General features: G+C 37.8%; 4 protein-coding genes and 3 long non-coding RNA genes across 8 annotated transcripts; 3 read left to right on the top strand and 4 right to left on the bottom strand.

Moving 5' to 3' along the window:
- Positions 1-304: 304 nt before the first annotated feature.
- Positions 305-1,362, top strand: LOC149682859 (uncharacterized). The gene is made up of 2 exons (XR_016384196.1): positions 305-731; positions 798-1,362. It is a non-coding gene; the product is annotated as an uncharacterized LOC149682859 (long non-coding RNA).
- Positions 1,363-14,074: 12,712 nt separating this feature from the next.
- On the bottom strand, positions 14,075-16,206 carry LOC149682858 (uncharacterized). The gene is made up of 4 exons (XM_089871213.1): positions 15,303-16,206; positions 14,939-15,216; positions 14,705-14,874; positions 14,075-14,596 (listed from the first exon to the last, which is right to left on the bottom strand). The coding sequence occupies exons 1-4, from the start codon at positions 15,505-15,507 to the stop codon at positions 14,086-14,088; spliced, it is 1,164 nt and encodes a 387-aa protein (XP_089727339.1). The 5' UTR covers positions 15,508-16,206; the 3' UTR covers positions 14,075-14,085.
- A 186-nt stretch (positions 16,207-16,392) lies between these two features.
- LOC149682857 (uncharacterized) lies at positions 16,393-18,399 on the bottom strand. The gene has a single exon (XM_089871181.1). It carries the CDS (start codon positions 18,397-18,399, stop codon positions 16,393-16,395), a length of 2,007 nt encoding a protein of 668 aa, XP_089727307.1.
- A 19,999-nt stretch (positions 18,400-38,398) lies between these two features.
- Positions 38,399-39,671, top strand: LOC149682856 (uncharacterized). Its single transcript, XR_016384148.1, has 3 exons — positions 38,399-38,691; positions 38,980-39,337; positions 39,455-39,671. It is a non-coding gene; the product is annotated as an uncharacterized LOC149682856 (long non-coding RNA).
- A 1,525-nt stretch (positions 39,672-41,196) lies between these two features.
- Positions 41,197-44,965, bottom strand: LOC149682855 (sodium-dependent phosphate transport protein 1-like). The gene is made up of 4 exons (XM_089871212.1): positions 44,772-44,965; positions 44,576-44,708; positions 42,617-42,683; positions 41,197-41,262 (listed from the first exon to the last, which is right to left on the bottom strand). Exons 1-3 carry the CDS (start codon positions 44,832-44,834, stop codon positions 42,625-42,627), a joined length of 255 nt encoding a protein of 84 aa, XP_089727338.1. The 5' UTR covers positions 44,835-44,965; the 3' UTR covers positions 41,197-41,262; positions 42,617-42,624.
- Positions 44,966-45,367: 402 nt separating this feature from the next.
- LOC149682854 (sialin-like) lies at positions 45,368-46,346 on the bottom strand. The gene is made up of 2 exons (XM_089871211.1): positions 46,050-46,346; positions 45,368-45,710 (listed from the first exon to the last, which is right to left on the bottom strand). The coding sequence occupies exons 1-2, from the start codon at positions 46,287-46,289 to the stop codon at positions 45,381-45,383; spliced, it is 570 nt and encodes a 189-aa protein (XP_089727337.1). The 5' UTR covers positions 46,290-46,346; the 3' UTR covers positions 45,368-45,380.
- Positions 46,347-54,783: 8,437 nt separating this feature from the next.
- LOC149682853 (uncharacterized) lies at positions 54,784-55,826 on the top strand. Of its 2 annotated transcripts, none has more exons than XR_016384146.1 (2): positions 54,784-54,830; positions 54,916-55,826. It is a non-coding gene; the product is annotated as an uncharacterized LOC149682853 (long non-coding RNA). The 2 variants fall into 2 exon arrangements; XR_016384147.1 differs by having other exon boundaries at positions 54,911-55,826.
- The last annotated feature ends 16,263 nt before the right edge of the window (positions 55,827-72,089 follow it).

Raw genomic sequence — 72,089 nt, 5'->3', positions numbered from 1 at the left:
GGTGAATTGGTTAAACCTTTCTAATCCCACAACAATAGCCAACAATTCTTTTTCAATTTGGGAGTAGCGCTTTTCAGTATCTGTCATTGCCTTAGACATGTACGCAACAGGGCGTTCGTCTTGTAATAGAACTCCCCCTAGGCCTGACTGAGAGGCATCGACTGATAGCTTGACGGGCTTGCGTATATTAAAATACTGGAGAGTTGGTAATTCGGCTATTACATTTTTCAGATCTTGCAAGACCACATCATGATTGGCATCCCATACCCATGCAGAGGTATCTTTTAGCAAAAGGGGATAGAAGAAAAAAGGGTGGCTCTGGGGGATCGTCCTAGCTTAAACCATAGATGTCTTGTAATCTGCAGAGCTGAAGCGTTTCCCCTCTCCCCCTACCCGGGACAGCCAATAAGAGGTAGCCGGAACTAACGCTGACGTCATTTCTGTCTTTATTATTTTTTTTTATTTATTTGTTTAAGAAAGTAGTTCATGGCTTTTTTTCAGTCATCTTATGATCGTCTGCTACGGCAGACGTGTTCCTTGCGCGTTTTATAATCCTAGGCTTAGCTTAGCAAGTTTAGAATTTTATTATTAAAAAATGAATGGGATAATTGGGATTGAACCGATTGATGGAAATAACGAAGCTCACCGTTTAAAGGAGGCTGCCAATTCTGACGACTTTTTCAAAAACAATAATAAAAGAAAAAGGCTACTAGATTCTATGTGGAACAATGGTAGTTTGAATGAATTGTTGGAAGGTATGAATTCGCAATATGATGTATTTTATTCGACACACGAAGATGCCGCTCGTGGGGGCTATACAATGTTCTTGCATTCCTGGAGTAAATGGATTTATGAACTAATTAATCGAGAAGGGGGCCTGATCCTGTTCTGCAATACGATAATGAATGTCAATCTGAACTGTTGAATGTTATCCACTGGATCGGTTGGAAGGTGGTTGACAAAAGAGCTAGAGGAAAGCGACTCAAAGATTTAGAAGAAAATGTAGAAAATAAGATTGACAAAGTATTCTCAACTAAACGACCGTATGATTTTGACATTAGCCTTGACCAAGTGAAAAAAGTTAAGCTACGCCATTTAAAGACTGATCGTCTTTACTCGATGAATAGAATTGTTGGTGGGGTCATGGGGGAAATCTGGAAGTTAAATAAAGGTTTCATTCAAACTGAAAAGAGACTAAAAGGAGGTAAAATGCGTTTGACGCCAAAACAACATCAAGAAGCCCTTTCATTATATGAAATTGCGCTATCAATTCGAAATTTTGAACAATTGAAAGAAGACATTCCAGCAGCCTTAAAGCAGATAAACAATGGTGGTTTGTTTATTGCAAATATCACCTTAATACCGTACAGTCGCGATCAAAAGTTTCCGGCCGTTTTCATTCGGTCGCCATTTTTTTTCTATAATAGCTAGAGCGACGAGTAAGACGTTTTTTGAGAGGCTGAACCCTTGAAAACCCGATGCCATCGAAATTAATAGAAAATCTTGAAAAGAGCACGAGCAACACATGAATGTGTAAATTATCGCAAAATGACGTCACGAAATATTTCTTCGAATTTGTTGTGGTTGGTCTCATTTTATGCATAACGTTACCAAGAAACCGAATCTGTTTTCAAAATTAAAATCGGATTTGAACTTCAAAGGTTATTAAGGAAATAGTGACGCAAAAAAACACTTTTTCATTAATTAAAATTAAACTAGAGTCAACCCTACTATGCTTAAGCTAAAGCTGGGAAAAACAAGTTAAGGCACACCGTATTATAATCTAGCTTCACCCTAGAACGTAAACTTATACAATTGTAATGGAAATGTTCACTAGTTGTCTAAATCGCGGATATTTGTTTAGACATGTGAAGGTGGAAGGGTAGACTAACGGGAGACGTCTGGAAACTTGAATTTCGTTTCGGTGGCGCTTATTGACGTTTTCGACATTAAAGTCTCAAAGAGTCATGTTGGTAGGTGATTCGCAAATTTGAGAATCATCCACGCTTTGGATGACTGAATGAGAATTGAGTGCTTACCGATTCATGATCGACAGTGTTTCATAATGGCTGGTTGCTGGTCGGGGTTTCTAGACAGCCGGACAGAATCTGAATGATTTTGTTTGGGTGACTACTGTTCAATAACAGTGATAGAAATGGACAGGGCGAATGTTTATAGAATGGTGTAATTGACGAAGGACGTTTAATGTCGGGGTTGGGCAGGGAATGTGGAGTTGTGGCTGATATTGATCCTCAGCATGACAAAATATGCCCACGGCAACGTTGAAACCTCATTGCCAGCTTTTTGGCCAGGGAAAAACTACAAGGTAGGACACGTGTGACGCGTGATATTATTTAAGCAGACAGTGTCTGTTGCATTTGGACAACCGCCATAGAATGTTGTTGCGCAAAGATAGGGCAAAATTTGTATACCCGCGCGTTCAAGTTTACTTGACATATCACCGCGCGTTCAAGTTTACTTGACATATCAACAAGAAAAGTCGAAAGCACTCACTCACTGTGTTTGTAACGCGTAAGAGAATTTAGAAATAAGAGAGAAGCAACGGTTTTAGGTTTCTACCGGCTTTACGTGTTTTTCTCTTCGCATTGAGTTCCGATTTTAATTTTTTTGCCTTAGACATTATTAGGAAGGAATAGCAGATAGACCAATTTTTAAAGGTTTACTGTTAATTTCAACCTCTCACGGCTTATACAACTCTGCTGCTGGAAAACGACTCTTATACTACTTAAGAAACTGTGTTTCACGTTTTTACCAGTGGGCAGCTGTCCGAATCGAGCAGGGCGGGTGAGCCGCTCCCAAACAAATTGCCTTGAAAAATAATAGGCCTATTTCATGTTCTTATAGTTTGACCTATCAGATACAGTACGAATCTGTTTGAAAGAGTATAGTGTTGAATCGCCTCTAGATGGGGTAGATTTCCCTTTTCGAAGCCCGATTTTTCCTCGTTAATCTTTACTATTTGCCTACTAAATTTTCAATTGTTAGGCAACAACTAATCTGTTGTCAAAGCTACTTGAATTAAGGATATAGATTAATTTCAAAAGAAGGTTCGCATGCGGTTGCAGAGTTGTAGGATTGAGTTTCCGCTGGTGTAGTATTCCGCTTTCAAAACGGATCCCTTCTTACAAGTCAGTGGCGGCTCCTTTTGACCCGCCTTTCTATGTTTATCAGTAGGGTGTTTTCGTGGTTCAATGGTTAGAAGAAACGGTGATAATAACGTTTCCCGAATCGAACTCAATTCGGTTTTGGCAGAATTTAATGTGGCCGCTATATATTTATATTGCAAATGTGTAAAATAAGTTTGGTGGTGTTGTTGTTTGACGCAAGAACGACTCTGGGTTTAACTGGTTATAAACTCTTTATTAATTTAAGTAAAACATTAGTATTAATTTCCGGGAACAATACACAGCTATCTGAGAACTGATAACAGGGAACTGATAAACTGAACTGAAAACTGAGAACTGAAAACTGAGAACTGACTTTGAGAACTGACGACTGAGAACTGACGACTGAGAACTGACAAACGTTATCGGAATGTTATCCGGTTATATAGTTAAGGCATCGCGTTAAAAAATAAAGATTACAAGAATGACCGCGATGCATAAAAAATACAAGTGTAGAAAATATAATCTGGATATAGATAAAAAACAACCGGTATTATCTCTAATTTACAACAGTCCCTCTTAATATCGGTGGTTTCAATCTTCTATCCAGGGGGTGGTCATTTAATTATTTCCTGTCCAAGGGCTTGGACGCAGAAGAGGTGCTTCGGACGGAACACGCTCTTTGTACAGATGTCCGCTGGCATTTCCTCTGTTGGTAGATACCGACAGACTTTAAGTCCCTCTTCTTCCAGGTCGCTGGTCCATTTCTTTGCTCTGGCAATGATTGACTTGTCGAACCGGGTTGACTTGACGATTTCTTCGAGGAATTCTGTTAATCCTTCCGGGACGACCATATATATTTCCTCCTCGAGTTCGCCATTAAGATAGGCCGTGACGACATCCATTTGGTGGACTTCCAAACCAATTTCTACAGCAAGGGCCATAAGCAGTCTTATTGAGCTGGATCTAATGACGGGTGCGAACGTCTCTTGGTAGTCGATCCCTGGTCTCTGGGCAAAACCTTTCGCTACGAGCCTGGCTTTCCTTTTCTCTACTTCTCCGCTGGGTAAGTACTTCGTTCGGAAGACTAGGCGATTTCCAAGGACCTTCTGGTTTTCCGGACATTCAACGATGTCCCAGGTTTTGCACTTGATAAGCGAAACGAACTCTTCCGTTACTGCTTTCCGCCAATTGTTTGCGTACGGGGAAGCCAGGGCTTGCTTCATGGACAAAGGTTCTGACAAGATGGCTAGGTTTGCTGACTCATCAGACAGGGTTTCTTGCTCGTCAGTAGCCTTTTCAGTAGACTCTTCTGAGACGCTCGGAATCATGTTGAACTTTTTCTTCGGTCGTCCGGGTACTCCAGTTCTTATTTTCTTCGGTCTTCCAGGACCTTTCTTCAGAACGAGGGTTTCTGAGGGTTTTTCGAAGACTTCCTCGTTTTCCTGGGCATTAGATTCTTCCGGGATTTCATCTTTGAACTGCTTTTTGACTTCTTTGCCTGACGGTTTTGCAGCGTGTGTAGTGGCCGGGACTTCGATTTCGCCTTTAGCTTTGCTTCCGTATTTCAGGTTAACTTCTGGAGTGACGAAATCATCATATCCGCCTTGTTTATTAAATTCTCCGAGGAACTTGACATTTCGACTTCGGTAAATTTGCTTCTCGGACGGAACCCATAGTCGATAGGCCTTCGAGACTTGAGAATAGCCGATGAAAACGCATTCTTTGCTCCTGGCTGCAAACTTCCCCTTCCTTTTATTTTCGTCCAACAGCAAAGCTTTGTCGCCGAAAATCTTCAAATGTTGCAGGGATGGCTTCTTTCCGGTCCATCTGGTAAATGGTACTTCTCCATTTATGCTCCGGGAAGGACAACGGTTTCGAATGTAATTAGCAGTGGCCATCGCTTCTGCCCAGAATGATGGTGGAAGTTGCGCTTGTATCATCATACATCGGGCCATATCCAGGAGTGTTCTGTTCTTTCTTTCAGCAATGCCATTCTGTTCCGGGGTATATGGTACGGTGAGTCTTCTTTTTATCCCAGAGTCTTTCAGGAATCTGTCGAATTCATTGTTGCAGTATTCGGTTCCGTTATCGGACTGCAAGGTCTTGATTTTTCTCCCGGTTTCCACTTCAGCTCGATGCTTGAATTCTTTGAAGGCTTTCAACACTTCGCTCTTGTGTTTTAGAAAGCTGACTTCACTCCACCGGGAATAATCATCAGTGAAAACGACGATGTACTTGGCTCCGCTCATCGACGTTACTCTCATCGGGCCGCATACGTCAGAGTGTACTATTTCCAGGACATGTGAGGTTCGGCTATCTTCGGTTTTCGGGAACGGCTCTTTCGATTGCTTTCCTTTGATACAGATTTGGCAGATTCCCAGGCTCCCATCTTTTTCAATGTTGAGTCCCGTAGCCAAATTCTTCCGGGCCATTTCCTTTAAACTTCTCTCGTTCAAGTGACCGAGTAGGAAATGCCAGTTCTCCAGGTTGCTTCTAGGCTTTATTTCCGCTTGCACTGCATGGACCGTTTCTTCAGTTTTTCTCAGGAAATAAAGGTCTCCAACTCTGTCAGCAACTGCAATCACTTCCCCGGTTGCCGTTTTAATCCAGGCTTGCGACTTCTTGAATGTGACCTCATGTCCTTTGTCTGTCATCTTGGCAATGGATAGAAGATTTGTTCTTAAATCCGGGACATGAAGGGCTCGTTCCAGGCGAAGAATTCGATTGTCGCTGCCATTCGTTGCGGGTACTTTTACTTCGCCAACACCTCGTATCTTCGTTGACTCTGCAGTGGCCAGGTTTAAAGATTTCGTGGTCTCTTCGTAAACGTTGAAGTAGTCTCTGCTGGAAGTCATATGTGAGGTGGCTCCGCTGTCCAGGCACCAGGAATCGTGATCAGCCTTCAGGTGCAATGCGAATTCTTCCTCGGCCAAATTTTCTGCCAGTACATGATGGGCGTTTTCCTTCTTTCTGGTTTTTCTTTCTGAACCATTGTCTCTGTCGGGGCAATCGGCTACCTTGTGGCCGGGTTTCCTGCATCCATGACACTTGTACTTGAAGGTCGTGCTTCCTCTTCCACGTGAACCTCTTCTACCCCTACTGCCCATCATTGCATTCTGCACGGGTTCGTCTTCCCTAGATTGCTTGGCGTCCGATTCCTCCAGAATCTTTATTTTTAAGCCTTCTGGATCAGGTAACGTATCCCTGGACTCTATTGCGCACCGGAAGTTCTCGTACGATTCTGGTAGACTGTATAACAACATAATGGCCAGTAGGTCGTTGTTTACAGCTACTCCCATGTCAGCCAACTTGTCTACTGCATCGAAGAATTCTCGGACGTGATCCCGGACATCTTCTCCCTCCTTCATTTTCTTGAGGGTCAGTTTCTTCAGCAGCGTGGCTTTCCGGGCAGGTCCACTGGACTGGTAGATGGATTCGAGCTTCTGCCATACTTCCCGTGAGGTCGTGCAATTCTTTACTTGCTTCAACTCCGACGGACTGATCGACAAGATTAGGTCCGCTCTTGCTTTCCGATCATTACTGTCCCAGGTAGTGACCGCCTGGGCGTTTCCTTCCGTTCCTCGTACCAGGGTTGGCCTCGTTGAAGTTCCATCTACGTACTCCCAGAGATCGTTCTTTTGAAGCAGGGCTTCCACTTGCATTTTCCAGGTATCATAATTATCCTTAGTTAACGTCTCGATTCGTCCCAGGTAATTTCCGGCCATTCTCCGTTTGACTCCGCACCTTAAAGGATAATCTTCCCGGCGTTGAACTTCTTATGACTTCTAAACCTTTGCGCAGTGGAAGCGTGCTGGGCCCATAACCTGTTGTTGTTTGACGCAAGAACGACTCTGGGTTTAACTGGTTATAAACTCTTTATTAATTTAAGTAAAACATTAGTATTAATTTCCGGGAACAATACACAGCTATCTGAGAACTGATAACAGGGAACTGATAAACTAAACTGAAAACTGAGAACTGACTTTGAGAACTGACTTTGAGAACTGACGACTGAGAACTGACAAACGTTATCGGAATGTTATCCGGTTATATAGTTAAGGCATCGCGATAAAAAATAAAGATTACAAGAATGACCGCGATGCATAAAAAATACAAGTGTAGAAAATATAATCTGGATATAGATAAAAAACAACCGGTATTATCTCTAATTTACAACAGGTGGAATCTGTTTTAATTAATTAATTCCGGTTCTGTGGGCATGCTTTATTTATAAATAGACCGAAAAAATAACACAGTTGGAAAATAATGATAATGTTTATTCAATTTTATTTGGTTTTCTACTTCAAAGATAATCATTCGGCACATTTTAAAGGAATCAGTGTTAATAATTAACTAATACTACAATTTATACTTAATAATGCGACCAGTAACCGCCATTATCGAACACTTCTCTTACTCGATTGGGCATTGACTCATTGTAGGATTGGAATAATTCCTCCTTCAGCTTTAGGTCTCGCCAAGCATTTTGCACAACCTCCAACAACTCTTGGACATTTCTCACGTTTCTGTGGTCAATAACACGAACCATTTCCGCCCAAAGATTCTCAATTGGATTCATGTCGCATCCCTTAGCAGGCCAATTCATGACCTTCAAATAAAGTAAACCATTAACTACAAGGTCGCAATGTCCAATTGATTTAAATACTTATACGAAAGTAAACAACATAACTTACTCTTAATCCATGGATTTCCCTAAGCCTTTCCAATGCTTGGGTTGCGATTCTTGCCGTGTGAATCGGGGCTCTGTCGTTCATAAAGTCGAAGTCCCCGTTGGGAAACCTTTCCAGGATGCTTGGAAGGCCATCGTTCTCCAATAACTCGACGTATCGTTGCGCGGTATTTCTCCCTTGGATGTGAACAAGACATCCGGAGTTAGCTGCCGATAGCCAGCCCCAACAGTTTACGGAAAACCGACCGCTTCTTTGAACCTCGGTTACGTATGGTTCGTCGAAGCGAGTACCGATTGGTCTTCTAACCCAGATCTTAAATATAAAATATTGACGAATGAACGTTTCTCGCGCTGCAGTAGCTACGTGGGTAGATAGATTCCGCAACAATGAGTTTAATGGTGGGGCGGACTTGGAACGAGCCGGAAGACCTAAGGTTTTGTCTGCTAGAGATTCGCGTCGTCTAGTTAGAACCAGTAGAGCGCAACCATTTCTGACAGCCAGAGGCCTGCGAACGGAACTAGAACTCCAAGCGTCCTTACAACTGTGAGAAGGGAGTTCATCAGGCATGACCTTCACGGACGCATTGCCTGCAAGAAAGAGAAGTTAAGCGCAGAAAACCGACGAGGGAGACTAGAATTTGCACGAGACCATTTAAACTCGACACCCGATTAGTGGACGCGAGTGATATTCACGGACAAAAAGCTTCGTTGTCGGGCACAATGGCCAGTTTTTTAACTAGTAATTAGAATAATAGTTTAAGCATTCGTCAATATTTTATATTTAAGATCTGGGCTAGAAGACCAATCGGTACTCGCTTCGACGAACCATACGTAACCGAGGTTCAAAGAAGCGGTCGGTTTTCCGTAAACTGTTGGGGCTGGCTATCGGCAGCTAACTCCGGATGTCTTGTTCACATCCAAGGGAGAAATACCTCGCAACGATACGTCGGGTTATTGGAGAACGATGGCCTTCCAAGCATCCTGGAAAGGTTTCCCAACGGGGACTTCGACTTTATGCACGACAGAGCACCGATTCACACGGCAAGAATCGCAACCCAAGCATTGGAAAGGCTTAAGGAAATCCATGGATTTAGAGTAAGTTATGTTGTTTACTTTTGTATAAGTATTTAAATCAATTGGACATTGCGACCTTGTAGTTAATGGTTTATTTTATTTGAAGGTCATGAATTGGTCTGCTAAGGGATGCGACATGAATCCAATTGAGAATCTTTGGGCGGAAATGGTTCGTGTTATTGACCACAGAAACGTGAGAAATGTCCAAGAGTTGTTGGAGGCTGTGCAAAATGCTTGGCGAGATCTATAGCTGAAGGAGGAATTATTCCAATCCTACAATGAGTCAATGCCCAATCGAGTAAAAGAAGTGTTCGATAATGGCGGTTACTGGTCGCATTATTAAGTATAAATTGTAGTATTAGTAAATTATTAACACTGATTCCTTTAAAATGTGCCGGATGATTATCTTTGAAGTAGAAAACAAAATAAAATTGAATAAACATTATCATTATTTTCCAACTGTGTTATTTTTTCGGTCTATTTATAAATAAAGCATGCCCACAGAACCGGAATTAATTAATTAAAACAGATTCCACCAAACTGATTTTACACATTTGCAATATAAATATATAGCGGCCACATTAAATTCTGCCAAAACCGAATTGAGTTCGATTCGGGAAACGTTATTATCACCGTTTCCTCTAATCATTGAACCACGAAAACACCCTACTGATAAACATAGAAAGGCGGGTCAAAAGGAGCCGCCACTGACTTGTAAGAAGGGATCCGTTTTGAAAGCGGAATACTACACCAGCGGAAACTCAATCCTACAACTCTGCAACCGCATGCGAACCTTCTTTTGAAATTAATCTATATCCTTAATTCAAGTAGCTTTGACAACAGACTAGTTGTTGCCTAACAATTGAAAATTTAGTAGGCAAATAGTAAAGATTAACGAGGAAAAATCGGGCTTCGAAAAGGAAAATCTACCCCATCTAGAGGAGATTCAACACTATACTCTTTCAAACAGATTCGTACTGTTTCTGATAGGTCAAACTATAAGAACATGAAATAGGCCTATTATTTTTCAAGGCAATTTGTTTGGGAGCGGCTCACCCGCCCTGCTCGATTCGGACAGCTGCCCACTGGTAAAAACGTGAAACACAGTTTCTTAAGTAGTATAAGAGTCGTTTTCCAGCAGCAGAGTTGTATAAGCCGTGAGAGGTTGAAATTAACAGTAAACCTTTAAAAATTGGTCTATCTGCTATTCCTTCCTTATATTGTCTAAGGCAAAAAAATTAAAATCGGAACTCAATGCGAAGAGATAAACACGTAAAGACGGTAAAAACCTAAAACCGTTGCTTCTCTCTTATTTCTAAATTCTCTTACGCGTTACAAACACAGTGAGTGAGTGCTTTCGACTTTTCTTGTTGATATGTCAAGTAAACTTGAACGCGCGGGTATGCAAATTTTGCCCTATCTTTGCGCAACAAGATTCTATGGCGGTTGTCCAAATGCAACAGACACTGTCTGCTTAAATAATATCACGCGTCACACGTGTCCTACCTTGTAGTTTTTCCCTGGCCAAAAAGCTGGCAATGAGGTTTCAACGTTGCCGTGGGCATATTTTGTCATGCTGAGGATCAATATCAGCCACAACTCCACAACTCCACATTCCCTGCCCAACCCCGACATTAAACGTCCTTCGTCAATTACACCATTCTATAAACATTCGCCCTGTCCATTTCTATCACTGTTATTGAACAGTAGTCACCCAAACAAAATCATTCAGATTCTGTCCGGCTGTCTAGAAACCCCGACCAGCAACCAGCCATTATGAAACACTGTCGATCATGAATCGGTAAGCACTCAATTCTCATTCAGTCATCCAAAGCGTGGATGATTCTCAAATTTGCGAATCACCTACCAACATGACTCTTTGAGACTTTAATGTCGAAAACGTCAATAAGCGCCACCGAAACGAAATTCAAGTTTCCAGACGTCTCCCGTTAGTCTACCCTTCCACCTTCACATGTCTAAACAAATATCCGCGATTTAGACAACTAGTGAACATTTCCATTACAGTTGTATAAGTTTACGTTCTAGGGTGAAGCTAGATTTTAATACGGTGTGCCCCAACTTGTTTTTCCCAGCTTTAGCTTAAGCATAGTAGGGTTGACTCTAATTTAATTTTAACTAATGAAAAAGTGTTTTTTGCGTCACTATTTCCTTAATAACCTTTGAAGTTCAAATCCGATTTTAATTTTGAAAACAGATTCGGTTTCTGGGTAACGTTATGCATAAAATGAGACCAACCACAACAAATTCGAAGAAATATTTCGTGACGTCATTTTGCGATAATTTACACATTCATGTGTTGCTCGTGCTCTTTTCAAGATTTTCTATTAATTTTGATGGCATCGGGTTTTCAAGGGTTCAGCCTCTCCAAAAACGTCTTACTCGTCGCTCTAGCTATTATAGAAAAAAAAAATGGCGACCGAATGAAAACGGCCGGAAACTTTTGATCGCGACTGTACGTCATGAAAATAATGAAAGCCGTCGTGGATTCATATAGGTTTTGGTCCAGGAGCCCCTTTCCAGGAAAAGCTATTAGTAAGTATTGGTTTTGGCTGTATCAAAAGATGATGTATTTGTTATTAAATTGTATTTCTTTCAGAGGAAACAGCGAACCGGATAAAAGACGATGAAGATTTTAAAATTCAGTTTCATTCCATAGTCAGGGACATACTAGAGGTTGAAGAGTGTGGATTCTCAAGTGAACAGCTTGAAAAATTTAGAGTGGTGTTTCAACGTAAGCTCGTCCACTCTAAAATAGCAGATCTGATCAGAGCGGCTACTTGCAAACGAAATGAAAAAAGGGGTAGGAGAGGAGTAGGTGGCCAAAAATTGCGCTGCATGCTCTATGGGATGGGGAGTAAGTCAAAAGTGCGGACAGTTATAACCAAGCCTAAGCCAAAGGTGAAGAAGACCCGAACAAATATCAAAAGGACAAAACAACAAAATGTTCCACCAAAGATAAGAAATGCTCCCTCTCAAAGCCATTAAGAAAACAAGAAGAGTTGATGAATAGTTCAAAGCTATTGAAAGACTCAGATTGCAGCACCGTTATGGTCAGCACTTCCAAGCCATCAACATCCGGAACTGCTAGGCAAAAACAGTCAAGATCGGGACGAAATATAAAACAAACACAATTGAAAGATTATTTGTATAATTAGTATATGTTTGAGACCATCTAATCATTTAAAAAACCTTTCATATGTGATAGAACTGATAATTAACGTGATAATTAATTTCCTCTTCTATTATAATAGAACGTGATAATTAAGTTCCTCTTCTATTATAATAGAACGTGATAATTAAGTTCCTCTTCTATTACAATAGAACGTGATAATTAGGTTCCTCTTCTATTACAATAGAACGTGATAATTAATGTCCTCTGTGATAATTCATGGTCTAAATTAATCAAGATTAAGTTCCTCTAAGTTTAATTATCTCTTGATAATTTATGAGCTACATAATTAAGGTTAAGTTCGTCTTCTATCATATTTTAATTTGATAAGTGGTAGGCTAGTCTAGACGATGAATTAATTAATAAATAGTTTGTCTTCAATCGAAATTTAATGTGATAATTGATAGGCTAGTTTAGACCATGAATTAATTAGTAAATAAACTTAAGTTCCTCCTCCATTATATATTAATGTGATAATTAATTAGCGAGTGACATTGAAAATGATAAAACTTATGATCTCATTTATTTTAAAGAAAGTCAAAAAGCAATGGTTTATTAAACAATGATCTACAAAATCCTGTTTGTTATCTACGTTTCACCTATATCTAGATTAACGTTGCGATAACAGGCTTCGGCATTTTGAGAGCTTTTAGTGCTTGTTTTAATTAATACGGCACGTCGAGCGCTACTGTAGTTAACACTTGAAATTTTACTAGCTGTTATATATTGCATTTGACTGAAAAGTGTTTCCACTGCTGAACCATTTATCCTTACAGGATACACAAATCGTTTTGGATGGCGCGCAGTGAAATCCTTAACATAGTCAATGAATCCGTAAATGCTGATTCTTAGCAACTCAAAAGTTTGCCATGCAAGGAATTTCCTGTTATTGGTCATTTTTTCCTCATCATTCATTCTTTCGTTAGCCCATTCTTCAAAATACTTTAAACCATTTAACATTGATTTAACGGGAGATGAATTTTCGTCAAAAACTCTTTCTCCTGAAAGCAATCCATTTTCAAATATGTCGTGGCAAGCTTTTAAATAGTCATAACAAGCCATGACATTGGCTTTATCATCAGGCTCATCTTCAAACATTGGATGTGCGTAATTATACAACTCCCCTAAATCTTCCATTTGCTGCATTATTTTTGCTGGAAAGACATTAAGTTTAGTCCAGGAGTCCCGCTCTATATGTGGTTGTTGTAGACGCTTCACTTGGACCAACTCGTCGTTATCCCTCCTGTCATCCTCACGTTTTTTCAAATCAACGATTTGTTTCCAGCCAAACCTCAAACCATTTTTCATAAAGTCTCTACTATCGTTTTCTTTCGAGTGATGTAGGGCATTAACCATGTATTTCAGTTGATGACTCGGGCAAACCATCCAATAAATTGATCCTCCGGGCACATAATAGTTTGGTATTTTTGTGCTCAGCTTAAAACATTTAGAACCATCTTCATTTAAAGAAGGTTCAACAGCTTTGCTGATGCCCAAGCTGTGTCTTAACGCTGACATATTGCTACTACCTCCATCGCAAACTATAACTCCAGTTTCAAACCCCTCGGAATGAAAAGCAAATATACATTTCAATAAGGTACTTGAAATAGCTGCGTGGGTTACTGGATTGGAAAACATGAAATAAGGCCCAATGACATCAAAGTTCATTGTGGTGCAGCGCCAAAGATATTGTAGAGCATATTCTGCCTCCAATATTTCTGAAACCTTCTTAACCTTGAATAAGTCAGACAAAGATGCGTTTTCGTCATCATCCATTGCTGTTCCGATATATTCCCCATTCCTAGAGTTCCAAATCATCTTTCCGATGATCTTCACTTCGTCAAATATAAGAGCTCCTTCTTTGGGTGGACTGTTCAGTTCAGGATGACTTTTTGAATACAGATCAAACCTTGCTGCTTCATTTCTTAGATGAATCAAGTCAATTCCTGACTTGCTTGGAATTTCACGAATCTTCCTTTGTAAAGTATGGCAACTTGGTAGCTTTAAGATATCGAAGGAGCGTAACTTATCGTACGCTGCTGGTGAACAAGCATAAACGGCTTTGCAAAGCCTATTAGTGAGGGGACTCCATCTATTGCCGTTGGACCCATTGACACATCGTTCTTGATCTTTGAGAAATTCATTTTTCGGTGGTGCTTTACAATTAGCCTCCCAGGCTTTTTTAGCGCCATTCCGATAAGTTTGTTTTTGTTCATGGCTTGCTTGAAAATTGCTTGCAATTGCTTTTGCCCATTTGCATTTATTTCTGAAACAACCTCTCTCATTTGTTGATCTTGGACTTCACTGAGTTCCAGACTAGTCTCTATCAATTTCTTTTCTAGCAGTTTTATTTTTTGATTCAATGATGATCTATTTCTTTTAGATTTAAGTAGTCTACAGCGTTTAGATCTTGGGGTTAAAACAGTGAATCTACATCTTGATTCAACTGATTGTCTCTTCAATTTTGTTTTAGGTGTCACTTGAGCATTCTTTTTCCGGCAATCCCTTAGATACCTAAAACATTGAAGCATTTGGAATTAGACCCTATAAATTATATATTCAGGAAATTAAGGCTAATCAACAGATTAGTCAATTTGGATTTAACAGGATAAGAATATGTACCTTTTCAAAGTTCGGCAACTAGAACACTGATAAATCTTGCCTTCTATCTTCTCTTTTGATGCATTTGTTGGAGGTATTAACCACGCTAAACATTTTATTGACTCAAAGCGCTCAGCAGCGTGTGAGACTTTCACAAGATTTTTGACAGTTTCTAGACCAGCACATTCTTCCTATACAAAACACAATATATTGGTCATATTATTTGAAAATTATTTAAGGGGCTACTATTATTACCGTTTGTATTCCAGGACAAAACACGTATTTGTCACTCAATGTAGATAAAGCGTTATTGATGACATCTAAGTTCAGAATTTCTTTTTCGCAATTGAAAAAGTCTAGTTCTGTCGTTTTCTTGAAAGTGGTTATCATAGATAATTTCCCATCGGGTGCAAACATTAAACGTCTCGGTGTTTCATAAAAGGATGAAGTAATCTTCAATAATCCTCTGTCCGGTATAACCTCAAGAAAATCCAAATTGTCATGAGTTTTCACGATTCTTGTACAAATGCCATCTAAATCATATCAAAAAGGAATTCATTAAATGTTCTACTTTATAAAGATATGGTAGATAATTACTATAATTTCATATTTTTCGTACCTGGATGTTCTTTTTCAATGAATAACTTCACAGCCAATATCGCTTTAGGCTTTGGTACTTCTGTTATAGGCACCGGCAATGCAATAGGCTTAACCGTCGTAGAAACCTTATCAACTACTTCTAAACAGAGTCTCTTAACAGGAAAATCTTCGTCGGCGATGCTAGTTTCTTTATCAACAAATAGCTTTCGCTTTGTAGCTTTCATAAAATGATTGATTTCATCCCATTTATATGCTGGAACTATACACCCAAATATCTGTGTTTGGGTTTCGGCACTGACCCTTGGTGTACTTAATGTGGATGTCGGTACTTCTAATGTTGTGTTTCCATCGTCATTTGAAAGGATTTGGCCCGTGTTGTTCTGATGTTTACACTTAAGACACCACGAAGAAGACTTTTCGTTAACCCTTGGTCATTTCCAAAAGTTTGGACACCAACAGTTGCCTTTAACGCAAACCCAAAGTGGCACTGCGTTTGTTTGTTTTTTTAGGCATTACAACTAATTACTTCGTTGAACTCTTCGTCTATTATTATGCTCTGGTAACTAACGTTCACAAACTTAAGCGCGAAACACAAGAAAACCAGGCCTAACCCTACATTAAACGGCTCCTAAAAACACGTAACTGTTTCTTACAGGTACACGACAGAGTGACTAGAACTCTCCAAAGACGCGATAAAGTCTTGGATTTGCAGCGTTCGAGAACTATTTTGCCAAAAGCCTTCTCACGCACAAATTTATGTCATGCGGCTACGTGTTCCTACACTTATAGGGGGGGGTCGACATTTTTTCTCGGGAGTAGAGGGAGGAGAGAGGGTACCGCAGATTTCAAGTCCCAGGCCAAATGGGGAGAGCCACCCTTTTTTCTTCTATCCCCTTTTGCTTTTAGGAGATCGCGAAGGGGTGCCGTCAACTCAGAAAGGTTGGGAATGAATTTACTCAGATAGGTGGCCATTCCTAAAAGGTGATGGAGATCCTCCTTGGAGGTTGGAGTGGGAATATCTTGTATCGCCTGTACCTTGACGGGATCGGGTTTGACTCCCTCCGCTGTCAAGATGTGACCTACGTATGAGACTTCCGTCAACCCGAACTTCATTTGCTCCGGTTAAAGGTTATGTGCCTTTCTCTTGCTTTCTGTAGCGCTAGTTCGAGATTTAGGTTGTGCTCCTCCAACGTAGTTCCAGCGACTAGTATGTCGTCAAAGTAGTTCATTATTTTCGACTCACCCTCAAACACGTCCTCGACTTCTTTTTGGAAGTCTTCTGGGGCGCTCGAGATTCCAAAGGGAACTCTTTTAAATCGGTAGCGCCCGAACGGCGTTGCGAACGTGCAAATACGTGAGCTAGCATCGTCTAAGGGAAGTTGCCAAAACCCAGAATTAGCATCCAAAACTGAGAAATATTGACAAGTGTGGAGTCTGGAAATTAAATCGTCCAACGTCGGGATTGGGTGATGAGCGCGCTTGATGTTTTCATTAAGTTCTTTAGGATCTAGGCATATTCGGATATCGCCATTGGGTTTTTCAACAATCAGCATGGGATGTACCCATTCAGTAGGTTCCGTGACCTCTTGGGCGGTCATTTTTTCTAATTCGGCTTTCAGCTTCTCTTGAAGCGCTAGTGGTACTTTTCTCGCCGAGTGTATCTTAGGTATTGCTTCGGGATCCAAAACTATTTTGTGTTTCTTACCCGTCATGCATCCCAGTCCGGAAAACACGTCGTGATATTTTTCCAGAACGTCTTCTACTGACTTTGGTTTGGTACTGGACACATCGTATACTCGCTTCATTAGATTCAACTTTAAACAGTCTTTTAACGACAATAAGGGAGTGGCATCTGTGTCGACTACCCATAGCGTTATGTTACCGTTGAAATTCCTGTCAGGCAGGAAAACCTTGACAGTCATGAGTCCATGAACCTTAAGCCTGGAGCCTGAATAATCTTTAATGTGAGCTACGGGAGGATGAACTTGAAGATGACTGAATGTTTCTTGATACATCTTCAACGGAATGGTGCTAACTTCCGCCCCCGAGTCTAATTTGAATCGTATAGGAACAGTTTCAACTAGTATTTCTTCGGTCCACTCAGTCGTTGTTTCGTGACCATCCGTTTCGACTGCTTGTAGAAAGAATGTAGTATCGGGCTGGTTACCGCTAACGGTCACGTCTGGTGCTATTTCATTCATTTGTTCATTCTGATAGTCCTGTTCTAACATGCCGACTCGATAAACGGTATTCAGGCATACACGTTCAAAGTGATTTGGCTTCTGGCATTTCTTACACAGATGCCGGAACGCCGGACATTTTCTAGGTGGATGATTATAACCACAATAAGAACAGTCTTTCTTAAAATCCTGAGCTGGAGGACGCTGCTTCTGCGAGGGTAGAGATCTTTTGTCTTCGACCTTCCGCTGATTCTGTTGCTTGTGGACGGCGTGAAGCGATTTGGTGGCACTCTCGCCTTGGAGTTTTTTCAGCTGCTGGCGAGATGTTTCATCTGTGCGGCAAATTTGTACGGCCTTATCTAGGTCCAACTCGCTTATTTGTAATAGTCTATCCTGAAGACTTTCCTTTCGAATGCCCAGAATGAGGCATGTAGTGAGAAGGGACGCTTCTAAGCTTCCCAGCTCGCAAGACTTTGCTCGTCTTTTTAATTCCGTAACGTATTGATCAATGTTTTGCGTACCTTGTCTGTATGTAAAGAGGAGATGTCTTTCAAAGTTGATATTCTTCCTCGGCATACAGTAATCTTCAAACTGCTTTAGAATTCCGGTGAGAGAACCGGCGCCTTCGTCTTCATTAACCGTAAAAGTGTCATAAACCTCTACGGCGGCTTCGCCAATCACGTGGAGCAGGATAGAGGCCTGTCTTTCCTCGTCCAGGTCATCCAATGCGGAAGCCCGTAAATAAGTCATGAATCTGGACTTAAAGCGGCGCCAATTTTCGGCTAAGTTCCCTTCAAGCACCAAAGGTGCGGGCTGTTTGAGGTTATCCATTCCTCGGCGTGGTGGAGCTAATGTAGTACGTGTTGAAGACGTAGTACTCTCAGCCTCACTATCATGGGCGTCGACCGAATCTCTTCTTCTTTCTTCCAACGGCATAACAAAGAGAACCAAGGCTTAGCAAACAGGCGGCGTGTTCCTTACGTGAAAGTATGTAGGACTTCTGACACCATGTTACGTTTATCGTAGCTCTTGTATAATCTGCTCGTAAGGTTCTATTCAATTCACGCAATAACTACACTTAAAGTTAACAGTTGTTTATTATTAAGTAATTGAGGTACAAATAAGAAGTTACGGACGTCTAATCTCTTAGACTACATCATGAGGAGTGCTGGCTAGCACGTTGGCAATTTTCTAAGTTAAGGGGTACAAGGAGTACCTAATACTGGAGTGGATAATTATCATGCCTAAAGAACTAGGAGTAGTAATACTGGATAGGAAGCTGTAATACATTATTTCTTAACTCATATTTCAACAACGGTGACGGCCAAAAATACATCGTTGCTTTTTACCTCCGTCACAATGACCAGCCTCTTCTTTCATACCCCCCTCCCATCTCGAGGAAGGGTGTCGTGGACTTTGACGCACGCAAAAAGTACCCTGTTCTCTATTCCCGCTTCTAAAATTACATGAATCTCTGTCTTTACTAGATAATTGAAGGTTTTCATCTGTACTGGAATGGTTGTATATACAATCAGTGTATAAAGTTAAACACGGATATCTGTAAAATTATAAAGAAATCTGATTAGAAATCGTTCAGATAGCGCTAGGTCGGATGAAAATTATCACCTTATCGGATCAGATTTAATAACTGAAAGTAAATACGACGTTCAATGAACTGTTGACGATTTTGCGGGAAAGATATAGCAATCAGATGTCATAAAAGAAGAAACAGTTCATAATTTTAAGCACTATCTGAGCTGATGTGTTGGGCAGATAATCCAAAATATGTTTCTGTTTTTGAGAGATGGATTTGGAAAATAGGGTTTTACTTCAAAATTGTTTTCAGAGTCAGCCATACCACATCCAAAAGCACCCTTGCAGTCCATTGTGGATTTAATCGTAGCTAGATTAGCGCTCGCTCCGTCGCAAACCAAGCAAGATGTTTGAAATCCGAAAGCATTTAAAACCCTCACTGTTTCCATAATACACCTAATCAAAAGGTTTTGTTTAGCAGAACTAGCCAGGGTGAAATACGGACCGATAAGATCAAACCCAGAATTTAAATCTCGCCACAAAAATTGGAGAACATACGAAGTGGGCTTTGGTGTGATTGATCCAGTTAAAAGGTCACTTAAGAATGGGTACTCTCCTCTATCCGTACCAAAACCTTGGAACATGTGATTATTAGAGTTCCACATTACTTTCTCGATTACTTTAGCTTCATCAAATATGACTACTCCCTCACCCTTGGGGATTGGTTTATTTTCCTTGGCTGCCTTTTCTTGAAACAAATTATATTGCTCTTCTTGCTCTCTAAGGTTATTTTGATCGATACCTGGTTGGTTATTTAGATGTTGGGACCTTTCTTTTTAAAGTATTTGTGCAGGGAAGGTTTAAAATATTAAATGATTTTAAGGCTCTATAAGCTGCTGAACTACGATGGTAAATTGCTAACGCCACTCTCAATGTGATAGCGTTCCATCTATTGGATTGTTGGAAGAACTTCCCGACTTGAGCTGGTTTCGGAAAAAGTCTGCTTTATCGCTAGTAACACTTGTACGAGTTGAATCCTTATCCCAAACGTTTTTTAAAACGTCGCTATTAGCACCTGCTTCTTTTATTGCTTCATCAAGTTGATCACTATAGTCTCTATTTATGATTACAGTTATTGCCGACATTTCTTCTGACTGAGCATCTCCTAATAAAATAGTGCGGTGTGCCAATTGAGATTCTAGACGTTTAATCCTAGGATTTAACATAGATCTAGCTCTAGCTATCCTTTTCAATCTAAGTTCTCGAGTTTTTGGAGTTACTTTCGATATTGGGCATTTGCTTTTAATCCTGCTGCGTTTAGATTTTCTGGTAGGGGTCTCTTCCAACTTTCTCTTGATTGATCTTGCCATTGAATCCCTACTTCTATCGCAATGTACACATTTAAGTACCCTTGTAGATTTGTTTTCGCAATGATACCACACAGGGCATAAATCAGATTGAAGTCTAACAAATGGATGACTGTGTAAAGTTGTTCTGGGTGGAATGCTTCCGGTTTGATTAAGCTTAATGCCATTGCAGAAAACGTACTGTACGCTTTGCTTGATAATATATTAAGTACGCTTTCCAAATGAATATTCCATTCAGCATTAGTCGGAGCCAAGTTAAATACTCTAAGTGGTTGAAATACCACGTGTAAGTGAACCTTTCCATTCTCATAAAAAATTGCATAGACAGGATCAACGTCGTCTTTAACAAGGCCAAAATTTGAATTATTTGTAACCGTAACCGTTCTTTCCCCCAAAAGATCTCTTCGAAACTATTTGGAAATAATAAAAACTTACTTAGATTTTAGAAACGCAACTAGCGGTAATATTATGGTACCTTTAAATCAAGATTAAGGGCAATACATTTTTCGACAACTAAAAAAAATACTTCCTCTTGATTCCTGATACTTTTAATTAGGCTTTCGAGCGTTTCCCTCTCTTGTTGTTTATGAAAAATATCAAATACATCAGTTTGTACGCTGGCATTAATTTGAGGTATCCAAGTAGCATCAACTCTTTCTTTAACAAACTCGTCAGAAACAGGGTCGGTTTGAACAAAATTACATTTAACTGCATTTAACAAAAGATATTAAACATTTTTAAATGATCCTGTTTTATCTTTCTAATAGAAAGATAGTCTTAAAATATCACTGTAATTACTTACAGCAAACTTTACAGCAAGCGTTTGAGTTGATTTTTTTAGAGTTTTAACTTTTAAATCGACTTGCAATGACTTATCAATACGCGTACCACTTTTAATTATAGCTTTCTCGAGTCCAATATTACATTGCGTTTGTTTTTCGCGTGATTTATCCATGACAAGCTAATGGAATGAGTTAACCTATGAGTTAACTCTGCTAGTACTCGACTGGCAAAAAATCGGTCTGCTTAAATAACCTCCGATTTCAATTGGTCTTGTTAAATGTCACATGAAAAAATCATCCAATGGAATAAAGAAGATTTTTACGTTTCGTATAGGTATTGGGGGGGAACAAATTTTACTTAAGCAACCCCAAAATCCTTCTCTCTCGTGATAAGAGGGATAAAAGAAACGCTAGTCTAGGCAGTACTATTTTGTATTGAAGTTGAGGTGATAAATGATACGGAGAGAGTATGGGGTTTCATTAAAAGGAGCCAGACAAACACTATTGTTATAGGAATAGCAGCCATTTCTCAACTTAGAGGCATTATAAACTTATGCTGACAAGTATAACAAATTTATGGAATTAAATGAGGCACGAAAAAAGAGAAGGGCCGAAAGCCGCAAAACGCCCTATGAACGGGCCGCGGAGCATTTGGGGTAGACCCAAACTGCCCAAAATATAGAATATGGAGGAATGCGGAAAGCTCTAGAGTCGATAGCCGCGTCCCAAGCAAAACTGGCTGAGGCGGTAACGACGTTGGCCAATGCCTCAGTTAGGCAGGATAATGCCTTCGAAATAATTGCGCATGCCTTAAGGGACAGAGTCTGAGCATTGGCGAAGAGAAAAAACAGCACTTTTAAGGGCTACTCGTCAATATTTATTAATAACATGATAAAAGAAAAAAACAATCTTAGCCCAACGAAAATTAAAACGTAAAAAAGTAATAATTTGTAAATTAAAAAATTTAAACGTTTTTCAAAGAAATATTTAAAAGAAAAGTTTTTGAAAAATGTGAAAGGTGTCCCCCCATATCGCCAAATCTCATTTGTCCCAATCAGAAGAATTTAACCCAAATCATATATTCCCGATTCACCCAAATGTATTTCTCCCAATTCCCGTTTGCCACAAAAAACGATAACACAGGAATTTGGCACATATTACATACCCGTTTTATTAATTGGTATTTTCCATTAAAAAAGCAATATTTTAAAATTAGTATATAAGAGACTGTTGATCAGTGTAATTTATTAAATATGGAGGTCGAATGGCTGAAAACTTCGAAAGGAAAATATGCCCCCGTCGTTCTGAGTTAGGGTTAGGTAGGTTAAGTTAGGTTAGTAATAATTTAAAAATAATTTAACTATGGTACGCCTTTTCCAAAATATTGATGTTTAGCTTCATTCACTTCTCAAACAATACGCCTTTTCCAAAACATTACTGTTATGTTAGGTTAGGTTTGGGTTGGTTAAGTTAGGTTAGTAATATTTTATAAATCATTTATTTATGGTACACCTTTTCCAAAATATTGATGTTTAGCTTCATTGATTTCTCAAATAATATGCCTTTTCCAAAACATTACTGTTATGTTATGTTATGTTATGTTATGTTAGGTTAGGATTGGTTTGGTTAAGTTAGGTTAATAATATTTTATAAATCATTTAACTATGGTACGCCTTTTCCAAAAACTTATGTTTTGCTTCATGGACTTCTCAAATAATATGCCTTTTCCAAAACATTACTGTTATGTTAGGTTAGGTTTGGTTTGGTTAAGTTAGGTTAGTAATATTTTATAAATCATTTAACAATGTTACGCCTTTTCCAAAATATTGATGTTTAGCTTCATTGACTTCTCAAATAATATGCCTTTTCCAAAACATTACTGTTATGTTTTGTTTGGTTAGGAGGACGTCTCTTCCTCTTAGGAGCGGTTATTCACTTCAAGTAAGTGTATCCCTTATGGAATGAAAAAATAAATAAATAAAACCATCAAATTCTACTCTATTTGAGTCTTTTTGGGTATGCAATATAGGGTTAATTGGAATAGGAGAACTGGGAATAGGGTTAAATGAGGTTTGGGTAAAAACCTTGAAACAAAATTTTTCTTTAATAACATGATAAAAGAAAAAAAAATTGAACGAAAATTAAAACGTAAAAAATTTATAATTTCTAAATTAACTAAAAAATCTAAGCATTTATCCAAGGAATATTTAAAAGAAACGTGTATATTTCGGCCTTGCAAAGCAAGTTTACGACACTTGCCACGAGAAGGCAATATACTCCGCACATGTTCACAACATTAGGCTATATATGAGATTAAATCGGAACTTCAAGTGCCAAACAAACAATATAGCGCCAAAATAAAGAGTTAAATTTTTATACTAGTCTCCTCGTCACAAGGAATCCTACGGTCAAGTCATCATGCGTGACGACTTTTTAAAAAAAATTTAACCCTTTATTTTGACAGTATGTTATTGACCGTAAGCCCTTAAAGGGCTGTTTTTTTAGAGGGTTACATCAACGAAAACGATGAACTACTCTGCCAATTTACCTTCGCCCTTCTAGGTTGAAGTTCCCATTACGAGATGGAACAATGTGAGGATGTGGGCGGTCATCCTCCACATATGGGGCATCGTCGTTTTCTAGGTCAATGTCTTCCCTAAGGCCATTCGCCTTACACATGTTATGTAAAACAACACATGCCATAACGATTTGTGCCCTGAAATCCGGATTGTAATAAAGTGCCCTAGCCTTCAGAAAACGCCGAAACCGTTGCTTGAGATTAGAGAGCTGCATTTCATTTTCAAACGTTACCACGTTACCATTTCCATACCATTTTTGTTCATACTTTTGTTTACCAATTCAACCTATATTTTTCATCAACCTCCCCAACCGTTACCGATCCGTCGTTTCCAATTAAGAAACTTTATTGTAGTTCCAACCATTACCGAAATGAACAATAGTGAAAAAACATTTCCCTACCATAGTGTTCTTGGGCGTCTTGGTTTGGCCCAAAATTACCACTGCAATACAGGTTCTTCATCGGGAATTTATTAAAAATAAGGCGGCTGACCAATTGTAGAAACATTTGACTGAACTGAGAAACTCTTGCTCGCCCGTCGCCAAGTAGCATGAGTCACTTCCCAAAATATTTATTCCGAAAATTTGGCGCGAAAACTTACAATGGACTGATTGACAGCTATAATAGCCGTGAACCTCGTGTTCTAAAGTAACGGTACTGTGAGCTTAGCTAGCTAGTAACTAGGCTACAACAAACCAAGCGAGATGAGTAGTAGTGGCACCTATGTTATATTGCCATATATCGTCTAATACAGTCAAAGGCAGATAGCTGCCTTTAATCATGGTAAAACCATTTTTATTTCTTTTTGGAATTTTAGTATCTTCCATAGAAAATAGGTTCTATCCATTTACCAACCATTAACAAACTAAAATATATATAAATTTAACCACTTCCATTCAATATTGTTTTTTTTCGTCCATTCACGATCCGAATATATGATATTACTAGAAAAACCATCCATTCCCACGGTTTTCCATGGTTACCGCGGTAAATGGAAATTTACCGTTTCCAGGCATCTCTCTACTTGATATATCCATTGCACCTTTCATTGATACATCTAGCCTTAAAACAATTTGCCATAAACCGGAATTCTGACGTACACTCTTTGGGCCCTATTATGGGGACCAATAACCATAGAGTTAATGGATAGCCACTATCTCCTACAAAAATAAATAAATAAACAAACAAATAAAAAAAATATTAAAAATTGGCCTTTGTGACTTTAAACTAACCCAACTTAATATTGAAAGAAAAAAAACAGTCACACAGTCCGCATATAAAATAAAATTGGTAAAATAATTTGGTCAATAAAATCCGCTTGCAATGAATATATTGATTGGGAAATACTAGCTCCCTTTTATTACTCGTAATTTTGTGGAGGGTCAGTTTTTAGTCATGTTAGAGATAAGCAATATAATTTAATAATTACCAATTATCCAGAAATAATTTTATGACCCATTTAAGTATGACCGTTCCAAATGTCTTGAAATATTTGTACTTCGGTAAATAAATGAGTCGTGCGTTGGCCCCTCGAACTTGGCATTAGCCACAATAATGTTCAAATCATAGTCACAGAGTAGTTGAACATTTAAGGAATGATAAGACTTACGGTTTACGTAAGTGCTCTCCAGAAAATCGGGATGATTGTTCGGAGGTGGCACGATTGTACCATAGAATCTGCCTATGGTATAAGACATTTTATGTGCCTGGGTATAATATGACGGTTTATAGCCCTAGTAACGTCTCTTAGACTTCGGCTTACGCTAGATTGACTTACACCAAGAAAAATGTTTTGCCCGACATCTAACTGGTATGAACCCTACCGTTAAACCTCAGTGCAATAAGAACCTTGAAAAACTTCGTTAATTAATTGCAAATTATAATCTCGTGAGATTATGATACATTTATTGATGTAGATCATTACCCTTCTATCAATTTTTACACACCTACTTAAATTCAATAATTTAAATGGAAGCTAAACGAAACAGCCAAATTCTATCTATAAATTTCTAATAATTTATGCAATTGGTCAAAAATAGGTGACTCTAACCTACCAGCTCGGTTAGAAAAATGATGAGAATTAACAATTAAATTTGTGTTAATTAATGTAATTGCATCTTGCGAAATGATCCCTTAAACGTATGATAAATTTAACGTTTTCTTACCTTTAAAGTGTTAGTGCCACGATTTTTGAAAAGTGGCTAATTTTCGTTTTAAAACATCAATTGGGTTATAATAACAGTAGATCCAAGGTAAAAAGTCTTATAGAAATTTATTCCTTTTGTAATATGAAAAAGAAAATTGATATTTCACATACCTCATTAAGACGGAATAAATTATAAATATACCCCTGGTGACGTCATAAGAGGTTGACCAGCGCGAGACAGATTTCATTACGAGAGCTAAGCCTAGTTTTTAAACATCGCGCGCGCGTCAAATTCGATCACCACCTATCAATAAAAAAATAGGACTAGCGTAGTCGCGCGTGCCACGTCCTCACGCGCGCTCGAATCGTGACGTCACCAGGGGTATATGGAGTACCGCGAAATTTAACTGTCAAAATAGTTTGAAAAATTTCTGCGAGTAGGTTCCGAAAGCCGGGGTTTTAATAATATTTGAAAAATTATAATGCATTATATAAATAGATATTCTGAACCCGAAAGATTTGATCTTTCAGATGGGAATAAAACCTTTTAGTTTTAAAAATAGCGATTTTTGGTGACTCTAACACTTTAAATCTACTGGTATAGCCGTCGATTTAATACATTGTAAAGGCTCGGTCAACGATTTGCAAATGCCTAAAGCCATTTCCTGCGTTAACCTAAAATTTTTCCTTAAACGGAGGTCATCTAACTCCCACGCTTGACTTAAGTCTCGAAAAACCCTTTGAACTCGTAAATCGCGACGTGCAATGCGATTACCATGTTGAAATCGCAATTAAGCGATGAAGCTCGAGTTGAAAAACAAAGCATCTATACTAAATATGAACCGCGCCAAGGAGCCAACAAAGAGGTATGGGGGAAAAAACTAGAAAACTCTGGCGGAAGTTCCGCGAATCTAAGATTGATGGAGGCAAGATAGGAGGTAAAAACTCCATTCGGCCGTCTCTGTCGGCCGCAAAATGATTCGGAGAGATCATTATCGTATGATTAGGATAAGGTTCTTATAGAAAACGTTGTATTGTCACTCGTCGAAATTGACTTCCAAATAAAAGATTCGAATCGAAATTGCTACAAAGAATAGGGTCACTTACTCCAAATGTTCTGCAGAATCACATAACAATTATCCGCTTTACGGTGCACCCCTCTCGAAGAGAAGTAATATATTATTCTGGTAAAATCAATAAAAATAATTCTTAATTTTCCTCTTCACCCTCCCAAAACCATAGAACAACAATATACAGAATGATAATCGACAATCTAATATGTTTACAAAGCACTGTTTATTACACCATGACAATTTTTGTTTGTATTGACGCATTCTTGGTCTCTCGTTGCGTTAACGTCTATTTCCTCGGAGGGTTTTTCCCAAGATTGCATTTCCGACGATCCCATCGAACTAAATACTAAAACACCTACGATGTTCATTGCAGCAGCGATGTAAAAGATTATGTGCCATTGGGCTATAGTTTGCTAAAATCAATAAAGTCGAAAAGGATAATAAATTTAGTGCATATTCGCTGTAAAACACGAGAGTGCTATTGCTGAAACAACTGCTCCAACTAAATTTAGTGATACACTAAATATTGAAACCGATATCGTAACAAAAGGTTTTGTGGCCACAAAATTAGTCTTAAAAAACTCGAAAATAGGTCTGAAACGTGCAAATCAGCTTAGTATCATTAAGTTTCAGAATATCATAATCAGAGATAACAAATTATCCGAACCACTTAAAAACACTCCAATTAGTATAGTATTAATACTTCACGATACTACCTGGTATTGACAAATTTGGATCAGACCAGTTCTTCTTCAATTTGCGCTTTTAACATATGTCTTAAATGACAAGTCTCATTTAAATCGTAAAATTTTAAATACATCGTTCAACATGAATATTGCCAAAAAAAATAATTAGCTACCTTTGAGTTAAAAAGAACCAATTAACAAATATAGATAGGTGTGAGGCTTAAAGCCCAGGACAGATAGGCTAAAAAAGGGCTTGACCTAGAACATTTGAACATAAAGATGGGTATATACACGGGTGATTTTTGACCAAATAAAAAATATCCTAAAATTCCCCTGCTGTAGAGCGCGAGCTTTCGTCACCATCTTGGAAATTGTCCGCCGAGAAAACCAGCTACAATGTATTCGACACTCTTCTTCAACAACTATGAAAATTGGAACACATTATAACTGAAACCACACGCACATCATAGTAAAATTTCAAAGCTCTGCCTTCTATAGTACTTGGTCGTCATATTGGAAAATGGCCGACGTGAATACTAGGTACAGTATCTATCACCATGTTCTTGGAAAATTATGGAAATTTATATTAATTATAATGAAAGCTCTGTTAATCTCACAGTATAATAATAGAGCCTTTCATCAGATAGTTTGGCCGCCTTGATGTAAAATGGCCGCCGGAAGTATTAATTTCCCGAACAACAGTATATTCTTCAAAAATTATGAAAATTGGTAAATATTATGATTAGGCCCGTGAACATTAATTTGAGGTATCCAAGTAGCATCAACTCTTTCTTTAACAAACTCGTCAGAAACAGGGTCGGTTTGAACAAAATTACATTTAACTGCATTTAACAAAAGATATTAAACTTAAATGATCCTGTTTTATCTTTCTAATAGAAAGATAGTCTTAAAATATCACTGTAATTACTTACAGCAAACTTTACAGCAAGCGTTTGAGTTGATTTTTTTAGAGTTTTAACTTTTAAATCGACTTGCAATGACTTATCAATACGCGTACCACTTTTAATTATAGCTTTCTCGAGTCCAATATTACATTGCGTTTGTTTTTCGCGTGATTTATCCATGACAAGCTAATGGAATGAGTTAACCTATGAGTTAACTCTGCTAGTACTCGACTGGCAAAAAATCGGTCTGCTTAAATAACCTCCGATTTCAATTGGTCTTGTTAAATGTCACATGAAAAAATCATCCAATGGAATAAAGAAGATTTTTACGTTTCGTATAGGTATTGGGGGGGGGGAACAAATTTTACTTAAGCAACCCCAAAATCCTTCTCTCTCGTGATAAGAGGGATAAAAGAAACGCTAGTCTAGGCAGTACTATTTTGTATTGAAGTTGAGGTGATAAATGATACGGAGAGAGTATGGGGTTTCATTAAAAGGAGCCAGACAAACACTATTGCCATAGGAATAGCAGCCATTTCTCAACTTAGAGGCATTATAAACTTATGCTGACAAGTATAACAAATTTATGGAATTAAATGAGGCACGAAAAAAGAGAAGGGCCGAAAGCCGCAAAACGCCCTATGAACGGGCCGCGGAGCATTTGGGGTAGACCCAAACTGCCCAAAATATAGAATATGGAGGAATGCGGAAAGCTCTAGAGTCGATAGCCGCGTCCCAAGCAAAACTGGCTGAGGCGGTAACGACGATGGCCAATGCCTCAGTTAGGCAGGATAATGCCTTCGAAATAATTGCGCATGCCTTAAGGGACAGAGTCTGAGCATTGGCGAAGAGAAAAAACAGCACTTTTAAGGGCTACTCGTCAATATTTATTAATAACATGATAAAAGAAAAAAAACAATCTTAGCCCAACGAAAATTAAAACGTAAAAAAGTAATAATTTGTAAATTAAAAAATTTAAACGTTTTTCAAAGAAATATTTAAAAGAAAAGTTTTTGAAAAATGTGAAAGGTGTCCCCCCATATCGCCAAATCTCATTTGTCCCAATCAGAAGAATTTAACCCAAATCATATATTCCCGATTCACCCAAATGTATTTCTCCCAATTCCCGTTTGCCACAAAAAACGATAACACAGGAATTTGGCACATATTACATACCCGTTTTATTAATTGGTATTTTCCATTAAAAAAGCAATATTTTAAAATTAGTATATAAGAGACTGTTGATCAGTGTAATTTATTAAATATGGAGGTCGAATGGCTGAAAACTTCGAAAGGAAAATATGCCCCCGTCGTTCTGAGTTAGGGTTAGGTAGGTTAAGTTAGGTTAGTAATAATTTAAAAATCATTTAACTATGGTACGCCTTTTCCAAAATATTGATGTTTAGCTTCATTCACTTCTCAAACAATACGCCTTTTCCAAAACATTACTGTTATGTTAGGTTAGGTTTGGGTTGGTTAAGTTAGGTTAGTAATATTTTATAAATCATTTATTTATGGTACACCTTTTCCAAAATATTGATGTTTAGCTTCATTGACTTCTCAAATAATATGCCTTTTCCAAAACATTACTGTTATGTTATGTTATGTTATGTTATGTTAGGTTAGGATTGGTTTGGTTAAGTTAGGTTAATAATATTTTATAAATCATTTAACTATGGTACGCCTTTTCCAAAAACTTATGTTTAGCTTCATTGACTTCTCAAATAATATGCCTTTTCCAAAACATTACTGTTATGTTAGGTTAGGTTTGGTTTGGTTAAGTTAGGTTAGTAATATTTTATAAATCATTTAACAATGTTACGCCTTTTCCAAAATATTGATGTTTAGCTTCATTGACTTCTCAAATAATATGCCTTTTCCAAAACATTACTGTTATGTTTTGTTTGGTTAGGAGGACGTCTCTTCCTCTTAGGAGCGGTTATTCACTTCAAGTAAGTGTATCCCTTATGGAATGAAAAAATAAATAAATAAAACCATCAAATTCTACTCTATTTGAGTCTTTTTGGGTATGCAATATAGGGTTAATTGGAATAGGAGAACTGGGAATAGGGTTAAATGAGGTTTGGGTAAAAACCTTGAAACAAAATTTTTCTTTAATAACATGATAAAAGAAAAAAAAATTGAACGAAAATTAAAACGTAAAAAATTTATAATTTCTAAATTAACTAAAAAATCTAAGCATTTATCAAAGGAATATTTAAAAGAAACGTGTATATTTCGGCCTTGCAAAGCAAGTTTACGACACTTGCCACGAGAAGGCAATATACTCCGCACATGTTCACAACATTAGGCTATATATGAGATTAAATCGGAACTTCAAGTGCCAAACAAACAATATAGCGCCAAAATAAAGAGTTAAATTTTTATACTAGTCTCCTCGTCACAAGGAATCCTACGGTCAAGTCATCATGCGTGACGACTTTTTAAAAAAAATTTAACCCTTTATTTTGACAGTATATTATTGACCGTAAGCCCTTAAAGGGCTGTTTTTTTAGAGGGTTACATCAACGAAAACGATGAACTACTCTGCCAATTTACCTTCGCCCTTCTAGGTTGAAGTTCCCATTACGAGATGGAACAATGTGAGGATGTGGGCGGTCATCCTCCACATATGGGGCATCGTCGTTTTCTAGGTCAATGTCTTCCCTAAGGCCATTCGCCTTACACATGTTATGTAAAACAACACATGCCATAACGATTTGTGCCCTGAAATCCGGATTGTAATAAAGTGCCCTAGCCTTCAGAAAACGCCGAAACCGTTGCTTGAGATTAGAGAGCTGCATTTCATTTTCAAACGTTACCACGTTACCATTTCCATACCATTTTTGTTCATACTTTTGTTTACCAATTCAACCTATATTTTTCATCAACCTCCCCAACCGTTACCGATCCGTCGTTTCCAATTAAGAAACTTTATTGTAGTTCCAACCATTACCGAAATGAACAATAGTGAAAAAACATTTCCCTACCATAGTGTTCGAAAGAATATAACACTTGGGCGTCTTGGTTTGGCCCAAAATTACCACTGCAATACAGGTTCTTCATCGGTAATTTATTAAAAATAAGGCGGCTGACCAACTGTAGAAACATTTGACTGAACTGAGAAACTCTTGCTCGCCCGTCGCCAAGTAGCATGAGTCACTTCCCAAAATATTTATTCCGAAAATTTGGCGCGAAAACTTACAATGGACTGATTGACAGCTATAATAGCCGTGAACCTCGTGTTCTAAAGTAACGGTACTGTGAGCTTAGCTAGCTAGTAACTAGGCTACAACAAACCAAGCGAGATGAGTAGTAGTGGCACCTATGTTATATTGCCATATATCGTCTAATACAGTCAAAGGCAGATAGCTGCCTTTAATCATGGTAAAACCATTTTTATTTCTTTTTGGAATTTTAGTATCTTCCATAGAAAATAGGTTCTATCCATTTACCAACCATTAACAAACTAAAATATATATAAATTTAACCACTTCCATTCAATATTGTTTTTTTTCGTCCATTCACGATCCGAATATATGATATTACTAGAAAAACCATCCATTCCCACGGTTTTCCATGGTTACCGCGGTAAATGGAAATTTACCGTTTCCAGGCATCTCTCTACTTGATATATCCATTGCACCTTTCATTGATACATCTAGCCTTAAAACAATTTGCCATAAACCGGAATTCTGACGTACACTCTTTGGGCCCTATTATGGGGACCAATAACCATAGAGTTAATGGATAGCCACTATCTCCTACAAAAATAAATAAATAAACAAACAAATAAAAAAAATATTAAAAATTGGCCTTTGTGACTTTAAACTAACCCAACTTAATATTGAAAGAAAAAAAAACAGTCACACAGTCCGCATATAAAATTAAATTGGTAAAATAATTTGGTCAATAAAATCCGCTTGCAATGAATATATTGATTGGGAAATACTAGCTCCCTTTTATTACTCGTAATTTTGTGGAGGGTCAGTTTTTAGTCATGTTAGAGATAAGCAATATAATTTAATAATTACCAATTATCCAGAAATAATTTTATGACCCATTTAAGTATGACCGTTCCAAATGTCTTGAAATATTTGTACTTCGGTAAATAAATGAGTCGTGCGTTGGCCCCTCGAACTTGGCATTAGCCACAATAATGTTCAAATCATAGTCACAGAGTAGTTGAACATTCAAGGAATGATAAGACCAAATGTGGATGACAGGGAAAGTATGACAATGGCCATAGAGTCTGTGTTTAAAAAACGTGGACATCAAAGTTTCGCCAATAACTATTTAGTTTACTAGTGACTGATGGACTTGCAAACTCCCGATTGAAAGTAGTTCAGAAATTTATGCTCCTTGGTTTAACCACAGCCCACTCGATCATGCGCATCACGACGCAAGCTGCTCGCGCTATAGCTAAATTACCGAGATTTGTTTTAAACGTATCTAGTTTTATGTGCTTTTCTAGCGCTTCGATAACCTTACTTAAATCCATATTATACCTTTTAAAACATTACCAGCTACTCTGTCCTGACTTCAAACCTAAATCGAGGAAGTTCTAGCATACACAATAGCAGACGACGGTAACTGCGTAACCGCGAATTAACACAACTTACACAAGACCTATTTTAAGGGAGTGAACAGGCCCAGTATAGCTACGCCACTAAAAGGGTCAACTACGGCGAAACTCTGATGACTCGCGACTTTTGGCCATTTTCATACTTTTCCTCTCATCCACTTTTGATAAGACTTAGGGTTTACGTAAGTGCTCTCCAGAAAATCGGGATCATTGTTCGGAGAAGGCACGATTGTAACGTAGATGCAATCTATTACTCCGATAGTTCCGGGAAAATTGCACTCTTCTTGGAACCTGATTTTGGTGGCATGTTTTTCTACCTATGGTATAAGACATTTTATGTGCCTGGGTATAATATGACGGTTTATAGCCCTAGTAACGTCTCTTAGACTTCGGCTTACGCTAGATTGACTTACACCAAGAAAAATGTTTTGCCCGACATCTACGCTAGATTGACTTACACCAAGAAAAATGTTTTGCCCGACATCTAACTGGTATGAACCCCAGTGGCGCCGCCAGGGGGTAGGCTGGGTAGGCTACGTTTTCTCGATATATCTAAAGCGAAAGAAACGATTATTGTATTTCCTTAATATAATAGGTTTTAATCTCTCCCTTTAAAATTTCTGTCACCCGTCGACTATAAGGATGTCATGCATTCAATCCCGCTCCTCTATTTAAACATTCAAGGCCATCGAGGTTAACTTTAAATTCAAAAGCAAGTATATACTGATGGTATATTTTTTGAATGGTCTTAAGGCGGTGTTTATCACGATCCCAGAATTTACGTGTATTTCTCCAGTAAGCGAAAATAATTTTAGAAGCAAAAGGAAGTATAGTATCTTTATATATCTAATATAGTGTATTACAATTTTAACATAAGTAAATTTATGAACGTAAGGATTACGGCCCAGGTAATTATTTTTAGGTCAGGGAAACGAGGGGCTAATCACTTGGATTTTCTGTACTTCAATTAAGGTTTAGGTATGCGTTATTGTGGGGCTACTCACTCCAGTTTTCTGTTTGTGTTGCACTATTAAAATTATAAAAGAAGGTACCTAAATTATAGATGTATGATTTTCTGTACTTCAATTAAGGGTTAACCTATGCGTTACGATGAATAGTTTTTGCACTGTTAAAGGGTGCGCTAGTTTCCTATTTGTGTCGCACTATTATAATTATAACAGAAGAAAATGAATTGAAGTTAGGATTACTAGTAATCATTATATCACACTTAAAGGTGATATATCGTATCGAGGGGCTATTCACTGAAATTTTCTATTCGTTACGATGTGGCTAAAATTATGAGCCCAGCCCTTGAGTCATCTTGTTTGTTTCGCGCTCTTTCCCTAACCTTCTTCTCTCCCGTTCCTTCTGGTGCCATAAAACTTCGAGGTCAGATTCCTTTTGGTAAACGGATTTCCCTTTTCTTCACCACATCGACAGTGCACAGTGACCTTATAGGGGCCCCCAAATCTTCCTTAGCCTATCTGTAAAAAAATCCTGGCGGCGCCACTGATGAACCCTACCCTTAAACCTCAGTGCAATAAGAACCTTGAAAAACTTCGTTAATTAATTGCAAATTATAATCTCGTGAGATTATGATACATTTATTGATGTAGATCATTACCCTTCTATCAATGGTTACACACCTACTTAAATTCAATAATTTAAATGGAAGCTAAACGAAACAGCCAAATTCTATCTATAAATTCCTAATAATTTATGCAATTGGTCAAAAATAGGTGACTCTAACCTACCAGCTCGGTTAGAAAAATTATGAGAATTAACAATTAAATTTGTGTTAATTAATGTAATTGCATCGTGCGAAATGATCCCTTAAACGTATGATAAATTTAACGTTTTCTTACCTTTAAAGTGTTAGTGCCACGATTTTTGAAAAGTGGCTAATTTTCGTTTTAAAACATCAATTGGGTTATAATAACAGTAGATCCAAGGTAAAAAGTCTTATAGAAATTTATTCCTTTTGTAATATGAAAAAGAAAATTGATATTTCACATACCTCAGTAAGACGGAATAAATTATAAATATACCCCTGGTGACGTCATAAGAGGTTGACCAGCGCGAGACAGATTTAATTACGAGAGCTAAGCCTAGTTTTTAAACATCGCGCGCGCGTCAAATTCGATCACCACCTATCAATAAAAAAATAGGACTTGCGGAGTCGCGCGTGCCACGTCCTCACGCGCGCTCGAATCGTGACGTCACCAGGGGCATATGGAGTACCGCGAAATTTAACTGTCAAAATAGTTTGAAAAATTTCTGCGAGTAGGTTCCGAAAGCCGGGGTTTTAATAATATTTGAAAAATTATAATGCATTATTTAAATAGATATTCTGAATCCGAAAGACTTGATCTTTCAGATGGGAATAAAATCATTTTGTTTTAAAAATAGCGATTTTTGGTGACTCTAACACTTTAAATCTACTGGTATAGCCGTCGATTTAATGCATTGTAAAGGCTCGGTCAACGTTTTGCAAAAGCCTAAAGCCATTTCCTGCGTTAACCTAAAGTTTTTCATAAAATGTAGATCTCCCACGCTTGACTTAAGTCTCGAAAAACCGTTTGAACTCGTAAATCGCGACGTGCAACGCGATTACCATGTTCAAATCGCAATTAAGCGATGAAGCTCGAGTTGAAAAACAAAGTAGCCATACTAAATATGAACCGCGCCAAGGTTCCAACAAAGAGGTATGGGGGAGAAAACTAGAAAACTGTGGCAGAAGTTCCGCGAATCTAAGATTGATGGAGGCAAGATAGGAGGTAAAAACTCCATTCGGCCGTCTCTGTCGGCCACAAAATGATTCAGAGAGATAATTATCGTATGATTAGGATAAGTTTCTTATAGAGTACGTTTTATTGTCACTCGGCGAAATTGACTTCCAAATAAAAGATTCGAATCGAAATTGCTACAAAGAATAGGGTCACTTACTCCAAATGTTCTACAGAATCACATAACAATTATCCGCTTTACGGCGCACCCCTCTCGAAGAGAAGTAATATATTATTCTGGTAAAATCAATAAAAATAATTCTTAATTTTCCTTTTCACCCTCCCATAACCATAGAACAACAATATACAGAATGATAATCGACAATCTAATATGTTTACAAAGCACTGTTTATTACACCATGACAATTTTTGTTTCTATTTACGCTTTCTTGGTCTCTCGTTGCGTTAATGTCTATTTCCTCGGAGGGTTTTGCCCAAGATTGCATTTCCGACGATCCCATCGAACTAAATACTAAAACACCTATGATGTTCATTGCAGCGGCGACGTAAAAGATTATGTGCCATTGGGCTATAGTTTGCTAAAATCAATAAAGTCAAAAAGGATAATAAATTTACTGCATTTTCGCTGTAAAACAAGAGAGTGCGATTGCTGAAACAACTGCTTCCACTATATATAGTGATACACTAAATATTGTAACCGATATCGTAACAATAGGTTTTGTGGCCATAAAATTGGTCTGAAACGTGCGAATCAGCATAGTATCATTAACTTTCCGAATATCATAATCAGAGATAACAAATTATCCGAACCACTTAAAAACACTCCAATTAGTTTAGTATTACTACTTCACGATACTACCTAAAATTGACAAATTTGGACCAGACCGGTTCTTCTTCGAGTTGCGCTTTTAACATAATTCTTAAATGGTAAGTCTCATTTAAATCGTAAAATTTTAAACACATCGTTAAACATGAATATTACCAAAAACATAATTAGCTCCCTTTAAGTTAAAAAGAACCATTTAACAGGTATAGATAGGTGTGAACCTTAAAGGCCAGGACAGACAGGCTATAAAAGGGCTTGACTTAGAACATTTGAACATAAAGATGAAAATGGATATATACATGGGTGGTTTTCGAACAAATAAAAAATATACTAAAAGTCCCCTGCTGTAGAGCGCGAGCTTTTGCCACCATCTTGGAAAATGGCCGCCGATAAAACCAGCTACTATGTATTCGACACTCTTCTTCAACAATTATGTAAATTTTAACACATTATAACTGAAAGCACATGCACATCATAGTAAAATTTCAAAGCTCTGTCTTCTATAGTAGTTGGTCGCCATATTGGAAAATAGCCGACGTGAATACTAGGTACAGTATCTATCACCATGTTCTTGGAAAATTATGAAAATTTATATTAATTATAATGAAAGCTCTGTTAATCTGACAGTATAATAATAGAGCCATTCATCAGATAGTTTGGCCGCCTTGATGTAAAATGGCCGCCGGAAATATTAATTTCCCGTACAACAGTATATTCTTCAAAAATTATGAAAATTAGTAAATATTATGATTAGGCCCGTGAACATCATGCTAAATATTGGAAACATGCTGCTTTTAGTTTGGGCGCCATCTTGGAAAATGGGTGCAGGAAATGACAGATATATTTCTGATTTATAAATCTTTGAGATAGTTCTTCATTGTGTAGATGATTTTCAAGAACGTATTAAACCCCATAAAAATATCTATTTTTATGTCTTGATTAGGGACCCTATCTTTAAAAATTATCGTTGAAAAATTACTCTCCTAAGATCTGAAAGAAAGAAGTTATTCAAAGCTATGTTACTCAACATGTTCATAAGGGAATAGCGAGGAGTTAGTCACTTGAATAATCAGGTGTACAAAACCTCTGAAATATATTCCTTGATTTCTAGAATTCTAAGAAAATCATCAGTAATCAAAATCATTCTTGTGCGTAATCAAAGGTAATCAGAAATCTCTAATAATCACTGAAAATCACATGAAATCTTGAGAAAATCAGAAATAATCACATTATTTACTAGTACTCTTTTCTAATTACCTCGTTAATCACACATAATCAATCAAGGAATACGAAAATGCAAAATAAATATCACAATTAGTTGATATAGAAATAATCACTGTATTCATCGAAATTCACGAAGAATCCAGTGGTAATCGCCAAAAAAGTCACTGGTACTCATTGGAATACAAACAGGAATCACAAGTTATCTGTGGCAATAACGGGAAATCAGTGTAAAGATTATGGAAATCACCGAAAATAATCTTAATCACAGAAATCAAGGAATTCGTTTAGTAGTCATTGGAATTCACATGAAAATTTAGAAATCAGTAATCTGGTGTATAAAATTTTGGCGAATGACTAGCCCCTCAAGCAAAAGCGTTTAAAATGGGGTTTATGCATTCAAGTATCGTTAACGATTAGATTTAAGACACAGTTTTAACATTTGGTTTTTATTTATCGTTATCCTTAAGTTCTTTTGCAGCTAATACCGCGACAATTTTCGCACATTTCTGAGAAAACGTATCCCGATCGTCTACATTAACAGTTCTTTACACATGATCTGCAGGTTCAAGTAATAAGTGTTAAAAGTTCATCTAATGCAGGAGGGAGAGTGGTGTTAATGGGTCTTCGACTTTCGCGATCGCGAACCCATTTCCATTGTTCGCGGATTGAATCTTTCCCTAGCCACTGTTGGTCTTGAAGATACGCTAGGGAGATAATATAGTTTTGTGGCGTCGGTTATTGAAGGAAGCTTAGCGAGATCAAACGACTACTTGACAGTAAGTGTGGAAATGGTTCTATTATACGTGTAATATCAGCATAGTTTAATAGTGACGTGTGAATTATCACTCTAAAAAGCGACAAGAAAACTCTTTTCGGTAGCAGCTATGGCTTCCCTAGAAACAGTATGATCATTAAAAACACTCACCTGATTTCTAAGATGTTGATTATCGTTCAATAGTTTAAACCCTCAACCCTGTCTTATCATAACCACACTCAGTTACAGCATGTACCTGAAAGAACTGCTTTCTTAATCTTTTTTTTTTTCTCAAATTTCTCGATTTCAGATTTTTGCTTGGTGTAATTTTGGTTTCCGGTTTAATAATGAACACGTTTCAAACTTTCAATGCGGATGTGATAGTCTAGCAAAAAACTATGATATTCCGCGACTACAATGGATAGGAAACTATTTCAACATGGGAGTAGGTTCGAGGTCCAAAGTCCAAGACCCATTCACACCACCCCCTCTCCTGCACCAGACCAACTTTTAATACTCATTACCTGTGACTGCGGAACCTCTTGTGAAAAGAACTGTGAATGTAGTCGATCCGAGTTAGTTTGCTGAGCAGTGCGTGGACATTGTCGTGGTACTAGCTGCAATTTTATAAAAAGATTTTCAGGCTGAATATGAACGAAATGTTAGAGGTTTGTCTTAAATCTTATCTTTAAAAACACTAGAGTGAATAAACCCCCTACATTAAATTATATTCCCTAATCAACATTTTAAGAATTACAACTTTCAATAACTTTCCTTTCTTTCAGATATTACAAGAGTAGTTTTTCAGCGACCATTTTTAAAGATGGGGTCGGTAATTTAGAGTCGGAAATAGTCATTTTTATGTTGTTTAATAAGTTCATGAAAATTATCTTCTCAATAAAGAACTATCGGAAATATTTAATTATCAGTAATATATTTGTCATTTCCTGTAGCAATTTTCCAAGATTACACCCAAACAGTGTGTAGTACTCACAAGCTCGTACTCTACAGCAGAGAACTTTTAGTATATTTTTTGTTGGGCCAAAAACAACCCATGTACCAATTTTCATCTTTATGTTCAAATGTTCTAGGTCATACCATAAAGGTCCTGGGCTATAGTCTTGGTCCATAATGAAGTAACGCCGCCGATACGGCGGTCGCTCATTTTCGGCGGCGAAACTTAGCCCCATTTTCGGAGGTGCAATGCTTCCAGACACTTTTCCCTAGTATTTTTTGGACCGATTGTCGTCGGCTGCTATTCATTCCGTATTTAGAACAAAAACATCCGTAAAGGTCAATATTTGTTTATGGAATCTTTAATTGGCTTAATTTTAATGCTATTTAATCAAATTGGAAACCTCAATTTCTAAACGTGGATGTATAGTAAAAAAATAAAGAAGAATGCTAGGACACTGTCATTTTATAATTGTGCACTGTAATTCTCTCAATTATGAAGCAGACGATAATCAGTTAACAAAAAAGGCTCACCCGCTCACGGACGTGATTGAGTTAGCTATGCGAAAAAATCCCTCACTCTTTAAATGGCGGCCGATCACGTGATTTAATTTTTCCCACCGAAAACACAGCGAGATTCTTGAGAGCTCTGTGGCGCTCAAATGGACCAATACTATTATATATAGGTGTGACGTACGCGCAAAGCCCCATTCACTTGGACTGCTAATGAGGGACCACAGTTCATAAGGAGTCTATTAGAAATCCCATCAAGGCCAGAGGCACTTTTGACATCTAAACTTGGAAACGAAAATATTTTCCGTGCATTTCGAATTTCACAATAGATTTTTGGGCGAACCAAGTCTTAAAATTATTCCAAAAATTTCAAAACTAGTTAAAAATTTAATGATATTATTAAAACTTTATAGAGAAAAATACCCCCTTCCTTATTTAATTGGATTTAAAAGCGTTTTTAAAATGCATGGGATAAGAAAACTGAGCGCTTTTTCAATAAAAATTCAAAGAAATGGTAAATTTCACAGCACTTTTTAAGGTTAGGTTATGGGAGGACTAAATGAGGATCGGTATTTTATTTGGTACATATTCCTTTAAAGGAAAAGATTCCCGTTCTACACATTATACATTAAAAGAACGGGGTTTTTCTAAATATAGAAGGAAAAATATAAAAAAATATTGATTATTTCTTTTTACAAAATAGTTAGCATTTAATTTGCCTTAAAACGAGGACTACTGCCTCGCCATGTTAACAAGCGTATGCTACCCAGAACCCCTTACCCCAACTCGATCGGTTCAACCAATTCCGTGCGGGTTCTGGCTCGCAGATGCTTCTAATACCAAATAAATGGTTATAACTTTTAAGTAGGAGATCATTATTTTTTTGAATATTTCCCCGTCTATATTCAGAAAAAAGGCAGCTCTTTAAGAAGCGTATAATATTAATCTAACTGTGGTTCTTCTTGTTCTATAGAACTAATAAGTTCACTCTTTGAATAACCGCGTTTAAGGCCGCTTGCTAAGGCGAAACATAATCTTACGTTATTTTCGGTTAGTAGTCCAACTACTAATGGCGCTATTATTCCCTGCAAACAAAATACGCTGTTGTAAATTCCAGTCAATGTTCCTGTAATATTTAAACCTCTGTTTAAGAAAAAAAGCATCCTTTGGAAAAAACGCTGAAATACTTTCTCTTAAAATATGATATCGGTACCATTAGTACTACTATATTTTAATTTATTGCCGATACTCCGATAGTAATATGTAAACGAGATTCTGGAAAAAAATTTCCTGGCTAAAGGTCTTCGGAATTTCTTCTAGCGTTTATATTTGTCCCTTTATTAGGGAGATCATTTGCGTTGTTTGCTACCGCTGTTTCCTATTTTAAAGGGTCTCTAAAGAGGTCGGCGGACCGTTTAAATTTTAAGTTGAAAAAGTTGTTATTGACGTAACAACCCCCCCCCCCCCCCGGCCCCTGGTGGTAAGCGAAACGAAAGTCTCTCCTTTTCTTCGGCAAAATGCCGCGAAGACATTTTCCTTCTATTGCGTTATTATTACCGGAGTTTTTAACTATACGTCCACAAATTGCAAGCTATCTGGACTATTGGCGATATGCCTGTTTCTTTAGCGGGCTCGGTACGCTTAGATTACTAGGAGATTGTCATCGGAGCACAATATCCGATTGCATACCATTGGGTCGAATCCCATTGGATCGAAAGTCTTGTTTGATTGAATCCCATTGGACCGCATACCGCAATTTGGGCGGTTTTTCCAATTATGAACTTTCATTTCTGTTTTTTTTTTAAATTGTTGTTTTTTAAGTTTACATTTATTCGTACGTAATAATAATTTTTGTGGTTGGAAATTGTCAAACCCAACAAACCAAACCAAACCTAACCTAGCCCAACAAAACCTGGCCAAACCTAACAAAACCTAGCCAAACCTAACCGAACCTAACGTAACGAAACCTAACCTAACCCAACAAAACCTAACCTAACGTAAACAAACCTAGCCTAACCCAACAAAACCTAACCTAACCAAACCTAGCCTAACCTAACCCAACAAAACCTAACCTAACCAAACCTAGCCTAGCCTAACCCAACAAAACCTAACCAAACTAAACCTAGCCTAACAAAAACCAAACCCAATTTACCGTTACCTTAAAGAGCTCCCCCTCCCAAGTACTCTTGGCGCTCGATCATCCAACACACTCTTTCCATTGCGCTACTGGAGCTAGGCTACTCAAGAAAAACGCTATGATTTTATATGTGTAAACCAATCCCATTCAGTCGAAAGCCCTTCCATATAAATATTCCCATTCAGCAGAAAATCATCCTTTGGACAAAAAATTGTTTAAAATTTGGCCACAAGTCTACAATTGTACAAATGTGAATTCGTTCCATCAGGATTCTATCCAATGGGAATATTACCAATATCCATGTCAAATCTCCAAATTTCACTGATTATTATTTATATTTCACCTGAGAAATTAGGAGCCATGTCCAATAGAGCTAAACCAGGTCCAACTATGGTGAGACCGTCGAAGCCCTTCGATAAAATAAGCAGGGTTGACGTTAATATTAGGTTACATCCAGATGGAATGATGCACAGAATGCAGATGGCGGGTAAAATGGAACCTGTAACAGAAGCACGGGAACTTGAATGATTTTTAAATGCAGCAACACGATCTTGTTCGTCTACACCATGAATATTAACTATCTACAAATATAAGCTAATGGGAATCATTGTGCCTCATATCTTCCGTGTTTGATTATAGGCGGGTTTTGTGGGCAGGACTTACGGGTTCTCCGTCACGCGTCATAATTCTGACGTCTTTCTAACCGGGATTTCATTATTTGGTCGTTCGCCTATATTCCTAACGCGTTAGTAATAAAGTCAAGAGCCCATATGACTATGAAATAGCAACGCAATATCAGTATCGGGCGCGATTTTCAACGCGCAACGAGAGATAAATTATTCATGACTCAAAACCTATCATTCATCATGATTACACTAGGCCCTCCCTGTTATTTGCTTTAAAATTCCTGGTAGAAGACATGCCTAACAGGTTTACAGCATAATTCATCAACGCTACCATAAGATGCATTTCCGAAAATAGATCAAACTGCTTTTGCCGTTGGCTACTATTTAGCAGTAGGTACTCACTATAATGATTCTGCCAAACCGAAACCAACTTCAACAATGACAGCTATAAATAGAAGCAAAATCTGTATTACGAAATAACGTCCGTACGTTTTAATTGATTTGACTGGCATAAATTAGTAAATTATATGAATGTATGGCTTGGAAAATTATGGCAAGAAAATGGAAGTCAAAGATAGCAGGACAACCTTTAACCATTTTAATATAAATTATTACGCTCGAATCACTGCTGGTCGCGTACAATAGAGCATTGGTGTGTTTAAACTAATATTGATGACACCATCAGTTATGTTTCGGGGAAAAGGGTGCTCGGAAATGGCAATTAATAGGGAACGCCACAAATAAATAATACTTCTCTTCGAGAGAGCTGTACCGCTAAGCGGGGTAATAGTGACATTATTCTTCCCAACATCATAAAATTTGAAGCAAGGTTACTAAAACGAATCAGATGCGCAATAAATAGTTCCCTCGTCATTACTCTTTTAGCACTTAGCAATTTGCCAAGGCGCGCTTGTTGATTTTTGTCCGACGTCAAAACGGGGTTTGTTGGTTGATATCTGAGGATTTTGTATCAAAACTTTCTAGAAATCACCCTGCGGTGTGATGCCCATCTGAAGTTTGATAAGCAAGAGAGCAAACGAAAAGGGTGAGTTTGGGAAGAGTCATGTTACAAAACTAAAGTCATAAGAAAATAATATAGAACTCCCTTTAAGCGTGAATCGTAGAACATTTTCATAATACAGCATTTCCTTCCAAAATTGGATCGCTTACGCTTTTACGCCCCAAGGGAGATGTTTTGGTACTACGAGTTTAATGGGGGTGAAACCGCCGTCTAAGGGGTCAGCAAAAAGCAGGGGACATATTGCCGCGCACTCAAGAAACTCCTTACCTCGGTTGTCTAGATCAAAAATTCAGAGCTAGCTAATTTATTATGATAATTTTCACTTGAACATAATAACTAAAAATTATCATAATAGTATCTTCAAAACCTTTAACGATTTAAGTACAACATAAAATTTGAAAGTTTCCAAAACTTTTTTATATCTTTCTTTAATAGGCGGCAATATATACTTTTTACAAATTTTTATGGAAGGAAATGCTGTTTACATGGCTTAAATGGAGAGTTTCAAACACATAGGGAGCTATATATTATTTTCTTAAGATAAAGTAATAAGAGGATACAGAGTGTCATCCTTCTGTTATTCTCTTCTGGTAACGCTTCGTAATGTAGTTTGATATTCGTGGTTAACATGAACGACTTGAATAATGGACCGTACCAATAGCGTAAAATAATTTCCTTGTTTTGTTGGTGGACAAAATTTTCCTAGAAACTAGAACATCGGATATCAATCCTGCAATGACAGTCGTGACGCCTTCTAAGACGAAAGGAGCTGTTGAGAGAATCCCGTTCTACAAAAGAAGAACCTTTGATTAACTAAAACGGATGCCGTTGGCCACGATCACTAAACTCACAACGACTATCCCAAAACCAAGGATGTTGCCTACGAAAGTTGGGATGTCTGTTAATAAGAGCATGGTGGAGAATCCATTGAAGAAAGCCGAAATGAGGATGGCCCAATAAGGACCAGATTTAAATATTTTACACCAAGGAATTTTTGCGTTCTGCAAAACAAACCCCAAATTCACATAATTACAAACCTTAATTATTTTTATTATATTTTAGGTCCTTTACAAGATTGTTTCTTGCTGTTAGCAAATATAAATAAAACACAAAAAGTTTACAGCCTCCATTCCTAACTGTCTTTGTTCGTGGACGTTATCCTATTTGAAAGTCAGATGAGCACGTTATTTAGGCTATTCAATGTCATATCCTTTCAATGATTAAACCCTTTCCAAAAAATAGCGCTCGCCTGAAGGCAAAGCGGGCGTATTCGGTGCCGTTCGGTTACCGTTCTAGCTACTTCTAGCAAGGTAGATGGAAATCAATTTACGAAACGGATTTCACCCCCTATATTTCTCGTCACTACTCCAAGGTTCAGTCAAACGCTATTTGTTTTTATTTATTTTTGCAGATACAAAGTCTGAATAGAAATTGGATCGGAGTTATTATCCCCAAAGTTTTCAAAGAGTTCTTACTGCTGTTGGTTTTTCTTTACCCTGCCCGTTGATAATGTACATCAGTTCTTTTTCAGAGATCCATCGATTGTTAACCGGAAACTCGGAGACGAAAATCAACCAGATGACGAGCCAAAGGAAGCCGACTAGTCCAGGTATGTAGAAAGCGGATGGCCAGCCACCGAAGATATCCGATGAGCACAAGACCCCAGTTACGAGCGTCCCCAGAGTGACGCCGAAGGACATTCCTGCCGAAACGATAGAAAACTGGGTCGATCTTTCGGACTTTGCAAACCAACGGGAGCAGAGCGTGGATAAACAGGGAAAAAGCAGACCCTATACCACAAATGAAATAATGCAAGTTCTCCATAAGTCAGATTTCATTATATCAAAAAAAAATAAAATTAAAAAGACATGAGCATGCACATTTGAGACTGGCAACTCGCACAGCCTCTAGCGTAGCTTCTTAGAAGCGTTTGTTCACTGTTTTTTCACCCGGCACCACAGCCTGAATCGTACTTGCGACTCTAATGCTGCGTGGCAAAAGCGGTAACCACTACGCCATCCCATCCTCTGGTTAAAAAGTCTTCCCTGTAGGTAGTCAGATTTATGGCCACGTGTTTTTATTCTCCGGCCACCTAACCAGGAAACTTGAATGGACTCTTTGATGCTTACCTCAGAAACACCCTCCAAGACGCGAACGCAGATCAAGACCTTGGGGCTGAGTCGAGCGGCAGCTGGAGTTAAAAAGGTCAATATGCAAGTTAAGGCCACGGCGACGGATATAGTTGTTTTTGAGCCGACTATTTCGGCCAAGCGACCGCCAAACAGGTTAGCCACTACGTAACCGTAATAAAATGAACCCAAGATGACTCCTTGCGTGTATTCGTCCCAATCAAATTCCCTTTTCTGCATTAAAATAATTGTAACCTTTATTTGTACACTAGCCCCTCACTTCAATAGAAAAATATGGTAAATTCTCCCCAGATGTTACCGTATTTTTTAAAAGGTGCTTCAAGGAATAGTAGTATAAAATTCGGAACCGAAGAATATACTAAACCATTTAGATTGATATTGGTTAGGGAGGTCGTCTATCGGAGAACAGTTACTGGGGGAAATTCTCTAACTTTTTAAGCGAGTTATCGCTAGTGATCGATAACTATCGTTAAGGGTTGATGCCAACATCATGCGTTCTATGAAAGCGCGAGATCTGAATAGGCTATTATTTAAGTGTGTCTTGAAACCTTGAACCAAAATCGGCTGATGTCTCGTGAATTCCGCTCGTGCTAATAAAAACAAGGTGTTAAAATTAAAATTTTACCGTTTTTAATCATCACGAGAGTGGTAACTTATCGAAAGGGTTACGAAGGTCGAGAAGTTATCGCTTGGTTTATAACTAAAGACGGTAAAATTTTAAATTGACCACCTCTTTTTTTAAATCAGCACGAGGAGAATTCACGAGACATCCACCGATTTTTGTTCAAGGTTTGACTTGCGATAACTCGGTTAGAAAGTTAGAGAATTGCCTCCACTGTCTGACCGGCGATTTGTACACAGTTAAAAACGAGCGTGATTTTGGCATTTAAAAATGATAGCAACAGTTCAATTTAGAACAATTGACCTGCATGTTACTTGAAATATAAAAAGTACAAATTCTTAAGTGTTGTTCATTGAAAATGTATTAAAGAAATTTCAATACTAGGTATCAGTATCCTTTACTATAAGCGAATGAAGCCTCGAGTTAAGGCTTGATCGTCGCAAAACCATCGGGCCTCGAGTTAAGGTTTGATCGTCGCAAAAGCGTCGGACCTCTTGCTGACAGGCGGTTAAGTCGACTCTCAAACGTGTTGGATGAGGGTCGTATTTCATTCGTGTCGTAACAGTCGGTAAACCAGTGGGCCGTAGTCCCACCGGGCGGACATTTCGATTCTCAAACTCTTACTCTACCAGCCCTTTACCGACGATTTACCGTTCCTATACTAAAAAGCCGCGAAATCGTCGGATTGAGCGCGGCTTTAGGTAGGCATAATGACGCCGACCTGTAGTCGGCCAACAGTCGTTTTATAGTCGCCTCATAACAGTCTGAAAACCGGCGGGCCGTCGTCCCGCCGGGCGGACATTTCGACTCTCAAACCCTTACTCTACCAGCCCTTTACCGACGACTTACCGTTCCTATACTAAAAAGCCGCGAAATCGTCGGATTGAGCGCGGCTTTAGGTAGACATAATGACGCCGACATATAGTCGGCCAACAGTCGTTTTATAGTAGCCTCAAAACAGTAGGAAAACCGGCGGGCCATCGTCCCTCCAGGCGGACATTTCGACTTTCAAACCATTACTCTCCCGACTTATTAGTGACTTTTTACCAACTCGTCGGTAACACACAAAGCCGACCATGTAGGCCCTACGTCGGCAGTGCTACTGGGGTATTGGCAACCCTCTAGGGGTCGCGGATACACTATTGGTTTGGGCTGAATGGCACTGCTGTGCTTGGAGAGAACTCCCCCGTCCCCTCGAGTCTTCTGCTACCTTAATCCATCCCTGTCATCGACCACCTCCTGACTGGGCTAGCCGCTGACGGTGTTCAGCTTCTGTCACCTTCTTGAGTGGCGTTTGTCGGGCCCACTGGCCGATCCCGTGTACCATGACGGCGGTTATGGAGGTTCAGTTTGGAATATGATGGGGAGGGGCGCTGATAAGGCCCCCTGCTAGGTGTAGCGCCTAATCAAGGGTTCTGACATGCAATTATTGTGAAAAATCTTCAGGATGACGATGAAAATAAATGAAATGTTAGAGATTTGTCTAAAATCTAATCTTAAACAACACTAGAATGTACAAACCCCCTATTAAATCATATTCTCTTATCAGCAAGTTGAGAATAACAGCTTTGAATAACTCTTCTTTCTTTCAGAATTTAGGGCAATGATTTTCGTGTGGCCATTTTTAAAGAAGCCGTCGATAATTTCAACTTCGAGAAATCTATTTTTTGTTGTTTATTACGTTAATGAAAATAATCTATTCAAAATAGGAATTTCAAAAAGATTTACATATTTGAAATATATTTAGCATTTCCAGCAGTAATTTTCGAAGATGGTGCCCAAACTAACTGTAGCACGTCTTCAATATTCAAGTATGATGTTTAGACGGTCTTCTACATAATTATTAACAATTTTTATAATTTTTGATCCATATACAGTATCTAAATGACATTTTCCAACATGGCGGCCAAACTATCTGATTAATGGCTTCAATATTTTACTATGAGGTTCACACAGTGATTATAATACCTATCCATTTTCATAATTTTCCAACCATATGGTTAAATATACTGTACCTAGCATTAAGAGCGGTCATTTTCCAACATGGCGGCCAAACTATCTGATTAATGGCTTCAATATTTTACTATGAGGTTCACACAGTGATTATAATACCTATCCATTTTCATAATTTTAAAACAACATGGTAAAATATACTGTACCTGGCATTCACGGCGGCCATTTTCCAATATGGCGACCAAACTATTGAACACAGCTGTAAACTTTTTTCATGATGTTCATGTGGCTCCAATCATTATGTGTACCAATTTTCATAATTTTTGAAGAAGAACGTGGAATACATTGTAGCTGTAATTCCCGGTGGCCATTTTCCAAGATGGCGGCGAGAGCTCGCACTCTACAGCAGGGGACTTTTAGTATATTTTTTGTTGGGTCAAAAACAACCCATGTACTAATTTTTAGCCATATCGTAGTATACGATAGGCTCTTAGTTTGACCCGAGTCGTCCGTCCTTCACCCCTATATCCTCCTAGCTGCGGGCAATTCAAGATGAGATCATAGGATAGAAAAATTCCCAACCGAGAATTGGGAATAATTACCAGGAGATGAAAAATATAATTATGGATAGGAATACATACAACTAATAGTAATCATTCAACATAAATCTAGGCGAACACTGAGGGAAGAGCTAGACTAATAATAATGCTTGACGAATTTTATGTGGCAAATTATCTACCTCGCTGGGCGTTGCACCTTGTGTACCCTACCTCGCTTTGATCCCAAAAATTAAAATCACAGATAGAAAGACGTCTGAATTATGACTACTAAGTTCTCAAGTCCGAACCACAAAACTCGCATAGAAATAAACATGGGATATATGGAGGCAAAATGATTCCTTTTAAGTTTTAAATGAATGTATTCCTGTTATGTCTCTGCAAGCCTTGCTTTTTTGCCGCGATAAAATAATTGAATAATGAGCGTAGCCTATTTAAAAAAGTCAAATTAGAGAGTACCGCTAGATAAATAGCAGTGGTCTTATTTAAACCCCCAAATTTATAAATATAAATTCCATTGTATCTAAACTGATCAAAATGCTGTGCAATGATTCAATAAAAAAATTAGACAAGCTCGACCGTGTTTAAGTGAAATTAAAACAGATTAAAGGGGATAAATTCTTTTCTTAAGTTTCAGCCCGGACCCCCTTAAGATCACAAGCCACACACCTGGAAAGTTCCAATTAAATAAAGGACAAAATAAATTGAAATGTATCTAAATAACTGATGAAATGGAATAAAATCTTTTGTTAGGGACCAAGTTCATCCACATATAACAAAGCCATAAATGACTTTGAGGAATCATATTTGTGCAAGACGAAATTGAAAATTGTACTTTTTTTTAATAATTTTGATAAATTTAGCTAAGGTTTATCTTAAATCGTGTCGGTAAAATACAATGTAAATGACTGATTTCGTGTGGGTGTTTTTTTAATCTCCCATTAGAAATTTTAAATGATCGATTTCGTTTCCATTGATTTTTACTTCTAATACGAAAGGCCTTGCGAATGATGCTTCTTACATTACCATTTTATGTTTTCCACAAATATTTGATTACACGGCCGATAATTTTGATAAAAATAGTAAGTATTAATGAAAGATAATGCTTCGGTCTAATGATGTATTGACATTGATTTCTGCTAACGCTACAAAAACATCTTAAACTTATTGAGATTTGTCCGGATAATGCCCTTGTGGCAATCACCTGGAATCAATTAAATGTTTGACCACCTGGTAGGATGCGTCACCAATTAACAAAGCAATAAATCATTCTAAATACAAATTCCATTCATGACAATGCAATACAAATGGTTCGACCACGGCCCAAAAAGGCATTAAATTTAGACACGTCTGAACTAGAGTGGGATATAGACCGAGTGGGGAAAGGTAAAGCCCCGCCCATTGACATGCACGGTAACCACTGGATGTTTTACTTCCAACAGCAACACGTAGATGGCGGGAAAATCTACACTTTGGCGTGAAATTTAAAATGCTTCGTTTTACAACATTGGTGTTGATATAGATAATGTTAGTTCAAATCTTAATAAAAAGGTGAATATTTGTGTAAAATGTAGATTTTGAAATATATTTCCCACCATGTTTTAAACACAAGGTACACATTGTTTATTGCTAAACAATAAAGGATTATTATTATTAATCCCGACGTTATGAAAAATGGTTAAATTTATTTGTAGACCGAGCGATGATGCTTAAATTGTAAAATACCAGCACTTGCGTCTTTGCAAGTTCATGTCTTGTTTTTCGATGAAAGACTAATAGTTTTCTAATAGCTATTTTGTTTGAAGGATCATTTTTCTCTGAATTTTTGCAGTTAATTCCAGGATGGAGTAGTTTTGTAAAGCGCGGTGCTTGAAGTCAATTTAGCTACCAAAACGTTAATAATCACGATAATGAAACAGACTGAATGTATATGTTTAAACTTGTTATGTTATTGTCTTAACTTTGCATTAATATAGCCGAAGCAAAACATGTTTAACATACATTCATTCTATTTCATAATCGTGATTATTCACTTTTTTGGCCAATTTAAGTAACTTCAAGCGCCATATTTTACACCGACTTCTCTCCTCATCCAGGAATTAACCTCAATAAATCAAAAAACAACCCTGATAACAAACAAGCAAGATATGTTATTAAATCTAGTTTTTATTATACATTTCCGCTGTTCATTCTTTTAATCATCATTGGAGCCTCGATTGATCTGCATTTGGGAGTTTCTTTATTATTTCTACCAAAGAAATTCAGAGAAAAATTATAATTGAATGTTTATTGTGTATAAAAAATTTTAAAACAACTCACGAGATTATACACTTTGTACACATTTTCAATACAAAATGTGAAGAGAATAACGCACAAATGAAATAGTCACGCATACAAATTTAAATTGGAAAAAAAAGTAGTAAATCAGTGATTTTTTTCTCTCTCTCTTCTTTTAACATTCAGTAACCTTCAATAAGTTGCAGTCGAATTATTTTATGTACATCAGATAAGTTGGTCGAAAAAAGATCAAAAACGCTAGTTAAGGAATTGCATTTGCATCCTAATTGTTATACTGCGATTGTAAAATGTAGTTTGGGCTGCGAAAATGTTTAGGAATAGAAAAATTATAAGCATTTAATAGAATCGAGAGCGGGAGAATGTTATGAACTAACTTGTGAATAAAAGTAACACGATTCAGTCATTAATTTTGAGGAGATCAAGTCCATAATTATAAGTAGCTTTAGATAAAAAGTATTTATGACTGAACTCTATAAAATTAAGGTGTAGTGCTACTGTTTTTAGGAGAAATTTGCTACAGCTACCCCAGGCAAGCCAACCAAACAGCAACCCGGAACGAACTAGGCTTAAATATATGATGCGGAAGTCACGCAGAGATTTCAACTGACGACAAAACTTAAGGGAAATCTCTAAGGAGCGACGACATAAGCTAATAGTCTTGGTGACGTTCCTACAAAAATGTAACTTAGCGTCGAATATAGTACCCAAATCTTTAGTTTTAGTTTCTGTGCAGATGGGGCTGAAGTCAATGAAGTAGGAGTTCAGTAACATTCAAATGAAGTGGTTCTTAGAAAACTATTATTCTTTCATTGATAGAACAAGACATTACCATGCAAATACTGAAGTGGCGGTACATTCATTTTTAGGCACTTTACAAAACTACTCTCTTCATCCTGAAATTAACAGCAAAAATTCAGAGAAAAATGATCCTACAAACAAAATAGCTATTAGAAAACTATTAGTCTTTCATCGAAAAAACAAGACATGAACTTGCAAAGACGCAAGTGCTGGTATTTTCCAATTTAAGCATCATCGCTCGGTCTACAAATAATTTTAACCATTAAACTTCTATTCTCCTCTCCTTCAAATGTGAATTGTATATTTTCTAACGTTTTATTTACTATATCAGAGAATATGCAGCCAGTATAGTGCAATTCAAGATGGCGGCCACTCAAGGGGGAGGAATCGGGTTTTCCCGATCTCCTCTCTTTACCTGTCAATATTTGATTGATTGTATAGGCTTATATCAAAAGATGGTTTTGTAGGAATAAAGGCCATAATATAAAGTAAAAAAGTTAATTTTTTTTCTTTAAAAGTATAGGTTCTAATATTAAAGATATTTTTTCAATTTTCATTTTAAAATGTATTTGATTTATTCTAAAATAATTCCTTCTATCTTCGTAAGGAAGAAGATAAATATTAATATTATTTTTAAATCTTACGTAAGTCATTAAGCCTTTCTTTGATATACAAAGCGTTAAGTTGTTTTCTAACGTAGAGTTCCAAAACTAATCTTTCGAGATCTTTAGTTTTGGCCTAAGCTAGCATGAAAAACCCGCTATTTTTTTAATTGGATTTGCGTTGTCACGTGATGCGCGTAACCAATGTAACTAGGTGCGCCTGCACGAATCTCCCATCGGAGAGGCCGAAGCCTGAGCTCTAAGAACGGGCAGTCGAAGACTCCTTCACCCCTTTATCCTCCTAGCCATAACTAAGTTTGCTATAGGTGCCGATAATGGGTTTCCCATTGCCAGCCCTTTTAGTTGCGAATAATAATTGTCCTCGAACAAAAAAAAATACAGGGATAGTTTACGAAATTAAATGTAAATGTAATGAGAAATACGTAGGCCAAACAAAAAGACGGTTAGGAAAAAGAGGAACAGAACATAAAAATTGTGTAAAAAATGAAATAGAAAATGACGGATTAGCAATACATATAGAAAATAACAAGAAGCATGAAATAGATTGGGAATCGGTAGAGGTATTGTGTCAGGAGGTGGGGTGGTAGAAGAGGTGCTTTAAAGAAGCAGCGTACATAAGAGATAGGGGCAGCTTAAATTTAGACGAAGGAACAGTAAAAATAAACGCATGGGGGGCGTTTAAATTTAAAAAAATGGGGTAATATTGTTTTTTGTTGCTGATAATGAAATGTAAAAAATTCATTTTAAGTTGTACGGCTGAGGAAGAACCACGGTTCGAAGCCGGGAGTGTGGCGCACTCCTGTAAGCCAAGCTTCTGGGCGGCAAAGGTTGAGGGAATACGACACATGTCGGCGATCCTGCCCTAAAGGTGCCGACTGCCCCGTGTCCGCCGGAGGCGACTTGACCCCCACTCCCCTTCCGTCACCTCACAAGTAAACCTCAATTCCTTCCCTGCTTAAACTCATACTGAATCCTGAGTAATCACATCCTGGCCGCGGACGTATGTGCCCTACTTGCCTTGAAACCTCCACAATATAAAAAAACACGGTTCGAAAGCTTCCGAAGATAATTTTTGATTTTTAGTTTTAAATAAACTATTTTCCATGAAGTAGCAGTACTTATTTCAAAATAATTCTTATAATTGTTTATTGTTTGTTAGTCAGTCCGTCCCTGCCTTGGTTAGGTATTTTAATGCTATTAAATTTGATTTCGTTTGGACATTTAAATCAGTTCTAGTTATTACTCCTATATTCACAACCTACACAGAAAAAAGTGTGTTAATGATTTGAACACATTTTTGTGTTCAAAAATCAGATTTTGGTTTCTTGATATGTTTAAGTGATGAAAAAGTGTAATTTATTGAACACTTCGCTTAATTTTGGCGTTCAACTTCTAATTTTTGTTTCTATTTGGAAAAATTGTAACAGTTGAACACAAAATCTTAACACTTTCACAATGAACGCATTAAAAATTTAAAAACAGCGAACGCGATCATTTGTTTTCATGTTCTGTAAACCTTGTAGTTGAAGGCGTACTTCGTCGAAGCTTATTCGATATATACTCTGTTCCAGCTTTGGTTCTCAGCACACTCTAAGCTAGATCTCTATGTAACGTAGCTTTGTGCGTGCTGACGACTAAAGCTGGAACAGAGTATACACCGAATAAGGTCCCGTCGGAGATAGGAAGTTGCTTATCATATAGCGTGAAAACCTATTTCCTCACGCGCATTCTTTATATCCATGGTTTTTCTTTGTCGCCCAGGAATGAATTTAAACTTGAAGTAATTATACAATTCAATGATTCAGTGGCGTCGCTAGGCCTTTTTTTCGGGGGGGGGGGGGGGAAAGCCCCCTATTCCCCCCCCCCCCAAATTTCAAACTTAGACCCCTCTAAAATAATCACCAGACTGGTAAGCATATTTTTAAATAATAAATATTTGGAATGCGAATTTAATTTAACTATACGCCTTGAAAACGTTTCTTGGCAAAGCGCAGACGATGAGACGAACTCTCTGACAAAGCATTTTTGCAATTGCATTTACTTATGTTTGGGAAATTTTAATATTCCCTAAAATTCGTCTGCAACCTTTACTGCTGCTAATGTGCTAATAAGAAAACCGATCCCGAAAGTAACAGCACATAAGTTTTGGGCAGGATTTTTAAGCCTTGGCCCTTCAGAATATTAAAGGTGTAATCCTTTTTGTGGGTAAGTTTTAAGTAACTATTACAAGACAAATATATATTTCAATACTTAATAGTCCTTTTACTAGCAAAATAACTTAAACCTCAGTACAGTAATACCTATTAATTATTAATTACAAGTAAGAAATTCTCGTACATATCTCTCTTGGACTCTAGAATGAGAGAGGTACAGTCGCCGCAATTAAAACCTTTTTTTCTCGCGACGTCTTGTTTCAACAATAAGCCGCAAATCTTTATTAAAACAACAATATACGATAAGTTTTTTTATCAATTGTATCAGATCAATAATTTGCGGCTTATTGTTGAAACAAGACGTCGCGAGAGAGAAAGTTTTTAATTGCGGCGACTGTACTTAACATGTTCGTACACTCTAAGAAAGGGAAGTGTAATTTAAGAAAACACTTTTTTTACACCTTAAAAACACCCAAAGAGAGTTTTATTACCTTGAGTTTTTGTGGGGCCAATTTAAGGTGTAAATTCGGTGTAAAATAAAACTTTTTAAAACCGTTTTGAAATTAAAAATGGAAAATTATAGTACTGCGGGTTTCTTAAATAAGGTCTTTCATTTTCATTAATGTTTTAATATTAAAGTCAATACAAACAGTAAAAAATTATTGAAAAACTTGATTGTTAAGCATTTTTTAAAGATGATATTCATGAAAGAATATATTTTTATCCTTTAAATAAAATTAACAAAGAAATTCGTAATCAGAGGGTATTGTACTTTTGTAAAACACTGCTAAACGTGTTAGGCGACACTCTGAAACGTGTTAGGTGACACTCTTAAAAGCGTCATGCGACACTCTTGCAGTGGGGTCGCTAAGTCTTTTTGGGGGCTTTAGCGCCCCTAAAATTTCAAAGTTAGCCCCCTTAAAATAATCCGTAAATTCTACTAAAAAATTGCTCGTATCCCCTAAAATTTTGTAGCAATATAGTGTAAAAAATTATTATGATAATTTCGTTCAGTTTCATCTTTGTAGAGATGAATATCAATATCAAACAGTAGTGGGGACTAAAAGCAAACGGAAACTGAACTTATAAAAGACGAGTGAAATTCTTTCATCCACAATTGTCTCATAGTCACTAACTGATCGGTTCCGTACTCTTTATTAATAAAAGTTTGTAAATCTTTAATATACGAATAATAAACTTAAACCCCCCCACCCCCCCAAATTTCAAACCCTAGCAACGCTACTGCACTCTTGAAAGTGTTAAGCGATACTCTTAAAAGTATTGTGCGACACAAAAAAACGAGACTATGTTAGTAGGGCGACTACAGACGCCAACTTTTGTGACATGTCTTATCTTTATTTTGAGAATCATTAGAGTAGAAAATGAAATTTTTTTTTAAATATTGTAGAGTAGATTAGGTCAAACGCGTTTCTGGTGCTCGAAAAATTCTTAGTGAAAAGAGATTATTAAATTTAACAAGAACGTTTATATCTACTGCTTGGATATTATGGCCTCCAAAACCAACTTAATACCCGATGAAATTATAGTAATTAAAAACTTTCTGCCTTTTTCAGAGGCTATTAAGTCGGTAAAAATTACCAACTTTTATGCAGTTTCACACTGAATGCTAGAACTAGCATTCAGGGCCGGATTAAGCAATTTTGCACCGGGGGCCGCCCCCTTTAGTCGAAAAAAACAGAACAGCAAATGTCCCTAAGAGGGAATAGTTTAACTCTATGCGCCCCCAACAAGACTTGCGCCCGGGGGCCAGTGCCCCCTCGCCCCCCTCTTAATCCGGCCCTGCAAGCATTGCTTAAAGCGGTATAGTTCTGCATGTAAGAACTTTCCTCTTAATTTAACTCAAAGTGGAACCTTGCTGTGAATATACCACTGATTGCTAATAAACCACCCACTCTTTAAGGTGTTATGAGACACTCTGAAAGGTGATATGCGACACTTTGAAAGGTGTTATGCGACACTCTGAAAGGTGTTATGCGACACTCTGAAAGGTGCTATGCCGCACCCTTTAAAGAATTGCACAACACTCATGTGAGAGTAAAAATTAAGTTTTAGTTCGATATAAGAGTTAAAAAGGTGTTAAACTGCACCTCTGTTGCACCATTTTATAGCACCAATTGCTCCATAAGTGTTATTAAACCCTTTCAGGGGTGCAAATGAACACCTCTAATGATGTCAAATTTGGCCCCAAACTACTTTTAAAGGTGTTAAAACGCGCCCCATTTTCTTAGAGTGTATGCTTAACACGTAAAAGACGTTCAAAACCGAAACAAAAATCGTCTTGAACACATTAGAAAGTGAACATATTTTCACTTGAACATGTGCTCATTTTTGAACATGTATAGTAGAAAGAGTCGCATGAAGGTGTTCAGGGATTGTGTTCAGCTCCTGAACACATTTTCTGCATAATTAACATGTTCAGAGGCAGAACACTTAAATAAAAACACGTTCAAAATCAAACACAAAATGGCTTGAATGCATTAGAAAAAAGAACAGATTTCTATTTGAACATGTTCTCATTTTTGAACATGTATAGGAGAGTGTTGCATGAAGATGTTCAGGGATTGTGTTCAATTTCCTAACACATTTTTTTCTGTGTAGACTTTAATTGAACCCACAGTTAGATTACGAGAAACCTAGTATTTTATGTTTTCCGCTAGTTCAGGGAACCCAGGAAAAAGCGGTTACAAATTTGTTTCTAATCAGCAACTTGTGCATAGTAAAATTGGTGTTTTTAGGTAGTATTGTATAAATTCTTGTATATTAATCAATATTCATGTGTATTTTAGGCAGTATTCAGCTATAACTTTTGCGTGTATTTTATATAAATCCCGTGTTATTTAGTATTGTTCGTATGACCTTGTGAATGATAAAAATGGTGTTTTTAGGTAGTATTGTATTTATCAATATTCATGTGTATTTTAGCAGTATTCGTATGAAAAATCGGTATTAATATTTCTATGAAAAATCAGTATTTCGTGCGCAATAAATGTTCCTAAGTCTAATACAAACTCGGATTCTTCCGCCTATACAACTAGAATAACCTAGCATAAGCCTATCTTTATTTTCGGGATCTACCATAGAATAAGCCTACAATAGCAAAGGCTATCTTTCAAGATCTAATATAGCATAAACCTACTAGTATCTACCAGAGACTAGCATAAACCTCTCTTTCAGAATCTACAATTGCACAAGCCTATCTTTCTCAGGATCTACGATAGCATAAGCCTATCTTTCTCAGGATCTACGATAGCATAAGCCTATCTTGACAGGTATCAATTACATCATCAAAAAATCCACAACCAGGTGGCACAACAATCGAAAACATGCACCACCAAGGACGCTAAAAGTCCTCGCCAAAAATCCACCACCAGGTGGCGCAACAATTAAAATTTCCTGCCAACACCATCACATGATTGGCACGTCATAAATTCCCCCACTACGTCACCCCAACGCGCATGATGGCCCTATAACCCGGGTTTTGACCCCCTAAAGGGGAAAGGAAGGGGTAAAACCTGGGTTATACGGTCATTCTTACTCTCTCACGGGCCTTATTCCTGTTACCAGGAGATGGATCATAAAAAAGATGGAACATAAAAAGGAGCAAAAACTCTACCTTGACACGAAATAGTGATTCCGAATGAGTTGTTTGATTTTTTTGAGATTGGCACGTTTCAATTCGACTTTGATTGACTACAGGTGGCGGCGCTGTTTTTAATGTCATTGAAACGATTGCCACGCTCATGTTCGCCCTCAGCATGAAGACCACAGTGAAGGCCATACATCCCAGGAAAGATACGATGTAACGAAACATCATCATAAATCTAGATTATTTTTATTATTAATATTTTTTTTATAACACGGAGCGTCCAGAGATGTAAGTAATTTACCTTCCGTAACTCACCGGTAATTTACCAAATACCACCACAAATTACCAGTTTATATCTAACCTTAATTTTGCAATGAGAAATAACCGTTGAAATTTTGGCGCTCACAGTCGAAGACTTTTGCAAAACCATGAAAAATAAGAATACTAGACTACCAGGGACTATGAAAAAATTTTCGGAGTTCAGTTTTCACTCAATTTCCCATTAGTTCGCACATTTTGAAGCACATAAACTACGTATAAGCAAGAGAAAATAGAAGAGAGTATAATACTTGGGTGAAAATTATCTTTAGCTCTGATTTCTACCTCGTTTGAGGGTCATCCTGTTTTTTACCCCCTAAACATTAAAGTAGCCAATCAGAGGACAAGAGGTTATTATTGAGTTTTTATTTTTGCACACGATATCACAGACGGCGTTTGCCAAAATATTACTCTGTACGGAAAATCTGACGAGGGGTAAGCAAAAATAAAAACGCAATATTATAACCTCTTGTCTTCTAATTGGCTACTGTAATAAAGTCTTTCTGAGGGCGGTATAACGCGGAAATACACTCGGGACTATTTTTTACAATTTTAATTTCAAAAATTGAACTGATTGTAGGTATATCGCCCGAATTTTACGGCATTAAAACCTCTAAAGAGGTAATACCGGGGGAATACGCTAGTGCCTGATCCCTTAAAAGACCCGCGGTACTCGCGTATTTTCAGCTTGAGAGGTTACTGAGAATCAATGAAGGAGAGATCTCAGCTCTAAACAGCGGCCGCTATCACGGGAATCTTACATTGCCGACTGAATAGTGGCGAGTGGCAAAGGCTAAGAGCCGATCGAATGATCATGGATTCGTGCCGGGAAGTATGTGATGTGATTATTTTAGTGCTTTTTACCCTTCAAAAATATTAGTGTGGTTTAGTAAGCAAAGTCTTAGAGCCTATTGGATTTTGAATCTTATTATTCTAGGAGAGCGGTCGCTCTCTTAGATAAGACTTCGTACTGCCTCTAATGCATAAGGAGGGTTTTTTGATTGGCCGTAACATTTTTCGTATTGTGTTTGCTGCTTTGAAATTTTGACAGTGAACTAAAATTCAGGCCCTAATTTTGTGGTTAAAATTTCAAAAAGATTCACCTAATAGTTAATTATATAAACAATAAACTTTTTAAGGGTGGTTTTAGAATCCATAAAATGAATCCGACCTTTGGTGAATGATACTATATTCTTCCAAAGAGATAACATGGGATTTTTTTGAATAATGACCTTCTCTAGGAAGGCATATAAAGAAAACCATTCATTCGTTACGTTTGGGAACCATCTTAAATGAAAGATAACAGTTCATGGATGTGCCTTCCCAGTTTCATTAAGAAAAATTAAGTTTAAGAATTGATTTTTATCAAAATAACACATACTTTTACTTACGTTGTTTTGAGTATTGAAATTATGGCGTTTTACCACTGTTAGAGACACGCATTTTAGCCCTAATTTTTATGGTGGACTTACGGGGTTTTTTTCGTGATTCACACCGTTAGAGGGAGATTAAGCAATAAAAAGATGGCGTTTGAGCCCTCGGTTAAAACCAAAATTTTGGATTTGGAATTAAACTGGAGGCTAATTAGGTCTGATTTTTTGCTATATTAAGCAATAAAAAGATGGCGTTTGAGCCCTCGGTTAAAACCAAAATTTTGGATTTGGAATTAAACTGGAGGCTAATTAGGTCTGATTTTTTGCTATTTTCCTAAAAAATGTCTTTAAACATTACTAGAGTACTAGAATTACTTTCAAAATTAAAAATCACCAGTTATTAAGCAATTTCTATAAGCCTCGGTCAAAATAGCGTTATGTTCTGTTGATGTTATATGCAACATCAACTTCGGTTATTTGGGACAAAAGCCAGACATTACGAATACTTGCGGTAGGTTCTAATAAATTATTAATCTTACTGGTAGATCAATCAATTACTACATTATTATCTGTGAGAGCTGGGACATATTAATAAGCTATTGAGGTAAATTTTACACCTTAACGATGAAGCCTCACTGCCTAAACGTTGGCGATAACTCTTCAAGGGAAATAATGAAAAACAGAAATGTATAGATTATTTCATTTAATAACATTTTGCATTTGCATTATTTAAATTCAAATTCTATATTAAAGGTAGCCATTGCTTTTCATTCGATCTCTAACACGTTTTCTTAATTTCGACATACCAACTTAGTTCTTCCAATTTATGGCTGTGTTTATTAAAGTCGTTTATAACACAATGTTTAATTAAATGATGTTATTTCCGGTTTATGTTAAATATGTTCTGCTACTAAGCCCTCTCAAAGAAGTCAAAGTTTCTGAAATCACTGGGAATAAATGTTTCTCAGCCGCAAGTGTACGTTACCAAAAATTGTTTCAATCTTACGATTATGGGTCGTGGTTTTGGTTTTTAAGAGGATCCTATTCTTAAGCTTTTTATTTTATAACGCTTTATTGTTAAATTAATTAAAATCAATTCTGGTTAAATACGTAACACCAGGAGTTCGTATTAAGACCCCTTCGGGAGTTATTATGAATACCTGGTAGCACAATTTGTTATTAAGTTTCTGAAATTATATTTAATTGCTCTCATTTCGACACAACTGCAACCGTATAGATTTATTCATTTAATAACATTTCTCATTTCTAATTATTTAAATTCAAAGCGCTGTATTAATTTCTGCAGGTGAAAACCATTACTGTTTATTGGTCTTTTAACATGCTTTCCTAATTTTCGACATACGAACATAGCTTGAGGTCGCGTTTTTATTTTCTTTAATTAAATGATATTAATTCTGGTTTATGTTGAATATGTAACACACTTTTAAGTCGCATAGAAGCAGAGGTAAACAAATACTGGGCTGCCAGACTGTCTATTAGACAACATGGTTGGCCATTCTTGGTTATGAGAAATGTATCCTTGTCATATGTATCTATGTTTGGCCTGTTACGAGTCCCAGGACTCCCAATTGAAGTGAAGAAGATCAGTCTTGGAAATAGCACAGGTCCCTAACTAGTTTATTAATTGCTCGGACCAGTTTTTTTTTATTCGGAATCCGGCGGTTACTGGTCCTTAGGAACAGTTTATTAATTGTGAACTTAAATAAAAATTCAGGAGGGACCAGTTTACAAATCCTGGTCATTATAAATTTCTACTCCACTGATATAGACTCCTAGCCTTGACTGGTTCTCAACCAGGGTTGGAAATAAGGTGAATTTTGTTAGTGGTTCTCGGGACCAACGACCCCTCAGGTTTTAATTATTAAACTGGTCCTTGGGACCAGTGAGCCTCGCATTAATTATTATTTTACCGGTCCCACTATAAATTAAATTTCTAAAATGGTGAGAATAAAAAGTACGTAAAGACACAAAAGTAAAGAAGCTGAAAATTCTAATTGATTTTGAATTTTTTACTGTAGGAAAAGGTAGCATATCAAAGTTAAAAACAGTTATCTTTTATTTCTTATCACAATTTTTCAACTAGTTGCCACTAAATATCAATCAACATGTCTAATGATATTTGAAGTTCTTAATCCTTATTCTTTATTGCATTTTACATAAATTCGGTTCCAATAGACCAATACGAATTTTACCCACAGAGAAACAAACTTCCAGGGGCACGCCTACACACTGGATAATTTCCCTGTCGCCACAAGACAACACTAGAGGCAGCCCAAGCTCACTGCATCTGAGAGGCTAGCCAACTCGGTCATGCCTCTAGCGGTGTCTCCTGAGATGATTGAAATTATCCCCTATAGAGACGTTCACCTGGAAGTTTGGGTCCCTGCATGTAATGTTCGTACTGGTCTATATCTTCTCTCGCTATCAGTAAGCCAGATCAAAATCCTGTAATGTGACCATACACTACTGCCTAATACGATTATTGACAACTAGTACTGGCTATGGTCTAGACTGTCGACAACAAGAGACTCATTCTAGAGTATAGACGCTAGTCAAGATCAATTTTCAATAGACTACAAAACTGTTGTAGGGAAGTTGTAGCCAAGGAGTAGTAACTACTTAGGAGTAGAATTGGTAGAAAATGTGTTGAGCTAGAAAAATACTAAAAAGGAACCCCGAATTAATAAACTGGTCCCACCGTCTATTTTTTCCAAAAACGATAATTAATAAAGTGGTCCCTGGGACCACTGACCCCAGGCTTTGGAATAAATAAATGGGTCCCAGCAATTAATAAACTGGTTTGTGACTTGTAAACCTGTCTTACTTGCTACCCTGTTCTCAACTTCTCATTCTTGCCTTCCTTGCTACAACCACAGCCCACTCGATCACGCGTTGGCTTCACACGCTATATAAGCCCCTCGACACAATTTATTCCTATGTAAAAGTGCGTGTTGGTAATTTTGGGCTTTTTCGCTCGAAAAATCCAAGGAGCCAGCTTTTAACATGGCCGGCCATGGGAAGAACACAGTTATTTAGCCCTAATTTTGAAACTACTGGTTCAAATATGTTGTAATTTTAAAGAGATGTTCAAAACAACGTTTGCTATTTTTTGGAAATTTTAATTAAATTGAATATTAGAACGAAAATTAGCCCTAATTAAAGGGCTTGGTCTTCGATCGGTTTAATAAGTTTCTTCCGTTTCACTTGATTGAATCTCTTGAAAGTTTAGTGAGAGGCATATTAAAAGGTTTTAAATTATCGTGCAAAGTTTCAAAGTTTTCAAACGAACAATTCACTTCCAAAAAATTCATTTAAATTTTGTTTCTGCATAATCCTACAACCTATTTAGTCGCTTAGGGAAATTTTAGGAAAAGACTATTCGTTTTAAAACTTCGAAATTATGCACGAAAATTTAAAACCTTTTAGTATGCCTCTCACTGAAATTTCAAGCGATTCGAACCAGTGACACTGAAGGAAACAAATATAAACTGTTTCAAACTAAGCCATAAAATTATGGTTAATTTTCGTTTTAATGTTCTTACAAAAAGCTATGAAAGAGAAAAACTTTGCACAAAAATACCATACATAATTTTGCAAATCTCATTAAAATTTCAAGAGATTTCAACCAGTTTTTTCAAAATTAGGACCAATGTTCTAAACAGACTAGAATCGTAAGCCGATATCGTAATTTAACCGATGTCAATATCAAAGCTTAACTGAATAACCGATACCAATTTTTTAAACTCATTAAACTGATATAACAATATAATCTTTAATATTTAAAAAATATTCTAGTAATATTTATAAAATATTAGTTAAAAGACAAAGTAATTGTCTCGATTAGTAAAATCCATTATTGGTAAGCATACTCAAAAGACCATTTTATTAAAGTTACTATATAGAAACTATAGTTCAGAAGAAACAAAAATTATATTTATATTTCTCCAAAAACGTTCGGGAATTTTGCGTCAGAATATAATAAAATTCATCTTCTTTTGAAAATAAGCATGAGAAATTTAAATTAAAGAATAGCTTGATATCTTTTCCAGTAGATAATTATTTGATATTGATATTTTAGTTTCATTGATTTAAAAACATTGGTATTGGCGTCGTTTAATTTACGATATTGGCCAATAATTTACATCATATCAATTAAACGGTTCAAAACCCTTAGGAAAAGCTTAGTTTTGAAATTAGTTAAATTCTAATTTTAAATTTATAAATTAATTTATTGCCTAAGTGTAATTTATGCTGAAATAAAATTACGCATTGAAAGAGGATGTGACGTACATTTGGGATAGGTAAATGTTTGGCGGGAGATTCAAATGTCGATTTGGATTTGGGTTAGGTTAATATGAGAATACGGTTATAAACACATCTCCATGTGGAACCAACCCTATTGTTTAGATTTGGATTTGGGGTCCTAATCATTTAAATCTTTAGAGAATAGTGTCCCTTGATACCTTGGTAGTGTTTTGATTATTTCCGGTCCTTTTCACCCTTTTCTTGCTGTGAGTTATAATGTCGGTTATCTTTTAAGAAGGGTCGGAAATAATATAACTTTGAGACACCTATAGGGGTCACTTCCTCACTGGACCAATGTCCTATAAATTTATTAGGTGTGCAGAAATGTTATGGTCTGCCGAACCAACCTTGTTGGAAAGTAACTTGCTCAGAGAGAGCAGCTCCTCGTCCGCCGCCTCTAAGATCCTGGAAAGTGTGTGTGTGGGGGGGGGTGGTTTCGACAAAATAGCGGTTAATATTTAACCGCTCAAATAAGGCGCAGCAAGTGACGTGGAGGATGAAATATTATACTTTGTTCTACTTTCTCTTGGTATAAAGTGCTCACAAATCAACTTGGTTTAATAGAATAAATACGCTTGAAAATATAATTAACCATAAATTTCGGACAGAACAGTAAATTCATTTTTTCCCAAAATTTGAATCGGTAATTTACCTTTTTTAAACGTCACGGCAATTTCACATCTCTAGGAACGACCAATTTTAATCAAATACATCAGGGTAAATGCAGAAAAAATATATGGTTTGATTGATGTTATCCTATGCGATTTTGCGAGCAACTGTTTCGTTTCCATGTTTATAGGAAAACATCTACTTAACGCAGCTGTATTTCTACGTCAAAACTTGTTCTAAATACAAACGTAGGCGCTGGATCACATCTATATTATATAAAAAAGACTTCATGTGCCCAAGCCTAAAAACAAAAAGAGTTTTTCCAGTTGACAGAAGCGCGGATATTATTTTACTTTCTATTGAATTTTAAAGACAATCCGTATTTCACTACTCTTTCAAATTCATGTGTGTAAAGCACACATGAAATAAAACATTGGCTCTTTAACAGTGTTTTGGGGCGGGTACAAATCAAACTTTAGTAGCCAAAGAATTTTAATTTTCTAGAGCTAGGTTAAGTACATTTGAATAGTCATGTAATCCATGAGATTAAAGTTATATTACTTAACCTTGCATAAACTTTGGTATAGTCGTGCTTAATGTTTGAGGCGAGTCTATTCTATTTTTGCCACAGTATTGAAAGTATGTAAGAAAAAATAAATGTTCGTGTTTAGTTGGCAACATTATGAAAACTTCATGTGTTTAAAACTTTTTTAGAGGAAAATCCTCAGAATTTGGAAAAGAATGTGTTAATTAGATTAAATTCCTTTAAAATAAATTTCATGATAAAATAGTTTAGGAAAATGGAAATGTTGTTGAGGTAAGGAATTTTTTATTTCAATTAGTTTAGAGGAAGTAAATCCATTACCAGTGACAGTAAAATAAGGAGAATTAATTAAATTTTAACGAGTAGTGAAATACGGACTGTCTTTAAAATACAAGAGAAAACAAGACGGCCCAAGGGTTCGTAATAGTAGCCATATCGTACGAGTGAATAGCCCCTCTATACCCTACCCTAATGAGTGGATAACCCCTCTATGCCTTACCCTAATGAGTGAATAGCGCTATCTTTTTCAATGCTTAAATGATGTACCGTGCATAAAATCAGAGTTAATAGCCCTCGATTCCCTACTCTAAACAGTGATAAAATTATAACCGTATAAATTTACTTATGCCGTAATTCTAATATTCCGGCGAATCGAAGAACAGATAGTTTTAGTGATAATCCCCTCGATGAGTTTACAACACAGACTTATGCCGATTCACACTTATCGCATATTATAAATTTCTAACAAGGACTTATGCCCACAAACGTTTGAAAGAGAAAGTTTAGTTATAGTGATTACGCATTTTAGTGATTATCCCCTCGAATTACCTTTAGCAATGCTAAAATGATCAAACGCATAACGCTCATTTAACACTATGTGAGCTCTATCTAAACCCACATTTGAATTAACCGCCAAAACGTTCCAGTCAAACATAACATAGATGACGATAGCTACCGAACGAGAACGAACACATGAGGAGCGCGGTAGGAAACGGGGGAAATCGTTATCTATTTAATTAGCACATAAATAAAAAGAAAATAAATATAAAAACCCCAAACATACAAATTCATAAGTATCCGACGCCACAGATAAAAATTCAAAAGTATCCGACCCCACAGATTAAGAGGTACCCCACCCCACATCACCCCGACATTTTAGAGATAAAAATAAATAATCAAGTCTCTATGGTTCAGTTGGTAGAATGTCTGCCTATTGCGCCAGCGACCCGGGTTCGATTCCCGAGTCTGAACTGAAAAAGTTTAATTTAAAATTAAATTTCTAACCGAGCCCAGTTACCCTAATGGGTGGGTTGTGGTAATATAAAGTTCCCTTTAAGCTAAAATCTGACGATAACGAAAGCGAAAACTCCGGCCACAAGTACTACTACTACTACGGCTCGGGTCAAACTAAGAGCCTATCGTATACTACGATATGGCTAAAAATTCTAGGAGAGCGGTCGCTCTCTTAGATAAGACTTGATACTGCCTCTAATGCTAAAGGAGGGTTCTTTGATTGGCCGTAACTTTTTTCGTATTGTGTTTGCTGCTTTGAAATTTTGCCAGTGAACTAAAATTTGGGCCCTAATTATGTGGTTAAAATTTCAAAGATATCCAACTAATAGTTTTTTAGAATCCATAAAATTAATCCGACATTTGGTGAAAGATACAATATTCTTCCATAGAGATAGCATGGGATTTTTTTGAAAAATGACCTTAATTGGGATCGTGTATAAAGAAAACTATTCATTCGTTACGTTTGGGAACCATCTTAAATGAAAGATAACAGTCCATAGATGTGCCTTTTCTTAGTTTCATTAAGATAAATTAAGTTTAAGTATTGATTTTTATCATTATTAACACATACTTTGACTTACGTTGTTTTGGGTAGTAGAATTATGGCGTTTTACCACTGTTAGAGACACGCATTTTAGCCCTAATTTTTTATATTGGACTTACGGCGTTTTTGTCGTGATTCACGCCGTTAGAGGGACATTAAGCAAGAAAAGCATGGCGTTTGAGCTCTTGTAGGTGCTTTGCCCGGGTTCTTGTGGGTTCTTGTGGGTACTTGTGGGTGCTGTGCCCGGGTTCTTGTGGGTACTTGTGGGTTCTTGTGGGTACTTGTGGGTGCTTGTAGGTACTTGTGGGTGCTTGTGGGTTCTTGTGGGTGCTTATAGGTACTTGTGGGTACTTTTAGGTACTTGTGGGTGCTTGTAGGTACTTGTAGGTACTTGTGGGTACTTGTGGGTACTTGTAGGTACTTGTGGGTACTTGAAGGTACTTGTGGGTGCTTGTAGGTGCTTGTGGATACTTGTAGGTGCTTGTGGGTGCTTTTAGGTTATTGTAGGTACTTGTGGGTGCTTGTAGGTACTTGTGGGTGCTTGTAGGTACTTGTGGGTATTTGTAGGTACTTGTGTGTACTTGTGGGTGCTTGTGTGTACTTGTGAGTGCTTGTGTGTACTTGTGGGTGCTTGTGGGTACTTGCCCCGGGTGCTTGTCCCGGGTACTTGTGGGTGCTTGTAGGTACTTATGGGTACTTGTAGTGCTTGAAGGTACTTGTGGGTGCTTGTAGGTACTAGTGGGTTCCTGTGGGTACTTGTGGGTTCTTGTGGGCTCTTGTGGGTACTTGTAGGTTCTTGTGGGTTCTTGTGGGTACTTGTGGGTTCTTGTGGGTTCTTGTGGGTACTTGTGGGTGCTTGTGGGTTCTTGTGGGTGCTTGTAGGTGCTTGTGGATACTTGTAGGTGCTTGTGGGTGCTTGTAGGTTATTGTAGGTACTTGTGGGTGCTTGTAGGTACTTGTGGGTGCTTGTAGGTGCTTGTGGATACTTGTAGGTGCTTGTGGGTGCTTGTAGGTTATTGTAGGTACTTGTGGGTGCTTGTAGGTACTTGTGGGTGCTTGTAGGTACTTATGGGTACTTGTAGGTACTTGTGGGTACTTCAAGGTACTTGTGGGTGTTTGTAGGTACTTGTGGGTACTTGTAGGTACTTGCGGGTACTTGTGGGTGCTTGTGGATACTTGTGGGTGCTTGTGGGTACTTGCCCCGGGTACTTGTGGGTGCTTGTAGGTACTTGTGGGTGCTTGTAGGTACTTGTGGGTGCTTGTAGGTACTTATGGGTACTTGCGGGTACTTGTGGGTGCTTGTGGGTGCTTGTGGGTACTTGTGGGTTCTTGTGGGTGCTTGTGGGTACTTGCCCCGAGTACTTGTGGGTGCTTGTAGGTACTTGTGGGTGCTTGGAGGTACTTATGGGTACTTGTAGGTACTTGTGGGTACTTGTGGGTGCTTGTGGGTTCTTGTGGGCTCTTGTGGGTACTTGTAGGTGCTTGTGGGTGCTTGTAGTTTATTGTAGGTACTTGTGGGTGCTTGTAGGTACTTGTGGGTACTTGTAGGTATTTGTGGGTACTTGTAGGTACTTGAAGGTACTTGTGGGTACTTGTGGGTGCTTGTGGGTGCTTGTGTGTACTTGTGGGTACTTGTGGGTTCTTGTGGGTACTTGCCCCGGGTGCTTGTCCCGGGTACTTGTGGGTGCTTGTAGGTACTTATGGGTACTTGTAGTGCTTGTAGGTACTTGTGGGTGCTTGTAGGTACTAGTGGGTTCCTGTGGGTTCTTGTAGGTACTTGTGGGTTCTTGTGGGTACTTGTGGGATCTTTTGGGTACTTGTGGGTGCTTGTGGGCTCTTGTGGGTACTTGTGGGTTCTTGTGGGTACTTGTGGGTTCTTGTGGGTACTTGTTGGTTCTTGTGGGTACTTGTGGGTGCTTGTGGGTACTTGTTGGTTTTTGTGGGTACTTGTGGGTGCTTGTGGGTTCTTGTGGGTACTTGTGGGTGCTTGTAGGTGCTTGTGGATACTTGTAGGTGCTTGTGGGTGCTTGTGGGTACTTGTGGGTGCTTGTGGGTGCTTGTGTGTACTTGTGGGTGCTTGTGGGTACTTGTCCCGGGTACTTGTGGGTGCTTGTAGGTACTTATGGGTACTTGTAGTGCTTGTAGGTACTTGTGGGTGCTTGTAGGTACTACTGGGTTCCTGTGGGTACTTGTGGGTTCTTGTAGGTACTTGTGGGTAGTTGTGGGTTCTTGTGGGATCTTTTGGGTACTTGTGGGTGCTTGTGGGTTCGTGTGGGTGCTTGTGGGTGCTTGTGGGTTCTTGTGGGTTCTTGTGGGTTCTTGTGGGTACTTGTGGGTTCTTGTGGGTACTTGTTGGTTCTTGTGGGTACTTGTTGGTTCTTGTGGGTACTTGTGGGTGCTTGTGGGTAATTGTTGGTTTTTGTGGGTGCTTGTGGGTTCTTGTGGGTACTTGTGGGTGCTTGTAGGTGCTTGTGGATACTTGTAGGTGCTTGTGGGTGCTTGTAGGTTATCGTAGGTACTTGTGGGTGCTTGTAGGTACTTATGGGTACTTGTAGGTACTTGTGGGTACTTTTAGGTACTTGTGGGTACTTTTAGGTACTTGTGGGTGCTTTTAGGCGATTGTGGATACTTGTAGGAACTTGTGGGTGCTTCTGGGTGCTTGTGGGTACTTGTGGGTGCTTGTAGGTACTTGTGGGTGCTTGTGGGTACTTGTGGGTACTTGTGGGTGCTTGTAGGTACTTGTGGGTGCTTGTAGGTACTTGTGAGTGCTGAAATTTGCTTTTCAAAAATTGTATGAAGCTTTTTATGGAACATATGTTTTAAACTCATGGTTTTAGTTATATAAAGTTTTACCAAGAAGCGATATCTAGTTTACTAGGGAGAAGGTATAAGATGCCTAAGTATTCGCGCGCCATAGTCCCAGTCTCACTTTCAAAATACAAGGGGGGACGTAAAAGGAGGCCGGGCTATGCGGGGCGTGCGCGAGGTACATAGGGAGAGATACGGTGCCGCAGGTCGCCCATCATCATTTCCAATCCATCTCAACTCCCTTATCCCTGTCCCAACCCCCGCGACTTAAAATCACGCTCTCTTTTCCCCGGCTACATATTTTGAAGATGGCATTTTTTAGGCGTATTAACAATCTTGGCTCATCTTTGTGAACTTTTAGGGTAGCCCTGACTATATTTTGTAGTGATGCCGCGAATATTGATTTTGCCGAATACCCAATACCGAATATTCGGCCATGCTCTAGGCCAAAGCTGTAACCCGTTCCGCGAAATACGTACATCCCCCGCACGGACCGCAATGGGACAGGTCTCATCATGGAAGATGAAGGGTATGGAATGCTGAGGTGAATAGGCAGACGGCTACGCGAAATGTAGGGTCACGTGGGAAAACTCTCCTCTCCTCTCGGCACTAGCTGTAACGCGATTACTGCTCTGCGCAATATTGGCGCGCAAGCACAGAGAGGGATACACTATTTAGATCCGCTCTCAACCGCCTCTGCTACAGCGCGCCTGCGCGGAAGCTTTCAACGTTGGTGATAAACTCGGGAAGGAGGGAATGAAAAGGGGGAAGTTACGATTTTTCAACGCGCTCTCTTTAACACTATAGGACCCTGGACCCGTCTATAGCGTCTTTAGATTTTTGGTTCATTTGCGAGTAGATCGTGTCACTAGATGCTTTTTTTTTTACTTTTGCACGCCAGATGGCGTTCAAAAGTTATATTTTTATAAACGGAAGACTTAAAGCCCGTCGAGCACGCTCGGGTGTCAATTGAAATATTCGGGTCCACGAGAGGGAAACGATGAAAAATTCCCCAGTGGAATACCGGCGGTGGTTTGCTGACGTCATGGTGTAACCAAGAATCTGATACGCATGCGCGAGCTTTATAAAAAAATACCCCTAGAATATGAACTTGATTAACTACGCTCGTGGTATGGTGGTTAGAGCCATAGCCTTTTGCGCGGCAGAACCATGGGTCGCAGTTCGAATCCACACGAGGAAATATTTTTTTTTTAAGTTTTATTTTAATTAAGGATATTTTGGGACGAAATTCATCTTAAAATAACGAGGAAAAAGTTTTAAAGTTTTAACAAAAGTAAATTTATTATTAATACAGGCCTAAGCGCGCTATCTCAGGGAAGGCAGTCAAGGTGTATTTGGTCACCACGCATAATGGATTGGATAACTAGGCTTGTGGTATGGTGGTTAGAGCAGTTGCCTTTTGCGCGGCAGAACCATGGGTCGCAGTTCGATTCCACACGACGAAATTTTTTTTTTCTAAGTTTTATTTTAATTAACGATGTTTTGAGACGAAATTCGTCTTAAATTAACGACGAAAAAGTTTTAAAGTTTTATTAAAGTTTTAACAAAAGTAAATTTATTATTAATACAGGC

This window comes from Phalangium opilio, unplaced genomic scaffold (genome assembly GCF_054372755.1).
Source record: "Phalangium opilio isolate 3A_F unplaced genomic scaffold, DU_Popi_V2 ptg000037l_1, whole genome shotgun sequence".
In the NCBI taxonomy this organism is placed as follows: Eukaryota; Metazoa; Arthropoda; class Arachnida; order Opiliones; family Phalangiidae; genus Phalangium; species Phalangium opilio.
This window is presented reverse-complemented; position numbering and strand designations above follow the sequence as displayed.

Excerpts from the sequence above, each read along its gene's own strand:
- LOC149682858 (XM_089871213.1), bottom strand. The coding sequence starts at position 15,507 with ATGAAAGCTACAAAGCGAAAGCTATTTGTTGATAAAGAAACTAGCATC. Across the intron at positions 15,217-15,302 it reads CATTGAAAAAGAACATCCAG|ATGGCATTTGTACAAGAATC; the intron begins GTACGAAAAATA and ends GATATGATTTAG. Across the intron at positions 14,875-14,938 it reads TTTGTCCTGGAATACAAACG|GAAGAATGTGCTGGTCTAGA; the intron begins GTAATAATAGTA and ends TGTTTTGTATAG.
- LOC149682857 (XM_089871181.1), bottom strand. The coding sequence starts at position 18,399 with ATGCCGTTGGAAGAAAGAAGAAGAGATTCGGTCGACGCCCATGATAGT.
- LOC149682855 (XM_089871212.1), bottom strand. The coding sequence starts at position 44,834 with ATGCTCTTATTAACAGACATCCCAACTTTCGTAGGCAACATCCTTGGT. Across the intron at positions 44,709-44,771 it reads TTGGTTTTGGGATAGTCGTT|AACGGGATTCTCTCAACAGC; the intron begins GTGAGTTTAGTG and ends CTTCTTTTGTAG. Across the intron at positions 42,684-44,575 it reads GAAATTATTTTACGCTATTG|GGCTTCGACGGTCTCACCAT; the intron begins GTACGGTCCATT and ends ATTTTATCGAAG.
- LOC149682854 (XM_089871211.1), bottom strand. The coding sequence starts at position 46,289 with ATGCAGAAAAGGGAATTTGATTGGGACGAATACACGCAAGGAGTCATC. Across the intron at positions 45,711-46,049 it reads TCTTGGAGGGTGTTTCTGAG|GGTCTGCTTTTTCCCTGTTT; the intron begins GTAAGCATCAAA and ends TTTGTGGTATAG.